Source organism: Triticum dicoccoides, chromosome 4A, assembly GCF_002162155.2.
Source record: "Triticum dicoccoides isolate Atlit2015 ecotype Zavitan chromosome 4A, WEW_v2.0, whole genome shotgun sequence".
Lineage (NCBI taxonomy): Eukaryota > Viridiplantae > Streptophyta > Magnoliopsida > Poales > Poaceae > Triticum > Triticum dicoccoides.
In genome coordinates this window covers 143389286-143461374 of record NC_041386.1, presented here as the reverse complement: position 1 = coordinate 143461374, position 72089 = coordinate 143389286, and the positions used below count along the sequence as shown (strand labels likewise).

The 72089-nt window shown below is 45.7% G+C and overlaps 1 protein-coding gene across 1 annotated transcript; it reads right to left on the bottom strand.

Annotated features, from left to right (window-relative positions):
• Positions 1-57607: 57607 nt before the first annotated feature.
• On the bottom strand, positions 57608-60200 carry LOC119285457 (COBRA-like protein 7). The gene has a single exon (XM_037564732.1). It carries the CDS (start codon positions 59986-59988, stop codon positions 57967-57969), a length of 2022 nt encoding a protein of 673 aa, XP_037420629.1. The 5' UTR covers positions 59989-60200; the 3' UTR covers positions 57608-57966.
• Positions 60201-72089: the final 11889 nt, after the last annotated feature.

Here is a 72089-nt window from a genome sequence, read left to right as displayed (position 1 = left end):
CCTACTCTATCAACGAGCCCCGTCTGACACCAAATTTCTTGGCTTCCGTGCTACAACTAGATCTTCCCCTCGTTTCTGTTTTCCAACCCGGCGGCGGGTGGGGTGTCGGTTTGCTCAACGGCGGTCCCACATGAAAGTGAAAATGCTAGGCAACACGCCTTCCCTAAGCTATGTGTCGTGTCAGACGGGTCGTGTTGTACTCCCGATTCCCGGGCATGTGGGGGTGCGACGCGAACGCGACATGCCTTTTCCTTTTACCAGGAATGTGCCCGTGCGTTGCGATGGATCCAAAGTAGTAGAATAGTAGTATTTGTTCACAAACTTGAAAGAAATCACTATTGTTTTGATATACTCCTAATATATTACTCCCTCCGTACCTAAATATTTGTCTTTTTTGAGATTTCAAATGGACTATCACATATAGATTATATAGACATATTCTAGTGTTTCTAGCAAGATGCCCGCGCGTTGCACGAAGTTGATGGAAAAGGTAAGCACAACTTATAAATTGACGGATGGAGTACTCGTTACAGTGATGCATATAATTAAGCAAAGGGATCGCACATGTCGGTATTGACTGGAACGAGAATGCAACAACATAATAAGAATTAAGGCCACGATGATGCGATCGTGGTGGTGGTTACAGAAGGCAAGAAGAAAGATGGATCCATGAACGTACGACCTCCTCCTCCTCAACTTAGTGCGTCGGGCCACCGACCGGCGGCTAAGGAGCGGCGGCTTTTGTGGCGAGGTCGAGGTGCTTCTCAACAAAGGCATCCAAGGCTTCCAGCCGGTTGAGGAAGGCCAATGTCGTAGCGTCCTCACTGGCCTTGTAGATACCTATGTACATGATTTTCTCATACATGTGGATGTGTAGGTCGACGAATTCTTGCAGGGCGAGGCGCCTCGCGGCGAGCGCGACCTCCAGGTGGACATTCTTCGTGGCGTCGGCGGGCAGTCGTAGGGCCACCAGTGCTTGAAAGAGGTTCCGGCCATGGAGGCCGATTAGGGTGGCAGGCAATGAGGAGCCCGGGTGCGCGGGCTGGAGGAGTACGACGATGTCGTCCGCGAGCTTCTTGAGGACTGTGAACTTGTTGCTGTGGCAACGATCATCTGGTCCAACTGAGAGTCATAGTTGGCGTCGACGGCAGCCATCCACTAGTCGGTCTCCAACACCGTCTGGAGACGATCCTCGGCGCCATGCCGCAGGCCGGCGTCGTGGACCATCTGGCGTAGCCGCTGGCCGCTCACGTGCATCGCCGCCATGGGTCTGGAGTGAGCTCTTTTGCGCTTAGTGTAGGTGCTTAGGAAAATGCTTAGGTGCATACGATGTGGTAGATGCATTGGAATGGAGGGGCGCCTTTATATGAGGGCAATGAGGGCAAACTGCATTGCAGTCACATCATGCAACCTCTTTTCCCGGACCTCCTCCCATTACTTCCCTCATGCATTAATTGAAGGAGGATGCATTGGCCGTTCAACATATCGGGAACCGCTACTCCCTCCCTCGTCTGCATTAAAGCCGTATCGGTAACTGCGCCACCCACTGTCAAATCGAATACTCCCTCTGTCTAGGTGAGTATTAAGTCATCTTACGAAAACCAAATAGTGAACACATAGGCGTGGTGCATTAACTCTCACATTGTTTCTTATTTTTTTGACATAAATAGAGGAATCAACCAAGAAGAGATGTGAGGCTTGTATGCTTTTAATGACTTGAGACTATCAAACATGACATGTAGTGGTCAGTTCGTTGCACAAGAACAAATACAACCCACGTCAGCACACACGCATCTTATATAGCATCACATCCAATGGCTATAAAAGATGAATGAGACCAAATTATATCTCATCTAGATGAGTTCTAGCAAAAATGTATTAATAATACTTAGTACTCCTGCGCCATGTATCATATATTAGTATCATGTAGTACTTTATTTATTGCCATGTATGACACATAGTACTCAACTCTCTGTCTTTCTTCATTTAATTCTATGACACCTCATCAAAATTTCTAAGGCTAGTACCATTACAACCAGCCTTAGCAAATACTAAACATTAAGTTCTCTCGTTTTCCTCTCCACCTTGGTCACCTAGACGGAGGGAGTATATTGCGCAGGCTTTTCCTGCGCGGTAGGCAGGGCAGTTCCACCTAGTCGGTTCGACAGAGACGCGAGAAGACGAGGGAGTAGGTTGTTGCAAACATAGGGCTGTGTGATTTGACAGCGAGTTACTGCTGGACAAGTGGGGCCCCGTGATTTGACTTGGCATTATCATTTTAACTATGGCGCTACGACCGGCGTGAGTCTCCCGATTCCTGACCACCTCCATACAGGTGCCTCTCCCAATGCTCCACCATGTAGTAGAGGCTGGCTCTTGCATGAGAGCCCACTTCTCCACTTTTTCCTTGCCTCTCTTTCCTCCACATATGCAAAAATGCCATGTAAAGCGCACTATTGTACTTACTTGCTCCTACAGGTGCTTAAGCTTGCCACATAGGCATAAAGTCTGATGTGGCAAGTTAATCAAGAAGAGAGAGACTAGTTTGGTGACCCAAGGAAGAAACGATGCTAAGCACGTGTGTCGGTGTCAAAATCGGCGGATCTCGGGTAGGGGGTCCCGAACTGTGCATCTTAGGCGGATGGTAACAGGAGGCAGGGGGCACAATGTTTTACCCAGGTTCGGGCCCTCTTGATGGAGGTAAAACCCTACGTCCTGCTTGATTAATATTGATGATATGGGTAGTACAAGAGTAGATCTACCACGAGATCAGAGAGGCTAAACCCTAAAAGCTAGCCTATGGTATGATTGTATGTTGTCCTACGGACTAAAACCCTCCGGTTTATATAGACACCGGAGAGGTTAGGGTTACACAAGGTCGGTTACAAAGGAGGAGATACACATATCCGTATTGCCTAGCTTGCCTTCCACGCCAAGTAGAGTCCCATCCGGACACGAGACAAAGTCTTCAATCCTGTATCTTCATAGTCTAACAGTCCGGCCAATTGAGATAGTCCGGTTGTCCGGAGACCCCCTAATCCAGGACTCCCACAGTAGCCCCTGAACCAGGCTTTCAATGACGATGAGTCCGGCGCGCAGTATTGTCTTCGACATTGCAAGGCGGGTTCCTCCTCCGAATACACCACGGAAGAATTTGAATATAAGGATAGTGTCCGACCCTGCAAAATAAGTTCCACATACCACCGTAGAGAGAATAATATTTCCACAAGTCCAATTTGCTGACTTGTTTTGGCAACACGACATTATGTCACGGCCCGGTGATTTATTCGAACCATTTCTTTTGACCAGCCCCGCACATAACGCAAGGCTGTTTTTTTTGACACGTCTCGCCAAAGCAAAGATCATGTCCCCTTATCACGGGATTCTCATCAATACAGGCGTTGGTAACCCAACCGCGTCTAGGGCTCCTAGATTATAGGCAAGCCCCAAACAGCCACGGAGAGGACGCTTGGTATTCACCCTCTTTATAAAGGACCAAGGCTTTCACCTTTTTCGCTCCCGTGCCCAATCGAATCGTTCCCCCGCCTCGAGTTCTAACACCCAAAGCTCAGGTCAGGTGCTCCGGATCTTCAACCATGTCCGGATCCAGCCTTCAAGGCCGATGGATGCCCTCCTCCGTTACGGAAGAAGATATCAAGAAGTTGAGGGAGGCCAGATACCTGACCATCGAGGTTCATCGGCTGCCTGCCCAAGGGCAGGTCGTCCCTACTCCTGAACCCAATGAAGACATCGTGTTCATCTCCCACTTCCTCTGAGGTCTAGGCCTCGCTCTGGATCCCTTCGTAAGGGGTTTGATGTTTTACTATGGGCTAGACTTCCACGATCTAGCCCCGGACTCCTTTCTTCACATCTTGGCATTTATTGTCATGTGTGAGGCCTTCCTCCGCATTACCCCTCACTTCGGACTGTGGCTCAAGACTTTTGATGTGAAGCCGAAGACAATCGAGGGACAGCATGCAGCGTGCAGAGGAGCATTAATAAGCAAGATTGTGGGAGCTCCGTGGCCAAAAGGTTCCTTTCCAGAGGTGTCCGGATTATGGCAACGGGAGTGGTTTTACATCACAGCTCCTAGAAGTGCCAAGTGGGTGGCTCCCCCCGCTTTCCGCTCGGGCCCCCCACCATAACTGATGTCATGGATTAGCAGAGGGCTGAGCTGGGGTCCAGCCAAGGACGTGCCTATACTGCAAAGCCGCATTCAGGATCTCTTCGAGGGAGATTTTAATTTGGTTATGGTAATGCAAGTCATGCTGGTTCGTCGAGTCCAGCCTTGCAAACGCCGGCCCCTTCGCTTGTGGGAGTTCAACCCAGAAGGACCGCGCGCTATCCAAAGTTTCCTCGGCCTGACGCATGAGGAGATGTACAAGTCATTCTTCGGACCTCGAACAGAGTGTACGGACACTACCGAGGACGTGGGCCTGAGTAGTAACCGCACCGCCGAACAAGTAAGTAATCCTCAAGCCGAACACACCGTCTTTTATTTATCATGACGTCATTTTTGAGAAGTCGCCCTTTGACCAGGACTGGCTAACAAAGGCGAAGATGATTTGGTGTTTGGCCCCCCTCCCTGAGAGCTTGGAGAATCCGATACTGGAAAAGATGCTCGAACTCGCACCTTGCCCGGAGCCCTCGAAGGAAGATACGGGGGGGATAATATGGGCGAAAGCAGGCCCCCATCGCTGCTAGTTCCAACCGAGGGAATGAGCGCCTCCCCAAGGGAGGATAACCAAGGAGAAGATTCTGACCTTCTCTCGCTACGGGGGAGGAAGATGGCTGCCTCTGAGGATCCGGAAACCGAGGTCTCCAAACAGGAGAAGAAGTCTCCAACAGAGGGTCCTGCCTCGGGGGGTGCTCTTGCCGCACAGAGTCCGTGCGGGGACCAGCCCTCCAACGAGCCGTAAGTGATCAAAAAATACTTTAACAGTAAAGGCATACTACCTTTCCTCTGAGAAAAATGACCAAAGCATATATCCTGCAGTTCGGATCTTAGCCCTTCTCAGCTAAGCTTGTCTTCGGGGGATCTTCTTCCAGAGATGATGGAGAGCGAAACGCTTCCCTCGGACTCCCCCGCTCAAGAAGCGGGCGACCTCGAAGTGTCGTCACGAAGGGCCTCTCAGGATCCGGTGAGGCCAGAAGATCATCCCATAGTCACCCGAAGCGTCCGGCTCTCGAGGAGAGCAAACAAAAGAGTCCGGCACCGTCTGGTATGCGGTCGGACGTTCTGAGGGAGCTGTTGGAGCGAGCGGCCATCTCAGAAGAACACCGTACGTTGATGGGTACGGTGATGGAAAGAATTTCATCCGCCGAAAGCGGATTACATGAAGCCTTTATGAGTCTACTGACGGGCTTTGAGGTACGTGAACTGATATATTTTTTGATAGTATCGCACATGTTAGGTGTGCCCTGTGTAGATAGTAGCCCCTGAGACTCTGGTTGTCGTTGAGAACGGCGGAGAACAGAGGATCATAGTCCCAGGTGATAACCAGACTGCCTTTATGTGCAGGTGGTGGAAGCTCCGGTGGCTAGCCGGACTAATGAGTTTGCCGAACTAAAGCGGCAACTGGATGCGGCAGACGCCGACATTGAGCTTGTTAACAAACGGCTTGACGAGTCACAGGGTAAGTAATGTTTTCTGGTGAATGTCACATAATAAGAGCAGCATGATGCCAATATCTTTAATATGTTGTGACTGCAGACGGAGCTGCCACCGTGGAGACCCTTCGGGCGGAACTTGCCCGAGCCAAGGAACAGGCAAGAGTTAGTAATGTGGCTGCTTTGAAGGCGGCCGAAGAGTTGAGAGCTGAGAAGGCCACGCATTGCAAACGCAAAGAGAAGATGGCCAAGATGGCCGTAGAATTAAAAGACACTGCCGACCGTTGCCGGTTCCTTGAAGAGGAGAACCGAGTGAAGGCAGCGGACCTTGAAAAGGCCACGATGGCGACCAAAGACACTTGCTCTGCTATGAGGGCGAAGAAGGAGGAGCTGCACGAAGCCGGAGATATTGCGGCTGGGAAGCCCTTTCTGCTGCAGAGGAAGTTCGGAGATCCGCGGTATGCCCCTCTGGATCGGCTGTGGAGTTCGGCAGATGCATATATGGACTTGGCGGCAAGCGATGTCGATGCGGTTGAATACTTCCGAGATTAGACAGATCGTGAAGTGGACAAGCTGTTCTGGTTGCAATTTAACGTTCCAGAGCGTCCACTTCCCTTGGCTGATCAACTAGCCGAATGGGCCAAACTTAATAGGTTGTCCGGACTTTCCATGAGGTCTGTCGTAGATCATTTGTGGCCGGAGAAGCCAAAGCCGAACAACTATTTCAGCTTAGTGCAGCGGTTCCTTGGTGCGGTGCCGCGCATCAATGCGATGAAGAGGTCGGCGTGCATAGAAGGCTCGCGGATGGCCTTTGCCCGTGTCAAGGCATACTGGGCGGAGATGGATGCTACCACTGTTGCGGTGCAAGGTTCGGCCATAGGCCGAGTAGCTACCGAGCACTATTTTGAAGAGGTTCTTGAGGGTGCTTGTTTGGTAGAGTCCCAGTGCTCGAAGAATGTTATGTTTGAGTGACATGTATTCCCATTGTAAACACAATGTTTTTATGAAATGAAGTAAGGCTGTATTTATACTTTTGCCGGAAAGTAATATGATGCCTCCCATGCGGCCGTTTATGTATATATGTATATAACCTGAAAGATTGCAGTCGTCGGCTTCAACCCCCACGCATATAATGCGGGGGTGTTCGCAGAAAATGCATGTTCACACTTAACCCAATGTCTTGGTCCTGTTAAGGAGGTGATAGCGCAGCGAGCGAGGCAACCGGACTATAATGCTTTAACACTTTCACATAGCCATAGGAGTTTGACGATGGGGATACTATATAGCCCCTGGTGGCTCCGCACTCTCCCAAACTCGGGGTGCGTATATGCCTGGCTGGGAAACAGCCCTTCGTTAAAGCGGAGGAATTCTAACATTCCAATAGGTCATCGAGTGGTTGACCAGTCTCGCGCTATATCATGACAGTCAGTGTTTGGCTTTCTCTACTGAGGTGCTCGTCCGGACGAACCAGGGAACAATCGTAGTGGTTCTCCTGGTGCTGCCTTAGCCGATAGAACGGAACGTAAGGCACCAAAACACAGGAGCCGGGCAAACCCAACATTTGACCAAAGACATGATTCGGAGCTGATGCACATAAGGCCAAACTCGCGATGCCGAACACTCCCTAAGGTATTCGGTCTTTATGGTATAAACCGGGCCTAAATAGTGCCCTTTGTAAGAAGCCCCTTGTGTCCAGGTACGGGCGTTATTCTGGCGTGGCCACATGCCAAGACGTCAGCGTCCCTCTCAATTGTACTGAGAATCCGAGGGATGTGTATCAACAAGAGACAGTAAAAAAGCTTTACGCAGGGTCTTAATCTAAAAAGAATCCTTGGAGCGGGTCCCTGCTGCACGTCTGCGCCTGTGTCTCCGTTGTGCCGTATCCTGGACGGGTGTAGCACGATGGTCATCTGTAAAAGAGAGGAACTTAGGTGAAAAGTTGTCATGCAAAAAGGTAGTTTTTAAAGAAACCATGTGTAATTAAAGATGAGTAAGAATTGCCACTTGTCTGCGCGCATTGAGCCCCTTGTATTTGTAATAGGGATGTGGCCGTCAATCCGGTATGAATTACATATAGCTGCGCCGGACTCGTCTAACCGTGTCCATGGTCTTGACGACCTATCAAATGCTTTAGTTGGTGAGGCCGTTTTTAGTGTGCGACTGCCAAGGCAGTCGCATTCTCTTCGGCGCGCAAAGATTGCTCAATATTTCCATTCACTGTAATGATGCCACGTGGACCGGGCATCTTGAGCGTGAGGGAAGCATAATGCGGTATTGCATTAAAGCGAGCGAAAGCTTCGCGTCCAAGTAGTGCTTGATAGCCACTTTGGAACGGAGCAATGTGGAAGGTTAAATGTTCGCTACGGAAGTTATCGGGGAAGCCAAATATAACCTTTAGTAGCAGGGAGCCCGTACAGTGGGCCCCTGGGCCTGGCGTTACTCCTTTAAAGGTAGTGTTGCTATGGCAAACTTTCATTGGGTCTATCCCCATTTCGCGGAGTGTATCCTGGTATATCAGGTTTAGACTGCTGCCACCGTCCATCAAGACTCGTGTGAAGTGGTATCCATCAATTATTGGGTCTAATACCAGGGCAGCCCATCCTGCACGCCGGATACTTGCTGAGTAATCACGATGGTCGAAAGTGATCGGTTGAGACGACCAGTGGCAGGACTTCGCGGTGATAGACCCTTGGGCATATTTTTCTGGGAGTGCCGCTTTGTTTCTCCCCTTGATCACGTGTAACATGTTGACTGTTTTGACTTCTGGTGGAAACTTCTTTTGTTCCCCGGTGTCTTGCTTGAGAGGCTCATGCTCGTCTTCGCTTGGTGTATCCTCCCCCTTGTGTACGGTGTTGAGCTCGCCGGACTGCTTGAAGACCCAACATTCTCTGTGGGTATGATTAGCGGGTTTACCAGGGGTGCTATGGATCTGACATACTTGGTCCAAAATTTTGTTTAGGCTGGATAGTTCGTCTCTGGCGCCTTTACAGGGCGGCTTCTGCTGATTTGGCCGAGAGCTTTTGAATCCGGCGTTTACTGCCGTGCTCTTCGTGATGTCTTCTTTATTCCGGCGTTTGTTATTGCTGTTGCACCGTGATTTCCCGTTTCCATCTCTAACTTCGGATGTACTGGGGTCGCCGATGCTGCATCTGGCTAGCCAGCTATCCTCACCCGCGCAAAAGCGGGTCATGAGGCTTGTTAATGCCGCCATTGTTCTCGGCTTTTCTTGGCCGAGGTGTCTGGCAAGCCATTCGTCACGGACGCTATGCTTAAAAGCTGCCAAGGCTTCCGCGTCCGGAAGAGTCGACTATTTGGTTATTTTTAGTAAGAAACTTGTTCCAAAGCTTGACTCTCTGGGCTGTTGAGTTATATGACTCAAATCGTCCGCGTCCGGAGGACGGACGTAAGTCCCCCGAAAAGCATCTTCGAGCTCTTCCCAGCTTCCAATGGAACTTTCGGGGAGGCTCTTAAGCCAGTGCCGAGCCGGCCCTTTGAGTTTGAGGGGTAAATACTTAATGGCGTGGAGGTCATCTCCTCGAGCCATACGGATATGGAGGATATAATCCTCAATCCATACACCAGGGTTTGTTGTTCCGTCGTATGCCTCTATATTTACGGGTTTGAATCCCTCTGGAATTCATGATCCAGCACCTCATCGGTGAAACATAGGGGGTGTGCGGCACCCCTGTATCCGGGTGTACCGCGTTCTTCGGATGTTTGTTGTGTTGCGTTGTATGCTGGAGCGCGCTTACGTGGTCCATAGATGGATCTGGTTGTGCCGTCCTTTAGATGCGAATCATCACGTGGATCGCGTATTGGCTTATGTGCGGCGTTGTTTGCCGCTCTATGTTGGCCGTGAGGTCGCCTATCCAGCCAGATGGTTGTTTTGCTTTTTGGTTGTGGGGGATCTAAGGCCTCCTCATCGAATTCAGGTAGCAACTTCCGCTTCGGGTAGCTCTTGGTGAGGCGATTACTGCCGTACTTCGCTGATGTGTTGAATACTTTGGTCCATTTGATTTGGAGTGTGTCTTGCGCAGCCTTGAGCCTTTGCTTCTGCTTTTTTAGACTCCTCGCGGTGGCAACGAGCCTTTGATGGGCATTCTATTGCTCCGGGTGTCTGTCCGGTGTGACGTCATCTGAACTATGATCTTTGAAAGAGCCGGGTTGTTCGGCTTGATTCTCCGTGTTGTCGTGGTCCGGCAATGGTTCCCCCTGCACTAACGCTGGGTCTGTATCATCGTTGTTTCTGTCAGGGCGGGATTTGGGGCAGTGCTTACGCCGCCGTTTTGACTGCTTCTCGAGGGAACAACCCTTCGTTGCGTCCTTCCATTCCCCGTCGTCGTTTTCCTTTGGTGTGTCCACCATGTATACATCATGTGGTGAAGTGGGCGTCCAGTGCCCTGGGGGCAGTGGTTCCTGTTCGTCTCCTGCATCGTCGTCCATACCGTCGATGTCTTCGGAGTCGGAATCGAGCATGTCGGTTAAGTCATCGACAGTGGCTATTAAGTGGGTGGTGGGTGGGCGGCGAATTTCTTCGTCATCCGCATCCCAATCCTGCCAGGCATAGTTCGGCCAGGATTCTCCTAACAAGGAGAGAGACTTTAATGAATTCAGTATATCACTGAAGGGCGGGTGCTGAAAGATATCCGTGGAGGTAAAATCCATGATTGGCGCCCAACCGGATTTAATCGGAGTGGGCGCAGGCGGTTCAAAGTCCGTGGCCGGAGAAGTATCCGGCAGTTTAACAACACGGCTCTCGTGCAAGGTAAAGTCGATGTTCGGCTCGATTGCCGCTGAGGGTAAGGCCTCCGTGGCGGGGTCCGTCCACCCATCCGCGGAAGGTGCAACTGGCTCCGAATTGAGGGTTGGAGCGGCTGCCGGTGCGATCTTAACATTATCCGATGGTAGAGCTAAATCGTACTCATCGTGACCGCGTGACGCACAAGGCAGAGGCTCGAATCTGTCGAAGATCAAGTCTCCGCGGATATTGGCCGTGTAGTTTAAGCTTCCAAACCTGACCTGGTGGCCAGGGGCGTAACTTTCAATCTGCTCCAGATGGCCAAGCGAATTGACCCGCGGTGCAAAGCCACCGAACACGAAGATCTGTCCGGGGCGAAAAGTCTCACCCTAGACTGCATCGCTATCGATGATAGTAGGAGCCATCAACCCTAATGGCGACGACACAGAGGAACTCTCAATGAAAGCACCAATGTCGGGGTCAAAACCGGCTGATCTCGGGTAGGGGGTCCCGAACTGTGTGTCTTAGGCGGATGGTAACAGGATGCAGGGGACACAATGTTTTACCTAGGTTCGGGCCCTCTTGATGGAGGTAAAACCCTACGTCCTGCTTGGTTAATATTGATGATATGGGTAGTACAAGAGTAGATCTACCACGAGATCAGAGAGGCTAAACCCTAAAAGCTAGCCTATGGTATGATTGTATGTTGTCCTACGGACTAAAACCCTCCGGTTTATATAGACACCGGAGAGGTTAGGGTTACACAAGGTCGGTTACAAAGGAGGAGATACACATATCTGTATTGCCTAGCTTGCCTTCCACGCCAAGTAGAGTCCCATCCGGACACGAGACGAAGTCTTCAATCATGTATCTTCATAGTCTAACGGTCCGGCCAATGGAGATAGTCCGGCTGTCCAGAGACCCCCTAATCCAGGACTCCCATAGCGCGTACCTAGGTGACAAGACAATTTTGAGTCTATAGCTAATTAAATGAAGCAAACTTAGCAACACCATTTCATTGGAAGAGGTCACTCCTTGGCAAATGCAATAAATACTAGTACTCCCTGTGTCCCATAATATAAGAACGTTTTTGGCACTACACTAGTGTCAAAAACATTCTTATATTATGGGATGGAGGGAGTACGAAGAAAGAGATAGAGAGAAGTAAAATAAATAAATACACTTATAGCCAACCTTATAGCCAAAACCTTTTTGTAGTATGAGTGACTAAGTGATGACCATGTATGACATGCCAACATCAGATAGCCTAACGCATCGTGTTAAATCTCCAAGGGCGCGACCGCACGAGCGATGCGACAGTCGTGGTAGATGCGACCACGATACGGGCTGCTGGCAGCCCTTGGATCTGAGATCAAACGGTCGCATGCTAAGTTGCTGAAAATTTGCAAAATAACCCTCCAGGATAGGATATTCACCCATAGGTCTAGAATCACGCCATGCAACCGTTCGATCTCATATCCAAGGGCTCTCGGAAGCCCCTATCATGGGAGAATGGAAAGCCACTACCCTGTCATTCGCACGCTGGCAGTTCGCTCCTACTCGTCCCCGCATGTCCTTCAATACTACGGCGGTTCGCTCCTAGTCGTCCCGTCCATTCACATTACGGCAGTTCCACTAATCCTAACCCTCCTCCCAAATCCATGGCGTCCCAAATCTCCCCGATCGGCGGTGAGTACAAGGTTAGAACCATCACCAGCGAGGAGTTTGACGTCATCTACACCCGTTCTTCCACGACTGTGAAAGGATGCCTTTCTTGCTTCAAATGCATGTTCGAAGACTTGGATGATGAGTGGGTCGCTGGGCTAGATGTTGAGTACACCACAATCCTGGGACGAGAGAAGGATCTAAAGGACGAAGAGAGGAAGAAGCCCGCCGTGATCCAGGTTTGCGTGCATGACTTATGCTTGGTCTACCACATATGCCATGCTGACGTTGAGTGCCAGGATTTTAAGGACTTCCTTGAGAGCAACCTAGTCAAATTCGTTACTGTAGACTTTGGTAACAACAAAGAAGTCCTGCGTCGGATATGCCTCGTTGTAGGCAACACCTTCGACCTCCAGAAGAATCGGCTGGTGTCCTCTCGTCAGCCTTCAATGCTGACCCTGGCAGGAGCCATGGTTCATCCTTCGTATGGTAAACTGGAGAAACCTCCATACACGTTTCATCGTCATGCATGGCAGCGGAATGTACTAGATATAGACCACATCCACTACGCTGCAATGGATGGCTACCTTTGCTTCAATATCTACAAGGGTTGGATGAAGAGCAACAGCCAAGTGTGCGGTTCAAGCAAAGAAGTATCGGCCAAGAGGAAGAGGGACAAGGACGAAGTTGAGGACGTGGACGAGGACTCCGAGTAAGGTGGCAGTGTCGTTGCTCATGGTGGTTCTAATGCAGTGTCTACCGGAATAGTCGCAAAGTTTAATTTCAGGTGTGCTTAATTTAATTGGAGGGGTGTGTTGTGACGAGCCCCTAGCAGAACTATGTTATGTTTCTTCTTGTTACTTTAACTCTTCAGTACGTACATACTAGTATTTATTACATTTCATCTTTTAGTTGGTATAGTACTACCATTCGTTTCTTCACATTATATACGAACAATATATATGGACAACATCATATAGCCAACAGTTTAGTTGTCAAAGAATTTTAGGGTGCTTAGTTTTGTCAAAGAATTCCAGGGTGCTTAGTTTTATTTGAGGGGTGGGTTGTGCACTTGTGCTGGACACCATTATTGTGACAAGCCTTTTTAATAGTACTATATGCATAATTTGGCGACGAGCGCTCTCTATATGTACCACCTTTTTTTAATTTCAAGTTTTGCTCCATGGCGCAATCCATTGATACTACTATTGTACAAAAGTGGAGTATATACATTTTTTAAAAGGCTAGAGGGCGGGGCAGTCTAGCTCGGTCGGTTTCACGAGAGGCGAGGGCCTTTGTGATTTGATGGCTCACTACTGCTGTCAAATCGAATAGTACCGTGACGCCCGATGCACGCCCGGCGCCTCCATTAAACCCCTCCATTAAACCCGCATGCAAACTGAGAATCCTACTCCGGCCACACGTCCGTTCGTGAGCGGGCCGGAATTAAACGCAACACCGGCCGAGCTCCTCCCGTCCGCCCTCAGTTTAAACGAGGCTAGACGCCGGCCAAGCTCCTACCGTCCGCCCTCTATTTACACAAGGCCAGACAGACAGCGGGCAAGAATCGCACCCCTCCGCCGCTCCCCCATCTCCTCCTTCACCATTTTCTACACTCTTTCGATGGCTTCCGATGAGCCGTTCTCCGGTATATTACCCGGCTAGGTGGCCCGCCGATCCCTCCGGATACGGGCGAGGCCGCTCGGTGCTTCACCAACCTTGCTTGGCCCGACGGAGCCAGTTGCCGCCCCAAGCAGGCACGTGGTTCAGCAACTCGCCGCTCCAGTTCAACTCGATGAGGAGTGGCAAGTTGCTCCACGCCGGCACGGCGGCGAGCACGCCGGTACGGGCGTCATCATTGCCGCGTCGTACCGCGCCACCAGTGTCTGCGGTGGCCGCGCCTCCTGTGTCTGTGGGTGCGCCTCCCGTGCCTGCGGCAGGGCCATGCAGGCAGAGACAGAAGCCGGGTGCGTGGAGAGCGACAAGTCGGTGGCCAGCTTCTCTATGTCCGCCGCCATCATCAAGGAGAAGTAGAACACGGGAGGCCGCCGCCACTTGGGACCCATGAAGGCCACCGCCGAGGCGACGACCGCGGATTCAGGTGGTTTCTTTGCTGCTTCGTCTCTTCCGAGGACCTTCATCGACCCCGCAAGGGTCTGACGGACATGAGGAAGACAAAGGGATCCGTGGGCGGCCATTTAGAACTAAAATAAGTCTAGATACATCCATTTCTAGGACAAGTATTTCCGGACGGAGGGAGTATTAATTATACAAGAGAGCCAGATTGGCACCTCTTAGTTCATGTAAATGTAATGAAATCCATCATGTTTATATGAAGATCCGGCTTTTTTATACGAAATCCTTCATGCTTATATGAAATCAGTCCGTGTTTGCACGAATTTCATCTGGTTGGTTAGAGTTGTAAAAATGTATGCCGCTGGCGTTTGATGTCGTCCTCCGCTTAAGGAAGCGGGAGGAAATTTGCCGGCTGCCGTTGGAGATGCTCTTTATGCTGGAAATAATAGAGTGACATCCAATCAATTTGAGTTAATTGCCTGTATGATTGTCCCTCTATAAAAAGTTAATTGCATGTACAGTGTACACGTGACTTGCAGGGTGGTTACAGCTTCATACAGAAAGTTAAAAAGAAACAAGTCCATCCTTAATCTTGTATTCTAAGTACTCTGTGGGTTCCACTGTCAATACAGTAGCGAAAAAGTATATATTAAATAAGTAGAGTAATATATAATATAAAAATATAAAGTTAAAAGACAGAATTTGAACTCATGTCACCGCGTTGCGAGCATCCGGCGCTAACCAGCCCTGCACATTTTTGTTGTAGACCATGCTGGAGATATATGTCCATGTCTACTCTTATATATACTCCATTCGTTCCTAAATATTTGTCTTTTTCAGATTTCAAATGGACTACCACATACGGATGTGTATGTAGACATATTTTAGAGTGTAGATTCACTCATTTTGCTTCGTATGTCTTTTCAGGAACGGGTCAGATTTGTCCTTGATTTATTTATGAGGTATCCAGATGGCACTGCACCGCCAAGGAAAGAGGGTAACATCAAAATTATGGACTACTTTTTTTAGTATGTTGGTAAGGTCCGATCATAGTCACTTGTTAAAATCACTAAAAAGACAAATACTCCCTCCGTCCGGAAATACTTGTCATCAAAATGGACAAAAGGAAATGTATCTAGATGTATTTTAGTTTTAGATACATCTCTTTTTATCCATTTTGATGACAAGTATTTTCGGACGGGGAGTAGAAAACAAAGTTGGTGATGATGGTGTGCGTGCCATCCTGCAATATAGGCCGTCGGATTTATATCTAACGGATAGGAAAGAAACTATGGCAATTTTTCAAAAATATACCCACACGTCTCTCCATGTTCGCAAATAAGGCCTTCCCTCGTTCAACCTTTTCTCTCACAAGATAAACTACTCATACAAATGCATCTTGATGTTCCGTGCAACGCACGGGCAGCTAGCTAATATCTTTTAAAATAGTTGCTGCGATAATTGGGTTGAAGTGATATATTTTATGTCTGCCCCGAATGATTTCAGATTCACTAGTAGTAACAAAGAAAAGGTTGCCTTGTTAATTAACAGAAAACAGGGTGAAAACTATCACATGAGGCTGGTAAAAACAAGGCACGCTGGGTTCAGCGTCATCGTCACTACAGCTGTGCGCGCGCGAGAAGTCTACATATCGAGAGGGCTACCGAGCGAGGCACCGAGACACAATGTTTGAGAGAGAAACCAATTGACAGATTATGATCAGATCGAGTTGTCACCCTTCTGCTGTCATTGTTGGGGGAGGGAGAGAAAGACGTATCGAGAGTGTGCGCGGTACGCACAAAGGCACAACTAGCGAGTGTCTGTGTGTGTGTGTTTGGAAGAGGAGTAGATAGATTATTATCAAGATCGATGTGCCACCCTACTCCTTCGGTCCCGGGTAGTGTGTGTGTGTATGTTTGAGAGAGAAGCCAGTCGATAGATTAGTATCAAGATCGAGGTGTCACCCTACTCCTTTGGTGTTGGGAAGTGTGGGTGTGTGGGGGGGCAGTGACACTCACATATCTCTACTCTTATAAAAAACAGAGTTGGTGATGATGGTGTTCCTGCCATCCTGCAATATAGGCCATCTGATTTATATCCGATGGACAGGAAGGAAACTATGGAAATTTTGCAAAAATATACCCACACCCCTCTTCGCATTTGCAAATAAGGCATTCCCTCGTTCATCCTTTTCTCCCACAAGATAAACTTCTCATACAAATGCATCTTGATGTTCTGTGCAACGCATGGGCATCTTGCTAGTAGGGAGAAGGAGTTTGTGTGACACATATCTAGCTATATTAAAGGATAGGTAGATAGCATATGTGTGAGAGACATTATTATACTTTGAGACATTAGTGGCTGTGGGTGGGCGGAATTAAAGGGGTGGGCGTGTTAGACATAGAGAGCGTGTGTGTTTCTGTGTGAGAGACTTGTAGGACGGGGTAGAAAGACGAATTTAACCCTGATGGAGGGAGAGAAATACATGAAGTGCGCGTGTGTGATTCCGATGCCCACAAGGAAATGAGATATGTATGCGTGTGAGAGAGATTGCACAATTCATTCACGTATCACTATCTAGCGATCGTGGCATGCATCGCTTGAACATAAGTCAATATCTACTTCGTATCGTGGCCAAAGGTACAATATTGATTCAATGTTATAAAGATTGGACACTCACATATCACATTTTTTTCTATTTAAATAAACCTTTTCAGTTGTGCATGCCAAAGTTACAGTGATGTTTCTTCAAACAACCAATGTAGCTATCATGTACATGCACCATTGTTACTCTTGCATTCAAATTCATTAGTCTTGGATGATTTACGTTTCTATTTTGAAGTAATATATGTAATATTCATATATGAATTAAACAGGTACGCAATTTATGAAATGGAGGCTATGTAATCATATTAGGTAACACTTTTAAGTAGCTGACTACAATATCCATTTCTTTTTGTGCGCCTCTACACTAACACGTCAATGCATTATGTTTAAAGTAAATAACCAATGGCACTAAATTATCTATTTACACGAGAAATACATAGGCTGAGCATTTGATTCCTTTTTTGTGAACGTGCCACTACACCCGTACGATTGGCCGCGCCCGTGTGAACGTCCAAGTTATCGGCGCATCATCCCGAGTTATTGTATTTTTTTCTGGGGTGGACTTCACACCAGTTATTAACTGCTGACGCGTGCCCCATGTACACAGTCTAGCATGACCTTCCCGCTAGCACGGTCCAAAATTAGTTGAAACTGGATACGAACGATCCCGCGGGCGACAAAATTTCCCGCCTCCTTCTAAAATTTCCGCCACCTTAGTCTTTAGCATGCGAAATTCCCCTTTTGTCCTTTGTGCACGGAGACCAACAGTTACAATACCGCCCTCATCTACATGATAGGTCGAGGCTGCTTTGGTAACTTCTGGTTCCCCCACTACACAACACCCCCATTTCCTCTCCCCCTCCCGCAAAAACGACTAACTCCACAGCACCAGAGCATCTTACATCACGTCGTCCGTACTTCATCGCCCTTTCTCCCCTCCCCTCTCGAAACCCTAGACTGCTCATCCACCGGCGTACCATAGCCCATTCACTGCCAGGGGCGTCCACCTTGCCGGATCTGCTTCTGCGACCGCATCTACCCCTCCCACCTTGTCGTGGGTTTGTCACGGCAGATGTCCTAGAGAAAGGACTTAGTCGTGGAGCCATCGCGATGGGTTAGCTTGAAGGGGTTAAAGCGGACACAAGGACGCAAGAGAGTTTATACTAGTTCGGCCCCTTCGATGAAGTTAAAAGCCTACGTCTACTTGTGATGGAATTGATGGGTGTTTCGATGACTAGGGAGCAAACAAGCTTCGCCTATGTCTCGAGTCGTTGTCCCTTGAACCGCCGCCGGGTCGTCCCCTTATATACATGGGTGACGCCCGTCGGTTTACAGAGTCCCAACACTGGCTCATAGATGTGTCCGGTTTGGTTTCTACTTATTCCTAACTTACAATACAAGTTACATATTGACGCCGGTTTACGACTACAGGCTCTCAATCGATTATGGGTCTTGAGCCCTCATCTACCTTCATGGGCTTTAACATGCTTAACTACTGATGAAGTTAATCCAGCCCAGATAGGCCGGTTTACGCCCAGTAGTAATATCCCCAACATTAGGCTCCAGATTGATTTGAACAGGTTCATGTCAATCCTTAGCAAAAACTTCATCTTCAACATCTTCTTGTAGTTTGGTGAACCGCTGTGATGTCATCTTTTCTGATTGCTGTAAATCGGCGTGACGTCATCTATCATAAAGAAACTATCTGTGATACCTTCTTGTTTAATAGATCTGCGATAATCGAGGCGACAGCTCTGTTTCCAAACTTGTAGCTCCTTGATTTTCGCGCCTGACCCATGTCCCTTGCTTTATAAATAGGACCGAAGGGTCATTTCTTTTCCCCTTCGTGCCCTTCTGCTTCGTCTTCCTCACGTCGCCCAGTCTTCGGAGCTCCGCCGCCGTCGTCGACCTCTGCACCAACTTTGGCCGTTGCATCACCCTGAGCGTACCAGAGCACCGCGGCGACCTTCCGCTTCTTCCTCAGCTCCGGTAAGTCTTCTATCCCTTTCATCGTAGATCTGTTCTAGGGTTTCCATGTTCTCAACTGTTCATGGCTTGCTTCTTGTTCATATGATAGATCCTTAGATGAGTCTGTGAATCTTTGCTCTGTGTAGCAGTAGTCTTTATCCTTCGTTTTCACTTTCGCATATTAAGACCGTAGATCTTATCCGTACCCTCGCTTATTGATTCGGCACTGCTCCTTTAGGGCCTTCAATATTTATCTCCTTTATAAACATGTTCCAGATCCAAAGCTGTAGTATAATCTTGTGAAATCTGTTTTTGCGTACTTACTCATCTGCAGTCTTGACTGTTCAATGCTTAGATCAGGCGGTTTAACTTTGTGGAAAAATTTGACAAACCGGTATATACCATTAGTCCCCTTGTTGAACCGCCAGATGTTGGTTGCTTCATGAAACTCCGGTTCAGATAGTTCTGCCTCCAGTTTAACAGTGCTCATACCAACGTACCATGATCAAATGCATTTTTGAACTGGGATCTTCTACCTTGTAGATTCCATCATGGCCAAGCAAGTATATGAGTGCAATTGGGTCCCTTCTCGCGTCACAGAGGATCAACTGGACGATTTAGTCCTGATTGGCGCCTTGGGCAGCAAAGACACCATCCATTGGAGGGCTCCTGGCAAAGAATGCCCCCCCACACCTCGAGAAGGAGAGGTTGTTGTTTTCGTAGACCACTTAGCCCGGGGCTTTAAACCGCCCGGTTCTAAATTTTACCGGGATGTTTTAGCTGATTTCCAACTCCATCCGCAAGACACTGGCCCCAACTCGGTTACAAATATGTGCCACTTCCAAGTGCTCTGTGAGGTGTTCTTTCAAGAGGAGCCCACAGTGGAATTATTCAGAGATCTTTTCCATCTAAACCGCTGTTCTGAGTTTACTAATGGCTCTAATACAGAGTTTGGTGGCATGGCGATTCAAAAAAGGAAAGAGGTCACATACCCTCACGCCAAGCTGCACAGTCACCCCAAGGAGTGGAATCAGACATGGTTCTACTGCAAAGACACCTCCCCTGCTGGTGAGAATCCCTTGCCTGGCTTTCGTCCGGAGCGGCTCAGCAATACACATCCTTTTCCTCAAAGATTGACTGCCCAGGAGAGAAGCAAATATGCTCCCCAGCTGTCAAAGCTCAGAGCCTTTATGGCCAACGGTTTAACAGGGGTTGACCTTGCTAGTTGTTGGATATCATGGAGCATATTGCCCCTTAGTCAGCGCTCCGGTTTGATGTGCGAATATACTGATAGTGTGGATGACCCACTGCGACATTCAAGACTCTAGCTCTCCGGTGAAGAAATCACAGAGGCTGTGCGTAAGATACTGAATGAACCGGAACACGTCTGCGCTAGAACCGGCCTGCTTCCCTTCTGTGCCACTAACAAACTGCCAGCTGTAAGACTTTGATTTTTCTCTTTGCTGAATCTGTTATTGATATGTCTGGTCATTGTTTTTAATATCAGTATCTGCATACTCAGGGCGATGATCCGTTTTGGAGCAAAAAGCTGCCACAGGAGAAACCAGAGAAAATAGATAAATCGGAAAGAGCAACCCAGCAAAAAACTAAATCTGTGAAGAAGACTGCCCACCGGAAAAGAACCACTGCATCTTCTAATCCGGCCCCTGATGACGAGGTGGATAATCCGGACTTTGAGGTAGAGCTTGACTCACTTGGTTTATTTTTCATGCATCTTATTGATGATGATATTTGTCAGGATGATGCCGAAGCCAGCCACGTGGATATTGCAGAGGTAATTATTCTCTCTTCCGATTCAGAAACTTTGCCTTCACAAAAAATCTGTCAGGCAAACCGGTAAGTTAAATTTTCTCATCCTCTTGCTTATTTGGATCCTAAACTTCTTATGAAGACTCAGCAACACGAAGCTCGCCACACCACCCGGCACAGCGGCCAGGTAGTTACCTCCGCCGGTTTACCCAACAGTCCGGTTTGGAAACGTCATTCCGAGGTCTCTAATTCGCTTGTCAGTGCTTGTCCTAAAGCGGGCTGCTTTCGTCAACCTCTTAATCCGTCTGACTCCGATTACTAGGTTATTTCCCACTCATCTTCTGGCGAGTCATCGGCTACTCAGCTCCCACCGCTCAAAACGGTGCTTGGGTAAGCTATATTTATTGTGATGTTTATAGTACATTGCCTTAGAACATATGCTGTATTTAACTTTGTTATTCTTTTCAGGGCCAAACCTAGGCTGAGCAAGAAGGCCCGCCTGGATAAAGCGGCCGAAGAAGATGTCATTCTTGAACCAGGCATGACACCCAATCTTGAAGCGGCTATTCCTGAGGATATTCCCAACGATCCACCGCAGCCAGATGATGATCTTACTGTTGAAGAAAGACCTACTGATACCTCAGGTCCTATCCATCAGCCCACAGGTTCCCTCCGGATTGAAAGCTCCATCGGTCCAGCCAAACCTACTGACAAGCCAACAGTTCCAGTGCAAACCGGCGGTACCAAGGATGATGAAGTTGTCATTACTGGCACTGGCCATACTGAGCCAAGCAATCCTGTCGCTTTATCCAAACATTCTGCCAAGGAAGAATTTGCTGCTTTTGGCAAAGGCAAGTGGAACGCTGATCTGACGGCTTACGCTGCTCTGAACGCCCAAGATATCCATTCCGGCTATCTGAACCGGCTGTATACCAGCCGTGACTACGAAGCCGGTCTGGTTAATATGATGAAAGATAAATATGAGGTAACTTCCATATGCTTCTTCCTGCTTGTACGCTTCCATTCTTGCTGACTCTCCTAGCCCCTAAGGGCCGATTTGAAATATTCTTTCACACCGGGACTTAATAATATGAATCTTGATGCTTTGAAATTTGCTGATGTAGTCCCCAAGGGCCGGTTCAACTTAGCGTAGTTAAACCGGTACTTTAAGTAATTGAAACTGCTGCATCAGAATACATATGATCAAATAGCCATTAGCCCCCAAGTGCCAAGTTGAATACTTGTATTGAGCTTGGGACTTTGTAAACAATTTGAAAGATGAAGATCGACTATGCATTAGCCCCCAAGTGCTAAGCGCATAACTTGTTATGTGGTTGGTACTTGAATCCTTCTACCGATTTGTTGAAACATATATCTGTATGCCTGCAGGCGGAGCTGAAGGCGAAAGAAAACCAAGTCATCGATCTTCAAGAAAACCTAAAAACCCAACAGGCTGAAACCTCCAAAGCAAAAGAGGAATTGGCCAGTGCTTTAAGCTCCATGGAACAACTTAAGGAGAACTTCAAGAAGAAACGGGCGGATTGGGCCACTGAAAAGTCCGCTTTGATCAAACGAGCAGAGGATGCCGACGCTTCCCTAAAACCAGTGACAGATGAACTGACTAGCATAAAGCGGCATGTTCATGCCATGACTACTGCTATCTTTGGTAAGCCGGTTTGCCTTCTGAATTGGCTCTGCCTTCTTATAGAGTCGCCGGTTTATTAATCCTTTATGGTATTTCAGGGACACGCATTGGTCACTTGGGGTCAGATGTGCAGAAGAAATTGAAAGCCGCCTATACATTGGTTGAACAATTGTATACTGGTGCCCAGCGGATCATCTGTACCGCGTCTCATAACAAACCGGCGCCCACTTTGATTCAAGATACTCTAATGAAACTGTCAGTGCTTCCTGCCCGGGTTGAAGAGCTGAAGAAATCTGCTGCTCGAACCGGTGCAATCAATGCCTTAATCCGGGCAAAAGCCTGGGTGCCGGATTTTGATCCTATTGAAGCGGCTCAGGGTTATCCCAGCTTGAAGGAAGACAGATCAGAATTTGGTGAAGCGGATTTGTGAGCAATAAACCGGGAGGTACGTCCGCTAGCTTGTCAACTGGCTGAAGAAGCAGATTTGTCTCATTATCAAGCCCAACATGACAGTCAGAACAAGCGAATAGCTGCACCAATCCATGAATCGGAAAATCTGATCCCACCAATCCGTAAGCATACTTACGCTCCCGATATTGACCCATCATTGCTAATCCATGACGAAGTTGTTTTCCAAGCATTAATGGGAATCGACTGGACAACTGTGGATTTCCAGCCACTGGGTAGAGAAACGGAAGCTGAAGCGGCATAGGATGACCCACAACCATCAGGCCAGGCTGGTGGCCAAGCTTAAACCGGAAGCCGGTTTAAAAACTGCCTCTCCTTTATGAAAAACAATTATGTTATTATGGGCACCATGTTGCCTTGTAATAGGCTAGCTGATACCTTTGATGTTGATATGCCTTCGTGCATAACTTGTTCTTCCTGTGGTAATGAACTTTCCAAAACACTTTCTGAAATAAGAAATTCGTCAAGTGCCACCGCAGTTGTACCGTTAGGCGGAGTATGATGTCTGTATATAAAATCAAAACATCCAAAACAAAATTTTAAGTATATGATCAAAAAATTTAGATACATAATACCTGCCATCGTTGAGTGTGAAGTTGGCTTGGCCAACCTTGAAGCGGAGTTTCGCAAACTCGCACTGTTGGAGGAAATAACAACTCCTGTATATACATATGACACTGGTTACCATGTAAACCGTGTCGGGTTATAATACACACCGTGTTACTCCATAAGAGGATGCTAACAACAAGGATCAAACCGGATAAATAGTCTCCGGGTTGACGTGAACTGTGTTCCGTCAATTGACTGGTTAAAAAACTTTGTCGGTTAAAAAACACAAAAAGCAAAAAAAAACCTTCAAAGAAAAGTATGAAACAAAAGCAATGACGAAAACGTTTGCCAAAAAATATTTATTTAAACTAATCAAATGGTGTTACCATGGCCAAACATGACCAAGCTCCCGTTAGGTGTAACTATGGTTCTAGTTAGCCAGGTCCCCAAGTGATTCTTGTGGCATTTATGCTGACCAAATGGCGTGGTCATGGTTCGGGTTCGACCAAGCCCCCAAGTGATTATGTGGCCTTAGGCCGATCAAGAGGCATGACTGGTTCAGACATGACCAAGTCCCCAAGTGATCTGGTGGCTTTCGCCTATCAAGAGGCATGGTATTGGTTCGGACACGACCAATCCTCCAAGTGATATAACACGATGCTTTTAGCAAAGCGAACTCAAGGGGTAAACCGGAGGCCGCTTTAGAGCAACCCCGTGTAACCTCACCTGATGTAAAAGAACAGATACCCCGCTTTAGCTGAGGTTCCGGTTTATTATATTTAATCATAATATATACATTGTCGTAATATGTACATAAGTATAGCCAATGGCTCCGGTATAGTAAGGCCGAAGATGAGCTATATTCCACGGCCTGTTAGTCTCCTCCTCTGATGTACGTGAGTCCTTATGCTCTCGAATATCGATCAGATAGTATGACCCGTTGTGCAGATTCTTGCTGACCACGAAAGGCCCCTCCCAAGGTGGGGATAGTTTATGCATATCAGTCTGATCTTGGATGAGCCGAAGCACCAAATCTCCTTCCTGAAAGGCTCTGGTTCTGACTCGGCGACTGTGATAACGACGAAGATCCTGCTGGTAAATCGCTGACCGAGCGGCTGCGATGTCACGCTCTTCATCCAACCGGTCCAAAGCATCTTGCCGTGTTGCCTCGTTGCCCGCTTCAACATAAGGCGTGACACGAGGTGAATGATGACAGATATCACTGGGGAGAACCGCCTCCGCTCCATAAACTATGAAGAACGGTGTGTATGCTGTTGATCTGTTGGGTGTTGTATTGATGCTCCATAACACAGATGGTAATTCTTCTGCCCAACAACCCGGCGTTCTCTGCAAAGGAACCATGAGCCGGGGCTTGATGCCTCTCAAGATCTCTTGATTAGCTCTTTCTGCTTGACCATTGGACTGTGGATGTGCCACTGATGAAACGTCGAGCCGGATGTGCTCCCGTTCGCAGAACTCCTTCATAGCACCTTTGGACAAATTGGTACCATTATCTGTGATAATACTGTGCGGAAAGCCAAACCGGAAAATCACCTTTTTGATTAACTGAACCGCCGTGGCCGCATCACACTTGCTAACAGGTTCTGCCTCCACCCACTTTGTAAACTTGTCAACCGCCGCCAGGAGGTGGGTCTTCTTATCTTTGGACCTTTTGAAAGGCCCAACCATATCCAGCCCCCAAGTCGCAAACGGCCAAGTAATTGGAATCATTCTCAATTCTTGAGCCGGTACATGAGCACGTCTTGAAAACCTTTGGCAACCATCACATCGTCTGACCAGATCCTTCGCATTAGCATGAGCAGTTAACCAATAGAAACCATGGCGAAACGCTTTAGCCACCAGAGACTTTGAACCTGCGTGGTGGCCACAATCTCCTTCGTGGATCTCACGCAAAATTTCACGGCCTTCTTCAGGAGACACGCAACGTTGAAAAGCTCCTAATACACTGCAATGATGCAACTCACCGTTGATGACAGCCATGGACTTGGATCACCGGATTATCTGTCGGGCCAGAATCTCATCTTCTGGCAACTCGCCCCGGTTCTTGTACGCCAGGTAAGGAAGCGTCCAATCCGGAATAACATGAAGAACTTCCACCAATTGAGCCTCCAGATCAGGAATAGCCAAATCCTCTTCACCAGGGATCTTCACCGATGGGTTGTGCGGCACATCTAGAAAAACATTGGGCAGGACCGGTTTGCGCTGAGAGCCCAGCCAGCTTAAAGCGTCCGCCGCTTCATTTTTCCGCCGGTCTACGTGGTCCACCTGATAGCCTTTGAAATAACCTGCAACAATATCCACCTCACGACGATATGCTGCCATGAGTGGGTCCTTGGAGTCCCAAGTGCCAGACACTTGCTGGGCCACAAGGTCCGAGTCACCGAAGCACTTAACTCGACTTAGATTCAACTCCTTAGCCATCCGGAGACCATGGAGCAAGGCTTCATACTCAGTTGCATTGTTAGTACAAGGGAACATTAAACGGAGAACATAACAAAACTTATCACCTCGTGGGGAAGTTAATACGACTCCAGCCCCCGAGCCTTCCAACTGCCTGGATCCGTCAAAATGGATGGTCCAATACGTATGATCCGGCTTTTCTTTAGGTTCTTGCATTTCCGTCCAATCATTGATGAAATCAACAAGTGCTTGAGACTTAACCGTTGTCCGAGGCACATACTTCAAACCGTACGGCCCCAGCTCTATGGCCCACTTTGCAATCCGGCCAGTTGCTTCCCGGTTCTGGATGATATCTCCCAAAGGGGCAGAACTGACTACCGTAATTGAGTGCCCTTGGAAATATTGTTTAAGCTTCCGGCTTGCCATAAAAACTCCATACACTAGATTCTGCCAATGTGGATACCTTTGTTTGGAGTCAATGAGCACCTCGCTGATATAGTAGACCGAACGTTGAACCGGATGCTCCTTACCTGCCTCCTTTCGCTCCACCATAATAGCTACGCTGACCGCCCGAACATTAGCAGCAACATATAGCAGTAATGGCTCCTTGTCAACGGGAGCGGCGAGCACAGGCGGATTGGCCAATTGCCGATTTAAGTCCTCAAATGCTTCATCAGCAGCAGAACTCCAGATAAACTGATCCGTCTTTTTCAACATCTGATACAAAGGGATTGCCTTCTCACCTAGGCGACTGATAAACCTTCTTAGCGCAGCAATCTGGCCTGCCAGGCGTTGAACATCGTTGATACACTTCGGTTTAGCCAAGGAGGTGATAGCCGCGATCTTCTCCGGATTAGCCTCAATTCCTCTGTTGGATACTAGAAAACCCAATAGCTTGCCCGCCGGTACACCAAAGACACACTTGTCCAGATTAAGCATCATCTTGTATGTTCTCAGGTTATCAAAGGTTTCTCTCAAATCATCAATCAGAGTCTCCTTCTCCCTGGATTTAACCATGATATCATCCACGTAAGCATGTACATTACGGCCAATCTGCTTGTGAAGACAATTTTGTACACACCGTTGGTAAGTTGCCTGGGCACTCTTGAGCCCAAAGGGCATAGACACATAGCAGAAGGCTCCAAAGGGAGTTATGAATGCCGTCTTCTCCTGGTCCTTAACTGCCATTTTGATCTGATGATAGCCAGAATATGCATCCAAAAAACTTAAACGCTCACAACCCACCGTGGCATCAATGATTTGATCAATACGGGGGAGGGAAAAAGGATCTGCTGGACAAGCCTTATTAAGATCTGTGTAATCCACACACATGCGTCAGGTGCCGTTTTTCTTAAGGACTAGCACCGGATTAGCAAGCCACTCAGGGTGAAAAACTTCAACAATGAAACCAGCTGCTAAGAGCCTGGCTACCTCTTCTCCAATCGCCTTGCGTCTTTCTTCGTTAAACCGGCGAAGGAACTGTTTCACCGGTTTGTATTTAGGATCCACATTAAGGGTGTGCTCAGCGAGTTGCCTCGGTACACCTGGCATGTTAGAGGGCTTCCATGCAAAAATGTCCCGATTCTCACGGATGAACTTGATGAGCGTGCTTTCCTATTTCGGATCCAAGTTGGCACTGATGCTGAACTGCTTGGACGAATCGCCAGGTACGAAGTCAACAAGCTTAGTTTCTGCTGCCGATTTGAACTTTAGGGCCGGATCATGCTCCGTAGTTGGCTTCTTCAACGGAGTCATGTCCGTCCGATCAACATTATCTTTATAGTACTTCAACTCCTCGGTGGCACAAACCGACTCTGCATAAGCCGCATTTCCTTCCTCGCATTCCAAAGCGATTTTGCGGCTTCCATGAACCGTTATTGTCCCCTTGTGACCCGGCATCTGGAGCTGCAAATACACATAACAGGGCCGAGCCATAAACTTGGCGTATGTCGGTCGCCCAAACAGGGCATGATATGGACTTTGGATTTTCACCACTTCAAACGTCAATGTCTCCAACCTGGAATCATGATCATCCCCAAAGGCCACTTCAAGAGCTATCTTACCAACGAGATATGCTGACCTGCCAGGCACTACACCGTGGAATACTGTATTGGATGGTTTGAGATTCTTATCTGTTAGTCCCATACGATGGAAGGTTTCATAGTACAGGATGTTAATGCTGCTCCCTCCATCCATGAGCACCTTGGTGAACTTATAACCTCCCACCCGAGGCGCCACCACCAGTGCCAACTGACCCGGATTATCGACCTAGGGTGGGTGATCCTCTCTGCTCCATATGATTGGCTGTTCAGACCAACGTAGATAACGGGGCGTGGCCGGTTCAACAGAGTTGACTGCCCGTCTCTAAACCTTCCGGTCTCGCTTGTCCAAGCTAGTGGTAAAGACATGGTACTGCCCACTACTCAACTGCTTTGGGTTGCTCTGGTAACCTGACTGTTGCTGTTGTTGGTTGTAACTACCCTGGTTGTTCTGACTATTCTGACCGTTATGTCCGCCCAGATTACCATTAAATCCTGAATCGGAACTTCCTCCACCGTAACCCGGCTCGGACCCTGAGCCACCACCAGATCCGTGATCATACCGGAAATTATTAGAATTCTTGAACTCCTGCATAATAAAACAATCCTTCCAAAGGTGGTTTGCTGGCTCCTCCTTCGTCCCATGTCTTGGGCAGGGCTGGCTTAGCAGATAGTTCAGGCGGTTTGGGTTAGGGTTGGGTGCTCCACTATGATTTTTCAGCCTACCCTTGCGTCGCTGGCCATTGTCCTGTGTGTTGGTATTAGCCACAAAATCCATGTTACCATCCGCTTTACGCTTGCCTCCTCCGTCATTGCCTACCCAGTGATGCTGCTGACCTTTGGAGCTGTTGTTCTTCTTCCCCTTCCCTGTCTTGTCATCATCAGATTCGGGACCCTTGGTACTATCAGAATCAGCATATTTTACCAAAGTGGCCATGAGGGTCCCCATGTCGGTGCAATGACGCTTCATCCGTCCCAATTTCAACTTCAGGGGCCCAAACCGGCAGTTGCCTTCTAGGGTTAATACTGCGGTGTCAGCGTTGATGCAGTCTGAGGAGTGCAACACTTGTGAAACCCAGCGCACCCAATGAGTCGTTGATTCTCCTTCCTCCTGGACGCATGCAGCTAAGTCCACTATCGACATAGGCTGTTTACAGGTATCCTTGAAATTGTTGATAAACCGGGCTCGTAATTGGGCCCATGAACTGATAGAATTAGCTGGCAAGCTTTTTAACCAAGTACGGGCCATTCCTTCAAGCATCATGGTGAAGTATTTCGCACACGCCGTGTCATCCACATCAAGCATCTCCATGGCCATCTCATAGCTCTCTACCCATGTCTCTGGAGGTTGATCCACCGTATAATTTGGTACCTTGCGTGGGCCTTTGAAATCCTTGGGCAGGCGCACATTGCGTAGCGCGGGGATAAGGCAAGGCACCCCCAAAGAACTAGAAGTAACACCAGGTTCGATCGAGATGGTTGGACGAACCGGCGTGAGCTGTCGAGCCTGATGCTGTGCGGCTAACTCGGCCTCCCTGCGCGCTCGGGCCCAGTTCACCACTTCCTGAGCGTCATCAGCACCACCCGTCGGGTTGTTGCCACGGGGTGCTCCACGTTGTTCATTACTCAACACTGCTGGTTCATCCATATGTCTGCTATAGCTCCGGCTTGGACGGGGGGTCGAGTGGATCCGGTCGCGGTTGTACGAGTACGCCTCCTGTTGGGCCAAAGCTGTCCTCAGAAGTTCCTTGACCCGTCGCATCTCTACTGCCTGCGGCGAGTCACCTTCAATTGGAATGGCCTCCAGTCGTGCAGCAGCGGCAACAAGATTGTCCATTGGGTTGGAGTAGTGACCCGGAGGTGTTAAAGCATCCTGAGGTATAACGGTGTTTTGACGAGGCGGGTCCATCTGACGGGGCTGAAGCGGTGCACCGGTCCCAGGGGCTTCTTCCCGGTTCCCCTCCAGCGGATTGCTGGCTCTTGGTCCTGGAGTGTTGAAAAGGTCTCTGGCCTCGAAAACCGGAGGTAAGCGGGACCGGTTCTTCCTCCTCATGACTTCATGCGATGCGCTCTGGTCCAACATAAGCCTGTAGGCCTGTGCGTCTAAAGCGGCCCACTCTGCGGCCATCTTGGTGTCCTCAGCCGCCAGATCCGTCTTGGCCTGGGTGATTTGTTCCTTTACCTTTGCAATCTCCGTGTTGTGAGCGTCCTGATCTGGCGGATTAACTTCTGCCATAAGCATAGCCAACGCATCAAATAGTTCTGATAGAACCTGAGCCGGCGGGCGCACAGGGCCTCCTGCCCCGGCAGCCGTTGCCGCTGCTGAACCGAAGATCGTTGCCGCGGCTGTCGAAGAGTGAAGCGCTGCTTGTGTTCCGGTCATGAATATTCCAACCCGGTTAGGCAGATCAAAGGGGTCCGGAATACTGTCGCCATCGGAACAGCTCTCAATCCGGCCATCTTGTAACTGATAAAGAGATTCGGTTTCTCCGGTCGAAGATTCGTCACCGGAACGAACGGCAGTCGCCCCGCGAAGCTCCGATCCGTCCTCATAAATCCCTCCATGGATCATTCCCACGAAGGCACGCTTCATGGCCGGTTTAACCCGGGCGGATTGCGCACGCTGAGCCGTCTCGACGAGGTCGGTGCAGATGTCCGGCTCAGGGCCCGGTTCATCGATCTTGCCAATGAAAACGTGAATGCTACCAAAGGGGACCCGGTACCCGTACTCAATTGAGCCGGCCTCGGGGCCCCAGCCTGCATCGTCGATGTAGAGTTTGCCACGACGACTCTTAGTCATCCGGCCTACAGCGTAGCCCTCGAGTCCTTCAAAGCGGCCCTTCAAGAACCGGAAACCATCGTGCGATAGCCCCACGGTGGGCGCCAACTGTCGGGGGTTTGTCACGGCAGATGTCCTAGAGAAAGGACTTAGTCATGGAGCCATCGCGACGGGTTAGCTTGAAGGGGTTAAAGCGGACACAAGGACGCAAGAGAGTTTATACTAGTTCAGCCCCTTCAATGAAGGTAAAAGCCTACGTCTAGTTGTGATGGAATTGATGGGTGTTTCGATGACTAGGGAGCAAACAAGCTTTGCCTATGTCTCGAGTCGTTGTCCCTTGAACCGCCGCCGGGTCATCCCCTTATATACATGGGTGATGCCCGTCGGTTTACAGAGTCCCAACACCGGCTCATAGATGTGTCCGATTTGGTTTCTACTTATTCCTAACTTACAATACAAGTTACATATTGACGCCGGTTTACGGCTACAGGCTCTCAACCGATTATGGGTCTTGAGCCCTCATCTACCTTCATGGGCTTTAACATGCTTAACTACTGATGAAGTTAATCCGGCCCAGATAGGCCGGTTTACGCCCAGTAGTAATATCCCCAACACACCTCCCCTAGAAACAAGTAGACTGCTCATCCACTACTGTACCACAACCCATTCAGCGTCGGCCTTGTCCATGACGCCGGATCTGCTTAACCGGTACTCTCATCAACCGCCGCGCATCTGCAGCGGCTCATTCGTACTCCCCACCGGAGACGCTTCGTCCACACCCCCCGGAACCGCCTCACCGACGCCCCCATCGACGGCCTCTGATCCTCTTTGCCGACACCTTCCTCAACCCTACCGGAGCTGCTTCGCCAACACCTTCCTCAACCCTACCGGAGCCGCTTCGCCGACACCATCGTCAACCCTACCGGAGTAGCTTCGCCTATACCATTCTCAACCCTACTGGGGCCGCTTTGCCAACTCACAAGTCCACGGCCTCAGATCCGCTTCCTCGCACCCTCATCCAACCTACCGGAGCAGCTTCTAACGCCCTGTCCACGGCCGCAGATCCGCATCGTCGACACCACCCTTAACCCAACCACCGGAGAAGCTTCTGACACCCCATCCATGGCCGCAGATCCGCATCGTCGACACCATCCTTAACCCAACCACCGGAGCAGCTTCTGACGCCCCGTCCACGGCCGCAGATCCACGTCGTCGACACCATCCTTAACCCAACCACCGAAGCAGCTTCACATATGCCCTCATCCACGGCCATAGATCTGCTTCGCCCACACCGTAGTCCACCCTACCGGAGCCACTCCACAAACACCCTACTCGACGGTTCTAGATCTCCTTACCGGACCCTGACAGCCAGTGCAGTGTCATCACCCTTGACGTTTCTAACCTGATTCACACCATCTGGAGAGATACCAAGCACCCGCCACGGCCTAGGTACTTGTCACCTTTAAACCCATCCAGCATCACCTGCCCGATGTACTTCAAATATACTAACCGGTCGTTGTTACCTGTTATGCAGCTGGCAAAAACTACAAGGACGATGTTTCTTCTGGATCTAACAGCTTGGCCAACCAAGATCCTGGACTGAGGCATTTCTATGATCTTGTAAGCGCGTCTCTCTCTCTTGTATTGTTCTGTGCCTGCCAGCGTGCTTTGCTAGGATTTTCGACCAGTAATCCCTTTGTGCAGACAATGATTTCTACTACTGGCTGCTAAATTAGATATGTAGATGTCATACATGATACTACCTCGTACCTCCATTCCTAAATATAAGTCTTTCTAGAGATTCCACTATAGGCTACATACGGAGCAAAATGAGTGAATCTACACTCGAAAATGCATCTATATACATCTGTATGTGGTCCATACTGGAATCTCTACAAAGACATATATTTAGGAACAGGGGCAGTACATTACACAAAATCGTAGGTGGCATGTAGGAATTCCAGTGCACTAAATTAGGCTCCCTTAGAGTGCCTGCTAGTCCAGCATACAGAGTCATGGCTAGTTTATGGTACGCACACAATCGTTAATTGGTGGTTTAAATATGCGCAAGTGATATGCAATGTAGTATCATGTAGAGATGTCTGAAATTAGCCGTGTCAACTTGTAGATAGGGTTACACAATGAAAAAGTACAAGATGTATGTGGCAATTTCATGGAACATCGCAAAAAAAGGAGAGGCAGTGGTGAGCCTATACAGTGTGCTATGGTACGTCACTCCTCCATTGCAATCATCATGACATGTTATTTGTATGCCAGTTCTATTAGCCAAGTTTCTTAGGGACAATTATTACGAGTTATCCTGAGAAAATAAGCACCTGTGAATATAAGCTCCATGTAATAAGCCAACCAGTTCTTTTCATTGCGTTTTCAGCTTATCTTTGGTATGATCAGTGGAAAGTCTAGATTGCATTATATTTTTTTCATTTTGCTGCCCATATGGAAATTAATTTGACTTGCAAACAACACAAATTGAACCCAGTGCAGTAATTAATATGATAGGAAAACAGACCATCACTATTTGCTCAAAATGCAAATACAAAGATACCATCTACTTGGCACAGTTTACTTTGGTCAATGTTTTCCATAGAGATCCCATTCCCTAATTTAAACGAAGAACGCATGACCCACATTTAAATGAAGAACAATTATTTATTGAAATTTGATGGTCCAAGTGGCTGGTTATTATTGTATAGCAGCACCACCTGAAAGCATCATATAGCAGCAGCAGCTCATAGCAACTCATCATACAGCAGCAGCAGTCTGCAATTCATCATATACCAGCAGCAGCTCATAGCAATTCATCATATAGCAGCAGCAGGAGCAGCTCATAGCAATTCATCATATAGCAGCAGCTCATGGCAATTCATCATATAGCAGCAGCAGGAGCAGCTTGTAGCAACTTATCATATAGCAGTAGCAGCAGCTCATAGCAACTCATCATACAACAGCAGCAGCTCATAGCAATTCATCATATAGCAGCATCAGGAGCAGCTCATATCAATGCATCATATAGCAGCAGCAGAAGCAACTCATAGCAATTCATCGTATAGTGGATCAGAATGAAAAATTGGCAAAAAAATCAGAGGAGATCCTCACCTTGTTGGATGAGCTCATCCTTCAACAACACCTCAAGGCCATGGCCTGGGAGGAGGGGACGGGGAATAAGGTGCCTTCTGCCGCAGTGTGGCATCAACCGTAGTTGTGCAGCGCCCGCCGGAGTAGTGTGTTGGACGAACCACAGTGGAGCAGCTGCTGGAGACCATGAGAATGAGGGGCGACGCCAGAGGGAGGAGCAGCCAGGGAGATTTGCCCCTACCCGCCGGCCATGTAGCCTAGCTGGACATAGCATCGTCGAGGACCAGGTCAGATGGGACTAGTGGTGACGGCTCGCTGGAGGAACCCTAGTGCTGCAGGCAGGGGATCGAGGTAGAGGGAAAGGGGAGAGGAGATGCAAGCGGGCAGGGCAATGAATGCTTGTGTGTTTGTTTTTACTTGAGGGTCAGGTGTGACACGGGCGTCAGTAGTTGCATTTTGAGTGTAATATAGGCAGACAACAGAGTCATTTCACTATTCCCCTTCCCTTCAATTTTTAGTGAGGTTCTACCCGAAACACCCCCCTCCAAAGCGAAATTAGTTAAGCCCAAGCCCATAACTCAAAAGTGACTTCTTTACATCTTTTATGGCTTATTTTGACAATATGCCCTGAAAAGGCGGAATTGAACTGGCCCTTAACCTGTAATTCAATTGTGTGTGCAATGATGAATCACTCATGCCTGCTATCTGTACATTTAGGCATCATCATACATGGCATAACCTAATACATGTGCATTCCATTGTAGAATCTGGAATATGCAATGTTTATGTTAGTTCATACGTTGCACATGATGTTTAAATGCCCCATAAATCTGGTCAGTCAAGTGATGGTCTTTAAGCCTCCTTCTTTGCTTCTTTTCTTGATATGTAAGATTTGCTCACACATCTGTTCAATTGCTTGTTTGCATCAGCCAGCCATACTAGGACTGTTTGCTTTGATTACTTGTTGTTCTTGACCTAACACTCTAACAGACCTTGTCAATGATTTAAACACTAAGGGCTGCTGTAGTGGGGCCTTGTCTAACTTATAGGTGACATAAAGGTTTGGCTATACACTACAGTAGGCTCTCCCAGAGTACCTGGAGATCTAGTTCGAAGGTATGCCTAGTTTTTACATAGTGCGAACATAGTAAATGCTCATTTCATTGTGTGCAAGTGCAAGAGATGCGGCATGTTTCATTATGTGGTGTTGTTTTGTTATAATCTCATCCTTTTGTGTTCACAGACTGGAAAGTATGCATATTTATCTTCCAAGGAGACGAGTAACTAGTTTGTGTCACCTTGCAGAGGGGGTGCAATGAAGATAAGATTGAGGATTTCCAAGTACAAGATGTTAGGAAGGAGCCTTGCAAGAGAAGTAGGAGCTGCGCTGAGCCTCTTCAACCTGCTAAGGTAAGTCACTGTATGCAACTCAACAGTTCAATTCCTTGTTTGTTTCAGGCATAGTTAATTTTCTCTTTTCAATTGCTTTATTTGTCCTCAGTTAATGAGATGCCCAAATAATCATGCCTGATGTTCGGTACTTGTATCACTATTAGTTGACATAATTAAAGGCCTTACCATTTAATTACTCTGCCGAAGTGTGCCTGAAGCTTTGAAGTCTATTAACCAACTATTATTGCATGAGGCTCACAATCTAGTTTATACTACGCTAATGATTGCCTAGTTTTGCCTGTTGTAGTATGTTTGTATGAAACCCTCTGCTGTTCATTATGCTCCCTAATACTTTGATTGAGGCACATAATGGCCAACTGCTTGCTTACTTATACGCAACATGCTGTCTAAATTTGTAACTTGTCTGTGTTTTTTATTGGGCCCCAACATCATGCTCCTCTGGTGAGCTAAGAGGGATTTCTGTATGCAGGCTGCACAGACTATCTTTTTTATAATTTTTAAAATATCACCTACTTATGCTTCATGACGTGTAACATTTTTTTGAAAGTGACGTGTAACATTATTGTTAGTCATGTTTTGCCATGTAGTACAAAATAGTGTCTTGTTCGCTTCACTGTTGTAACTATATTTTTGCCCTAGTCATGTGTACTTACAGAAACATTTCAGGATGAAGTGACATCAACACAAAGATCTGCGAGCAGTGCGGCATGGTCGTTACCGAATGATTATGGATTGGAATTGGAATGTGTTGATGTTCTCAAGCATCAACTAGAGGTGGAAAGACAATGTGTACATGATTGTCAACGTATAATCAACAAGTTGAGACTGGACATGTAGGTATTAGATGCAGGAGTCAAAAAATGAAACAAGACACTGAGGTAACCATGAAGGAATTGGAGATTTTGCAGACTGAAATTTGTGCTATCTGAATCCGGCCAATCCTATTTTCTGAAGAGATTATAGTTCAAATGGAGTTAAGTTGATGCGCGTCCATGATGTATGAGTTGTATTTGCCTAGTGTATGTAATTTGTTGTTTGTGTATGCTTTATTATCACCTGTGATGAACCATAATGCCCAGTGGGTATAATCGGCTGTAATTCCTTTATTGTATAGTGTAGGATTATTCTACCTTTCTATGCCTTGATCTCTTTGTTGTATAGTGTATGCTTTTTAGAGGTGATAGTATTGAGTAGGATAATTCTTTGAATATGCAATATTGTTCAAACGGGGGCCAACTCACCCGACCATGGCCCTTCACGGGCCGTAGGATCCATGGGCCTTCTACGTATCGTATGATCCATGGGCCTTCTACGTCTCGTAGGATCCATGGGCCTTGTACGTCTCATAGGATCCATGGGCCTTGTACGTCTCGTAGGATCCATGGGCCTTCTACGTCTCGTAAGATCCATGGGCCGCTGACTCATTTATGGGTCTTGTACGGGCCTTTAATGGGCCGTAGACAGGCCTTTAATCAAAATCGTACGTTTTATGGGCTGACCATAACGGGCCGTTAATAGGCCGTATTTGGTGATGCTATGAAAATGGCCCAACAGACTAACGATCCACAAATGGGCCGACTGTAACGACGGGCTGAATTTGGCCCACAAGCAGAAAATGACAGTAACGGGCCGTAAGTAACTGAATGCTGCAAATGAGCCCAAGAATAAATGGGCCCTCAGAAGGCCGAAAGTTAACTTGGGCTGGAAACGGCCCAATGGAATAACGGGCCGTTAATGGGTATAAACTGATACACTGTTCATTACGGGCCAATTTCACCACGGGCCGTTAATGGGTGTAAAGTAATACATTGTTCATTACGGGCCAGTTTCAGCACGGGCCGTTAATGGGCCAAGAGTTACAAAGGGCCTCATATGGGCCGAAAGACGTCATGGGCTATACATGGGCCAGAAGTGAAAATGGGCTGGAATCATATTGGATGGCCCAGATGACGCTACTGGGCCTAATTCGGATAGGGCATAACGGGCCTTGGGTCAGCGGGCTATAAATGGGCTATATGCAAATAGGCCGTTAACAGGCTTTCCATGGGCCGGCCTGCCAGCTTTTGACCAAGTCAATCGGGCCAGCCTTTTCGCAGGAATGGGCCACTGTTGGGCCGTGCCACATGTCGACGTATCATAGGCGCCTTTTGTCCAGTGAGTGGATGACATCTGTCCGAACGATGAGCCGACACATGTTTCCTCTATCCAATGATGATTTTACACGTGGAAAATCCCCATTGGTCGGGGTTGTTAACGGGTTATCGGATCCAAAACCCGACCCGATAGCTTAACGGAGTTCCGTTACGGTGGATGCCATGTGTCGGTCACCCTTGATGAAAGCACTTCTGTGACGCGTGATTTATCGTCATGGAAGTGGACACTTCCGTGGTGATAATTTTGGTAATGTCATGGAACACTTCTACGACAGCACAGGTATGACTATCTTGATTCTGTCATAAATTTGTCATGGATGTACATGCATGACAAAAAATGCGACCTACTGTGACAAACACGTATCATCACAGAAGTGTATTTTTTGTAGTGTCATAAGTAGGAGGTTTGTTCATGTAAGACCAGCACCTAAGCACCGGTCCACCCACATATCAAATTATCAAAGTAGTGAACACAAATCAAACCAACATGATGAAAGTGACTAGATGAAATTCCCGTGTACCCTCAAGAACGCTTTGCTTATCATAAGAGACCGTTTTGGCCTGTCCTTTGCCACAAAAGGATTGGGCTACCTTGCTACACTTTTGTTACTATTATCGTTACTTGCTCGTTACAAACTATCTTGCTATCAAACTACTCGCTACTTACAATTTCAGCACTTGCAGACAACACCTTACCGGAAACTACTTGTCATTTCCTTCTGCTCCTCATTGGGTTCGACACTCTTACTTATCAAAAAGAGCTACAATTGATCCCCTATACTTGTGGGTCATCAAGGCTATTTTCTGGCACCGTTGCCGGGGAGTGAAGCGCCTTTGGTAAGTGAAATTTGGTAAGGAAACATTTATATAGTGTGCTGAAATTTATTGTCACTTGTTACTATGGAAAACAATCCTTTGAGGGGTTTGTTCAGGGTATCTTCACCTCGTCCGGAACCACAATTAGCTGCCCCTCAACCTACTGCACCTACTGAAATATTGAATATGAAATTCCTTCGTGTATGATAGAACAAATGCTAGCTAATCCTTATGCAGGAGATGGAACCGAACATCATGATATGCACTTGATATATGTGGAACAAATATGTGGATTGTTCAAGCTTGCAGGTTTACCCGGAGATGAAGTTATGAGAAAGGTTTTCCCTTTATCTTTGAAGGGAAAAGCATTGGCATGGTATAGGCTATGTGATGATATTGGATCATGGAATTGGAATCACTTGGAATTGGAGTTCCACCAAAAAAATTATCCTATGCATCTAGTTCATCGTGATCGGAATTATATATATAATTTTTGGCCTTGTGAAGGAGAAAGTATCACTCTAGCTTGGGGAAGGCTTAAGTCAATGTTATATTCATGCCCCAATCATAGCTCTCAAGAGAAATTATTATCCAGAATTTTTATGCTCGGCTTTCTCGTAATGATCAAACCATGCTTGATACTTCTTGTGCTGGTTCATTTATGAAGAAGACTATTGAATTCCAGTGGGATCTTTTGGAAAGAATTAAACGCAACTCTAAAGATTGGGAACTCGACGAAGGTAAGGAGTCAGGTATTAAACTTAAGTATGATTGTGTTAACTCTTTTATGGATACTGATGCTTTTCAAAAGTTTATAACTAAATATGGACTTGACTCTGAGATAGTAGCCTCCTTTTGTGAATCATTTGCTACTCATGTTGAACTCCCTAAGGAGAAGTGGTTTAAATATCACCCACCTATTAAAGAAGAAATTAAAGAACCAATACCAGTTAAAGAAGAAACTATACTTTATAATGTTGATCCAATTGTTCCTTCTTCTTATATTAAGAAACCACATTTCCCTGTTGGGATCAAGGAACATGCTAAAGTTTCAACTGTGGTTAGCAAAAGCTATATTAGAGAACCTAAACCAAATGAACAAATTAAAGTTGAACCTAGTATTGCTATGGTTAAAGATCTCTTGGAAGAAGATGTGGATGGGCATGTTATTTATTCTATGAAGAAGCTACTAGAATTGCTAAACCTAATAAAAGAGATAAACATAGACCTATTGTTGGCATGCCTGTTATTTCAATTAAAATAGGAGATCACTATTATCATGGTTTATGTGACATGGGTGCTAGTGTGAGCGCTATTCCTTACACTTTATATGAAGAAATTATGAAAGACATAGCACCTGCTGAGATAGAAGAAATAGATGTTACTATTAAACTTGCTAATAGAGACACCATATCACCAATTGGGATTATTAGAGATGTTGAAGTCTTGTCTGGGAAAATAAAATACCCTACTGGTTTTCTTGTTCTTGGTTCCCCACAAGATGACTTTTGTCCCATTATCTTTGGTAGACCTTTCTTGAATACAGTTAATGCTAAGATAAATTGTGAAAAACAAATTGTTCGTGTTATCTTTAGTGATGAGTCTCATGAGTTTAATTTTTCCAAGTTTAGTAGAAATCACCATGAAAGAGAACTACCTAGTAAGGATTAATTAATTGGTCTTGCTTCTATTGCTGTGCCACCTATTGGTCCCTTAGAACAATATTTGCTAGATCATGAAAATGATTTACATATGCACGAAAGAAATGAAATAGATAAAGTTTTCTTTGAACAACATCCTCTACTTAAACAAAATTTGCCTATTGAAACTCTAGGAGGTCCTCCTCCACCTAAAGGTGATCCTGTCTTTGAATTACAACAATTCTAGACACTTTGAAATATGCTTATCTTGATGAAAAGAAGACATATCCTGTTATTATTAGTGCTAACCTTTCAGAACATGAAGAAGAAAGATTATTGAAAGTTCTAAGGAAGCACTGGGCTGCTATTGGATATACTCTTGATGATTTAAAGGGCATTAGTCCCACTCTATGTCAGCACAAAATTAATATGGAACCTGATGCTAAACCCGTGGTTGATCATCAACATCGGTTGAATCCAAAAATGAAGGAAGTGGTAAGAATGGAAATATTAAAACTTCTGGAAGCAGGTATAATCTATCCTATAGCTGATAGTAGATGGGTAAGTCATGTTTATTGTGTCCCTAAGAAAGGAGGTATTACTGTTGTTCCTAATGATAAGAATGAACTTATTCCATAAAGAATTGTTACAGACTATAGAATGGTAATTGATTACAGAAAATTAAACAAAGCAACTAGAAAAGATCATTACCCCTTGCCTTTCATTGATAAAATGCTTGAAAGACTATCTAAGCACACACACACTTTTGCTTCTTAGATGGATACTCTAGCTTTTCACAAATACATGTTTCTCAACCTGATCAAGAAAAGACTACTTTTACTTGCCCCTTCGGAACTTATGCTTATAGGCGTATGCCTTTTGGTTTATGTAATGCACCTCCTACCTTTCAAAGATGTATGACTGCTATATTCTCTGACTTTTGTGAAAAGATTGTTGAGGTTTTCATGGATGACTTTTCTGTTTATGGGAAGTCTTTTGATGATTGTTTAAGCAATCATGGGCGAGTTTTGCAGAGATGTGAACAAACAAATCTTGTCTTGAATTGGGAGAAGTGCCACTTTATGGTTAGTGAAGGTATTGTCTTGGGTCATAAAATTTCTGAAAGAGGTATTGAAGTGGACCAAGCTATGGTTGATGCAATTGAGAAAATGCCATGTCCTAAGGACATCAAAGGTATTTGTAGTTTCCTTGGTCATGCTGGTTTCTATAGGAGAGTTATCAAAGACTTTTCTAAAATTTCTAGGCCTCTTACTAATCTTTTGCAAAAGGATATTCCTTTTGTTTTTGATGATGATTGTCTTGAAGCCTTTGAAACACTCAAGAAAGCTTTAATATCTGCACCTATTGTTCAACCACCTGATTGGAACTTGCCTTCTGAAATTATGTGTGATGCTAGTGATTATGATGTTGGTGTTGTTCTAGGACAAAGAGTTGATAAGACACTAAATGTTATTCATTATGCTAGTAAAACTCTAAACACTGCTCAAAGAAATTATGCTACTACTAGAAGAAAAATTATAAGTTGTGTTTGCTTGTGATAAATTTAGACCTTATATTGTTGATTCCAATGTAACTGTTCACACAGACCATGCTGCTATTAAATATCTTATGGAAAAGAAAGATGTTAAACCTAGACTTAGTCATTGGGTTCTCTTGTTACAAGAATTTGATTTACGTATCATTGATAGAAAAGGAGCTGAGAACCCCGTAGCTTATAATTTGTCTAGGCTTGAAAATGTGCTTGATGACCCACTACCCATTGATGATAGTTTTCCTGATGAGCAGTTAGCTACAATAAATGTTACTAACAGTACTCCTTGGTATGCTGACTATGCTAAATACATTTTTGCCAAATATTTACCACCTAGCTTTACATACCAGCAAAACAAAACATTCTTCTATGATTTAAGACATTACTTTTGGGATGGCCCACATCTTTATAAAGAAGGAGTAGATGGTATTATTAGACGTTGTGTACCTGAGCATGAACAGGGACAAATCCTACGGAAATGTCACTCCGGGGCTTATGGAGGGCATCACGCTGGAGATAGAACTGCTCACAAGGTATTGCAATCTGGATTTTATTGGCCTACTCTCTTCAAGGATGCCCGTAAGTTTGTCTCTTCTTGTGGTGAATGTCAAAGAATAGGTAATATCGGTAAGCATCAAGAAATGCCTATGAATTATTCACTTGTTGTTGAACCATTTGATGTTTGGGGATTTGATTACGTGGGACCTTTTCCTTCCTCTAATGGGTATACACATATTTTGGTTGCTGTTGATTATGTTACTAAACGGGTAGAAGCTATTCCAACTAGTAGTGTTGATCACAACATCTCTATTAAAATGCTTAAGGAAGTTATTTTCCCAAGGTTTGGAGTCCCTAGATATTTAATCACTAGTGGTGGTTCACACTTTATTCATGGTGCTTTCCGTAAGATGCTTGCTAAGTATGATGTTAACCATAGAATTGCATCACCCTATCATCGTCAGTCTAGTGGTCAAGTTGAACTTAGCAATAGAGAAATAAAATTAATTTTGCAAAAGACTGTTAATAGGTACAGGAAGAATTGGTCTAAGAAATTAGATGTTGCACTTTGGGCTTATAGAACAGCATATAAAAATCCTATGGGTATGTCTCCTTATAAAATGGTTTATGGAAAAGCTTGTCATTTGCCTCTTGAGTTAGAACATAAAGCATATTAGGCAGTTAAAGAACTCAACTATGATTTCAAACTTGCTGGTGAAAAGAGGTTATTTGATATAAGCTCCCTAGATGAATGGAGAACCCAAGCTTATGAAAATGCAAAGTTATTCAAGGAAAAAGTTAAAAGATGGCATGACAATAGAATTCAAAAGCATGAGTTTAAAGTTGGAGAATATGTTCTTTTGTACAACTCTCATTTTAGATTTTTTGCAGGGAAGCTCCTCTCGAAATGGGAAGGCCCATATGTCATCGAGGAGGTTTACCGGTCTGGAGCCATCAAAATAAATAACTCTGAAGGTACTAACCCGAAGGTTGTCAATGGGCAAGGAATAAAGCATTATATCTCAGGTTCATCTCAGGTACGCCTATTAATGTTGAAAGTAATATTATCCAAACTTTGACACCGGAAGAGCACATAAAAGAGTCCTTCCGTAACACTCCAGAATCGTGAAAATAAGGAGGTACGTAATACGGTAAGTAAACAGACTTAGAAAAATCCGCAAAAATATTGTGTATCAATTTTGGAATATTTTAAAATTTTGGAAATAAAGAAACTTCCAGGAAGCGTCCCCTGGTGGGCACAAGACACCAGGGCGCACCAGGCTTGCCTGGCGTACCCAGGTGGGTTGTGCCCACCAGGGACACCTTCCGTACTCCGTTTTTCTACCATGTACTTGTTCTCCAAGATAAAAAAAATCTATATATACTTCCTGAACCCGTTGATCACCGTATCGCGGAGAAATCCTCTATTCTCTTTTTCCTTGCTGTTTTCTGTCAGATGCCATCTACCATGGCTTCTTCAAGCTCCTCCAAGGACAAGTTCTTCAAGAACGTCATCAACCCATATCTTCGAGAGGTGGTGCAGCACCCTCAGGTCATCCAGATGCATGATAGGGTGCTTCACCTCCGCGATGTGCCATATCCCAAGGGGACAGGAACCGTGGAGGCTAGGCTTGAAGTTGTGGAGCAAGACGTCTTCCGGTGCAAGGGGATGGTGGAGCGTGGGCTCAATGCCAATCACCTCATGATCACGGACCTTTCCCGTGATCTCAAGGTGGATGGCAAGCCCATGAAGGACATCATCTTCACCTTCAACGAGCAAATCAACTTCCTCCAAAGCCAGATCTATGATCTTCAAAACCAAGCCATTGAATATGAGGCGAGGTTTAAAGGTATGAGTTTGGCTGGTAGTTGCAGGACTCGTGAGACTCGCTCTTCTTCTCACGATGGTGGACCAGTGCCATGGAAATCTGAGGACAAGGCTTCTTCTTATTCACCACCACCATATTCTTCACCACCAAAGGATAACTGAGTATCGGGTATCGGCACTCCCCTTGGCTTCAACCAAGCTTGGGGGAGGTGCCCCGGTATCATATCATCTCACTATCTTTTTGCTTTTACTTATTTTAGTTCGATCCCTTTTGCTTTAGATGAATAAAAGTTTAGTTTGATCCTTTCTTCTTTGAGAGTTTGCTTAGTGATCTATCCTTGTAATCGAGTGCAGGTTATATAATAAAGTTAGTTTGAGTTTTTGCTTTCTTTACTTTCATGTTGCAAATAAAGAAAATAAATAAGAAAGAAAGAAAAATAGAAAGGAAATAAATGAAGAAAGGAAATAAATAATGAAAAGATTATATACTAATCCTATGGTAGGTGATAGTACCACATAAGGAAAAGTATAAGTAGAAAATTTTATTAGAGATTGACAAACATAGCATTAGTCAATGATGCAACTCATGAAAGACTTAATAAGGGAAGAGAAGATTCACATATAGATATACTATCCTAGAAATATTTTGTTATTGTGAGACCTCATAAAAATATTATATGCCAAAATTGTTGACATTGGACAAGGAAGACAACTTAATGGTTTATGTTTGTTTATATTCACATAGAAGTCATATTGTCCTAGATCCTTTAACATGTGGTGCTTGCCCCCTATCTTTGCTAGCCAAAATTCTGTACTAAGTAGAGATACTACTTGTGCATCCAAAAACCCTTAAACCCAAATCTTTTTCAAGTGTCCACCATACCTACCTAGGGATTGAGCAAGATCCCTCAAGTAAGTTGTCATCGGTACAAAAAGGCAATAAAAATTGCTTCTAAAAGTGTGAGATCATTTAGGGTAAGAGAAAATTGAGCGTTGTACGAACTTGGATGACAAAGAATAAAAGCGACAAACTGCATAATAAAGGTTGTCATCTTAAGGGGCAATACAATGTGACGTTCTCTTGCACTAAGGGATTGGGCATACAAACAAATAAGCGCATGGCAACCTCTGCTTCCCTCTGCGAAGGGCCTATCTTTTACTTTTATGCAAAGAGTCAAAGTTTTTCTCTCTATTCCTTTTATTTTTCTCCTTTGGCAAGCATCATGTGGTGAGGAAAGATCTAGGCACACATGTCCAGTTGAATATAGATAGCATGAGTTATTATTGTTGACATCACCCTTGAGGTGAGTATGTTGGGTGGCAAAATCATAAGCCCCTATCTTTCTATGTGTCCTAATGAAACATTTTGTTCATGGGTACAAGATGAGTGTTAGCAATCATGGAATACTATATGATGGTTGAGTATGTGGACTTGCCTAAAGGCTCCGACACGTGACCCTTACTGAAAAGATGATGAATTGTAGTTGCAAAGTTGACTGAGAACATAGTTTGTTGGTTTCTAATAGAGTTTTTGTTTTATACTTTGGTTGTGTGATGAACTATTACTTATTCATGAGAAGTATATGATAAAAGTTCTTTGATAAAAGTCCTATGTTTAATTCTATTGTTGTTATAATAATCAACATGATGCTTCTATGTCCGTATTTTGTTTTTATCGACACCTCTCTCTCAAAGCCCGTGGACATGTTTTTCGATTTCGGTTTTCGCTTGAGGAAAAGCGAGGTCTAAGCTTGGGGGAGTTGATACATCCATTTTGCATCATGTTTTCTTACTGTTATTTATAATGTTTTTATCCATAATCATGCTTTTGGAGTAATTCTAATGCCTTTTCTCTCATAATTTGCAAGGAACACACCAAGAGGGAGAATTCCGGCAGCTGGAAATCTGGATCTAGAAAAGCTACGTCAGGCCACCCATTCTGCACAACTCCAAATGAGCTGAAACTTTACGGAGATTTTTTATGGATTATTGGAGAAATATTGGAGCCAATAAACACCATAGGGGGCCACTAGGTGGGCACAACCCACGTGGGCGCGCCCTAGTGGGTTGTGGCCTCCTCAGCCCACCTCTGGTGCCCGTCTTCTGGTATATAAGTGGTTTTGACCTAGAAAAAATAAGGGAGGACTTTCGGGACGAAGCGTTGCCGCCTCGAGGCGGAACTTTGGCAGGAGCACTTTTGCCCTCCGGCAGAGCGATTCTACCGGGGGAACTTCCCTCTCAAAGGGGGAAATCATCATGATCATCATCACCAACAACTCTCCCATCTTGGGGAGGGAAATCTTCATCAACATCTTCAATAGAACCATATCCTCTCAAACCCTAGTTCATGTCTTGTGTTCAATCTTGTTATCGGAACTATAGATTGGTACTTGTGGGTGACTAGTAGTATTGATTACATCTTGTAGTTGATTACCATATGGTTTATTTGGTGGAATATTATATGTTCAGATCCATTATGCTATTTAATACTCCTCTGATCATGAACATATTTATCATTTGTGAGTAGTCACTTTTGTTCTCGAGGTCACGGGAGAAATCGCGTTGCAAGTAATCATGTGAACTTGATATGTGTTCGATATTTTGATAGTGTGTATGTTGTTATTCCCTTAGTGGTGTCATGTGAACGTCGACTACATAACACTTCACCATATTTGGGCCTAAGGGAATGCATTGTGGAGTAGCAATTAGATGGTGGGTTGCGAGAGTGACAAAAGCTTAAACCCCAGTTTATGCGCTATTTCGTAAGGGGCCGATTGGATCCAAAAGTTTAATGCTATGGTTAGAATTTATTCTTAATACTTTTCTCATAGTTACGGATGCTTGCGGGAGGGTTAATCATAAGTAGGAGGTGTGTTCAAGTAAGAACAACACCTAAGCACCGGTCCACCCACATATCAAATTATCAAAGTAGTGAACACAAATCAAACCAACATGATGGAAGTGACTAGATGAAATTCTCGTGTACTCTCAAGAACGCTTTGCTTATCATAAGAGATCATTTTGGCATGTCCTTTTCCTCAAAAGGATTGGGCTACCTTACTGCACTTTTGTTACTATTATCGTTACTTGCTCGTTACAAACTATCTTGCTATCAAACTACTCGCTACTTACAATTTCAGCACTTGCAAACAACACCTTACCGGAAACTACTTGTCATTTCCTTCTGCTCCTCGTTGGGTTCGACACTCTTACTTATCGAAAAGAGCTACAAATGATCCCCTATGCTTGTGGGTCATCAAAGGCGTAGGATGAAGATGGTCTCTCTCAAACAACCCTGCAACCAAATAATAAAAAGTCTCTTGTGTCCCCACACACCAAATACAATGGTAATTTGTATAGGTGCACTAGTCCGGCGAAGAGATGGTGATAAAAGTGTAATATGGATGGTAGAAATATATTTTTATAATCTGAATAAATAAAAACAGCAAGGTAGCAAATAGTAAACAGGCACAAAACGGTATTGCAATGCTTGAAAATGAGGCCTAGGTTCCATACTTTCGCTAGTGCAATCTCACAACAGTGCTAATATAATTGGATCATATAACCGTCCCTCAACATGCAACTAAGAATCACTCCAAAGTTCCTATCTAGCGGAGAACATAAGACGGAATTGTTTGTAGGGTACGAAACCACCTCAAAGCTATTCTTTCTGATCAATCTATCCTAGAGTTCGTACTAAAATAACACGAAGCTTCTTTCCGATCGATCTAACCAAGAGTTCATACTAAAGTAACACCAAAGAAAATTCAGATTCATAATATTCATTCCAACACAAAGACCTTCAAAGAGTGCCCCAAGATTTCTACCAGAGAAACATAGACAAGAACGTGCATCCCCTATGCATAGATTACCCCAATGTCACCTCAGGAATCCGCAAGTTGAGTGCCAAAACATATATCAAGTGAATCAATACGATACCCCATTGTCACCACGAGTATTCAATGGCAAGGCATATATCAAGTATTCTCAAATCCATAAAAGCATTCAATCCGATAACAACAAAATCTCAAAGGGAAAAACTCAATTCATCACAACAAGATAGAGAGGGGAAAACATCATATGATACGACTATATTAACAAAGCCCGTGATACATCAAGATCGTGACATCTCAAGAACACGAGAGAGAGAGAGAGAGAGAGATTAAACACATCGCTACTGGTACAAACCCTCAGCCTCGAGGGTGGACTACTCCCTCCTCATCATGGTGGCCGCCGGGATGATGAAGATGGCCACCGGAGATGATTCCCCCCTCCGGCAGAGTGCCAGAATGGGGTCTAGACTGGTTTTCGGTGGCTAGAAAGCCTTGCGGCAGCGAAACTTCCGATCTAGGTTAAACCCAAAGGGTTTTGGAACATTTGGTAATTTATAGGGCAAAGAGGGGGTGCGGGAGGCCACCGAGGTGGGCATAACCCACCTGGGCGTGCCTGGGCATGCCCAGGTAGGTTGTGCCCCCCTCGGGGCACCCCTCAGGTGCTGGTCTGGCCCATTAGTGGTCTTCTGGTCCATAAAAAATCCACAAAAAGATTCGTGTTGTTTGGACTCCGTTTGATATTGATTTCCTACGATGTAAAAAACATGCAAAAAACAACAACTAGCACTTGGCACTATGTCAATAGGTTAGTCCCAAAAAATGATATAAAGTTGCCATAAAATGATTGTAATAATATAACAGCATGGAACAATCAAAAATTATAGATACGTTGGAGACGTATCAGGGACACAAGAGACTCTTTGTTATTTGATTGTAGGGTTGTTTGAGAGAGACCATCTTCATCCTATGCCTCCCACACATTGATAAACCTTAGGTCATCCACTTGAGGGAAAATTGCTACTATCCTACAAAACTTTGCGCTTGGAGGCCCAACACGAGTCTACAAGAATAAAGTTGCATAGTAGACATCAGGGAGGCACAAAGATATAATAGAGAACCAATCATAGATCGGTAAACCTTTTGATCAACTGGATTGCCATCCTTAGTCAAGTCAATATATCCACTAGTAGGCATGGGCTTTTTTATACCTTTGCTTTCTTGCATGTTGAACTTTTTGAATAGATCCTTGGTATACTTTATTTGTGAGACAAAGGTACCTTCCTTAGTTTGCTTGATTTGCAAGCCAAGGAAAAATTTGAGTTCACACATCATAGACATCTCAAACTTCTCCGACATCAACCTTCCAAACTTCTCACTAAAATGAGGGTTAGTAGAACCAAATATGATATCATCAACATAGATTTGGCACACAAATAATTCTCCATCAACCCTTTTAGTAAAGAGATTTGAAACAATTTCCCAATTTCAAATCTTTCCTTAGTAGGAAACTTTGTCAAGCATTGTACCAAGCTCCAGGGGCTTGTTTAAGACCGTAAAGAGCTCTGTGAAGTTTATAAACATGGTCAGATTTCTTGGCATTAACAAAGTCGGGAGGTTGTTTAACATAAACTTCCTCCTCAATTTCACCATTTATAAAAGCACTTTTAATATCCATTTGGTATAGAGTGATATCATGGTGATTGACATAAGCAAGTAAAATGTGAATAGACTCAAGTCTAGCAATGGGGGCATATGTCTCACCACAGTCCATACCTTCGAATTGTCTGTAGCCTTGAGCAATGAGACGAGCCTTGTTGCGTACCAGTTGTCCATCATCATCTTGCTTATTCTAAAACACCCATTTTGTTCCAATGATGTTTTGATCATCCTTGGGATTCTCAACCAATGTCCACACTTGGTTTCTCTCAAAGTTGTGTAGCTCTTCGTGCATAGCATTTATCCAATCCGTGTCTTCAAGGGATTCTTCTACCTTAATGGGTTCAATGCTAGAGGTGAATGAGTAATGTTCACTAAAATTAGCCAAAGAAGTTTTAGAGCGAGTGATTCTCCCAGTGTTAATGTTATCGAGGATTTCTTCAATGGGATGATTCTTTGAGACTCTTGCTCTAACTCGTGAGAGCTTTTGCTTGAGTTGTGGTGGAACCTCATTTCCTTCGTCTTGACGTGTTCCACTTGTGGATGCCTCCATGTCAACTTGTGGTTCACCTTGATGTGAAGTAGAGGCTTCCACTTGAATGGAGGAAGTGCTATCCTTCACCTCTGTTGGACGGATGTTGCCGATAGACAAGTCCTGAATTGCTTCCGAGGGATCTTTGTCTCCTACATCAATTGGAAATTGCTCTACTTGCGAGTCGTTAGATTCATCAAACTTCACATCTACCATCTCTTCAACCCTTCGGGTGAAATTGTTGTAGACATGGTAAGTGTGAGAGTTTCAGCAATAACCGAGTAGACAACCTTCATGAGATTTAGGAGCAAATTTTGAACGACGATGCTTATCAAGAATGTAACACTTTGAACCAAATACTCGAAAGTATCCAACTTGGGGTTTGTTACCAGTGTGTAGCTCGTATGCCGTTTTACCAAGAAGCTTGTGAAGATATAGTCGATTTGTAGCATGACAAGCTGTCTCAATGGCTTCCACCCAAAAGTGTCTTGGCGTCTTGTATTCATCTAGCATCGTTCTTGCCATCTCAATAAGAGTCTGGTTCTTCCTCTCAACAACTCCATTTTGTTGAGGTGTGTACGTAGCCGAGAACTCATGTGAGGTGCCTTCTTCATCAAGAAAGGTATTCACATTGTTGTTCTTCAACTCCACTCCGTTATTGCTCCGAACCTTCTTGATCTTCTCTTCAAATTGGTTTTGGGCCTTCCTAGCAAAGTTCTTGAAGATCTTTTGAACCTGCGACTTGTCATCAAGAAAGAACACTCATGTAAATCTGAAAAAAATCATTAACAATGACCAAACCGAAAGAGTTACCACTAAGACTCTTGTAAGAATTGGGACCAAAGAGATCCATGTGAAGTAGCTCAAGTGTTCTTCTCGTGGTCATGATGTTCTTCACGGGATGACTTCCTCCAACTTGTTTTCCTGCTTGGAAAGCACTACAAGGTCTATCCTTGTCAAATATTACATCTTTAACACCAAGGATATGATCACCTTTAATGAGTTTATCATGATTTCGCATGCCAACATGTCCCAATCTATGCCATAACCAACCTTTAGAAGATTTTGCAATTAAACAAGTATGAGGTTGGGCTCTCTTAGTGAAATCAACAATGTATAGATCACCTCTACGAATACCGGTAAAGACCATATAATGATTATCTCGACAAAACACTTGACAATCTACTTCGGTAAATAGAACATTGAAACCAAAATCGGCTAGTCTAGATACGGAAAGAAGATTGTAACCAAGAGACTCAACGAGCATAAAATTTTGAATAGAGCTATCATTGTATATGGCAACCTTACCGAGGCCAAGTACCTTACCCTTGGAGTTATCTCCAGAAGTCACATACTTGCATGGACCATCATTTTTAGCAAGCTCACGGAACATGTCTTTATCTCCGGTCATGTGATCGGTACACCCACTATCAAGAATCCACTCTTTTCCTCTGGATATGTAATTTCAAAGATTTGCCATGAGGCTAAGATTCCTCATAGTCTTCTCATATTCGATGTCGAATTCTTCGTCCTCATCATAATTGACATGCTCAATATCATCATCATCATGGGTATGATCGTCACCTAGTTCAAGTGATTTGATAGATTTATGACCATGACAATGTGCAAATTTATGAATTCTAATGGTTTCCATGATCATGTTGCTAATAGTTCCAACATCACCCTTAGCACCCATAAGATCATGGAGCTCAGATAGACATTCATCAAACTTAGGATCACTAGGCTTCATCTTATGAAAGGCAATGTACTTATGAAGAATTTCATTGAGATTTTTCAAGGAATAATTTGGAAAGCATTCATCAAGATAATTCCATATAGTTTGTGCACATTCAAAGTTTTGCAAGCAAACAATCTCATTTCTAGGTAATCCTCTAATGATAAGATTAAAAGTTCTAAGATTGCAAACCATGTAAAGATACTCATTGGGGGTAGGATGCAAAGGATCAATGGGAGGCACATACGGTCTAAGAATATACTTGCTCAAATTATATTCATTGAAGATCTAAAGCATTTCAGTTTTCCAAGAACCATAAAACTCCCCATCAAGAATAGCCACTCTATGTCTAATGCTCCCGAACATAGACTCATCTATCTTCCTCCAATGGTGATTAAACCAGAGCAATGGAGAAAAAAGCTCTGATACCAATTGAAAGATCGAGAAGAGGGGTCTAGAGGGGGGTGATTAGACCCTTAATAAGTAAAATTGACAGTTTTTAGAATTCTTCAAGTTAAGGTTGAGTTTGGCATGTGTTAATAGGCACACAATACATTTTACACAAGCATAGAAAGAGTATGGGCAGTGGAAAAGAGTAAAGCATGCAAGTGCAAGAATGTAAAGGGATGGGAATTGGAAAGTGCAAACGCAATGGAGACGCGGATATTTTTGGCGTGGTTCCAATAGGTGGTGCTATCGTACGTCCACGTTGATGGATACTTCAAACCATGAAGCTTAACGGCTACGCGAGTCCATGGAGGGCTCCACCCACGAAGAACCAACCTTGTCTATCCCATCATGGCCATCGTCCAAGAAGGACTTGCCTCACTCGGGTAGATCTTCACGAAGTAGGCGATCTCCTTGCCCTTACAAACTTCTTGGTTCAACTCCATATCATGTCGGAGGCTCCCAAGCGACACCTAACCAATCTAGGAGACATCACTCTCCAAAAGGTAATAGACGGTGTGATGATGATGAACTCCTTGCTCTTGTGCTTCAAATGATAGTCTCCCCAACACTCAACTCTCTCTCTCACAGATTTGGCTATGGTGGGAGGAAGGATTTGAGTGGAAAGCAACTTGGGAAAGGATAGAAATCAAGGTTCAAATGGTAGGAATGGAATCTCTTGATCTCAACACATGAGTAGGTACTTGTCTCTCAGAAAATGAGTAGTGGAAGTGTAGGAACATTTTGATGGCTCTCTTACTGAGTAAGAGGGGGTGGAGGGGTATATATAGCCTCCACACGAAATCCAACCATTACACACTTTTGACTCAACCCGGTGGCACCGATCAATTTTCGTTGGCACCGACCTGTGTAAAAGATATGAATGTTGGAGCTCTCGATGGGACCGACTGGAAACATCTCAGAGTGACCGATGTGCAATGGTAGGGAAGAACATCGCTTCGGTGGCACCAATTGCATCATCTCGGTAAGACAGAAATAAATCAATAAGGAAACAGAAGGTTGGCAAGCCATCTTGATGGCACCGATTGCGAAACTCAATAAGATCGAGATAATTGCAATGGGTAACAGAGAGTTGGCAAGGCCATTTCGGTGAGACTGAGATCCATATCGGTGGATCCGATTTGTTAGGGTTTGGCTGTGACAGTGTCCAGATGAAGTCAGTTGGTCCAGATGGGTAAGTTTCGGTTGGACCGAGTTGGAATGTAGGGCTTTGGACATATTTGGATAGAGAAAGTGGCTGAGTGTTTTGGAGCAATATCACTAAGAACTTGAGCAAATAGATCATTATCAAAACCTCATTCCCTTTTAATAGTATTGGCTTTCTTGTGGACTCAATGTGATCTTGGATCACTTAACCAAAAATGTAGAGTCTTGAGCTTTTCCCAATCTATGTCCTTAACATTTTGAAGGGGACCACATCCTCTTGTCCTTGTAATGCCATTGTTGAACTTGTCTGAAATATACAATATAGAACTGTTAGTCCAACAAAAGATATGTTGACATTAATTATCAAAACCACCAAGGGAGCACTTGTGCTTTCATGCGACCACTGGGGTTGCGCCACCGTAGCTTGTGGACCCCCTCGATCATCATTTGGTGCCTCCCCAAAGCTTCTAGGCTCTATCCTGGTCCAGAAAAAATCACCGTAAAGTTTCATCATGTTTGGACTTTGTTTGATATGGTTTTTCTACGAAACAAAGAAATAGGCAAAAAAAATAGGAACTCGCACTGGGCACTAAGTTAATATGTTAGTCCATAAAAATAATATAAAATGACACATAAAGCATACAAGAATGATAATATAATAGCATGAAACAATCAACATATCATACACGCGGAGCACAACTAAGCTAACGCTGAGAGTACAAGATTATTACGGGGGGAAGTACCCACTTAGTATATAAAGTAGAAAGCACAATTTACATAAAAAAGTTATTTGAAATATATCTCTATGAAATCTAGTTACATACATCTCGATGAGAGGAACACAACAACAAAAATGGTTTATGAAATCTAGTTACGAAAAGGGAAAATAAAAATAGAAAATGATTAAAATCATGTTACAAAAAATACTACTCCCTCCATTTTTATATACAAGGCCACTATAGAATATATACGTTTTGTATCTATATAAGGCCACCAACAGTAATCGAGGAAAAATTAATGATATTTTCTCGTACTAGCAACCTGTTTAATAGTTGCATGCATGAAGTCATAATGACAGTCAGCTACTTCCTCCACTTAGTTTTCTTGCATGCATGTGGGGTATTAATGATCCCAGTAAATGAAAAGAAAATCTGACTTCCAAAGCAGACATTAAATTTTACAGTGGTACCTATAATTTGAGTTTGTGGCCTTGTATATAAAGTGGAGGGAGTATGTATTTATAAAAAAACCACGAATTAAATATGTAAGGAACATCATTAGAACAACAAAAATAAAAAAATGAACAGTGATGGAAAGAAACAAAACCAAAAAAGGAAGAAAAATATAGAAAAGTGTTCAACTCATTTTACAAAATTATTATGTATTAAAAATGTTCATTTAGGTAAAAAACGAAAGGAACTTGAAAATAACAAGAAAAATGAAAAGGCAAGGAACCAAAAAGAAAGAAAAGAAACAGTATAAAAAGAAAAATAATAGAAGGGAGAAATGGATAGATGCTAGACCGAAAATGAGACTGAAAAGCCGAATGAAAATGCAAGAAAAATGGTAGAAATCGGTATCTGCTTGCCTACTACTGGATCGGCCCATGTTACGTTACGCTTGAGGCGAGCGCTTATGGCAAAAAAATGTGATAAATAAACTTTTCAAATGACTAATTAAGTGTCATATTTTGCAAAGGTTACCTCCGAATGTCTCTAGTAATGACAAGTGGTACAACACATATGGGTCGCTTATCGCCATCGGAGAATTTTTCGTGGGTTGTTTCCCACGTGAGGGGATTGGAGGGCTAGTTGTATGTACACGTTGCACATTTGTTATCTCATTTTTATTTTCCCTTTTCCCCTTTTTTAATTTTTTATCATTTATTTATAATATGTGCAACGTGTTTTATTATTGAAGTACATTATTCATCGTGTATTTAAAATATTGTTCATCATGTATAAAAATGTCATTCTAATTTTAGGAAAGGCTCGTTGTGCATTTAATTTTTTACCTATATTTAAAAAATGTTTGGGGGTGTATTTATAAATTCTTTATCATGTTAAAAAACTTGTTCATTATGTACTTCAATAATGCTCTTTGAGTATTTTTTTTATGAATATTCATCATATATTTTATAAATTCCATCATGTTTCTAGAAAATTTCAACTATTTTAGAAAAGCATTCATCAAGATTTTCAAAAGGTTCATCTTGTTTATAAAATATGAACAATTTTATTTACACAAAAATACTTTTAAATTACACGACCATTTTGTGCAATGCGCGAACCCTTATTTAAACTACGCAATCAAAACACATGAATGATTAAAGAAAATATTTAGCCAAATATATCTTCTAGAACATTTATGAAAACACGAGAAAAATGAAACAAAATGTGAAAAGAAAAAACCGAAAGAGAGATAGAGAGAGATAAAAGGAAAAATATATTGTCAATCAACCTACAACTCGTGCGCTGGAACTATGCACCCCAGGCGCTGTTGCAGGAGCCTTTCTCGCTAGGAAGAGTCAAGATCCACCGCGCCTCCATGGTCTAAGGTCACATGAGGCGAGGTAGATCGACCGCGGCGTTGAAAGGAGATGTAAAAAACCCTGGTTTTTGTAATAGCTCGTGGGAGGAGACACGCACCTAGTTTACAACGCTCGCAACCGGTTTCCGACCGTCACCGTCATGCACAAACACCCGACTAGAACACCCAATCATAAGACGCTTCATTCTCCCCTCAAGACACTTCATCAGGACGCTTCATTCTTGCACAAAAAAAAAGATGCGGGATTAGAATTTAGAAGGTTTCAACCCTTTAAAAAAAAATAGCGTTTAGTGGTATCCCCAGCCTTCTAGGTTTAAGTTCTGGTGCCCGCATTTATCCTGCATTTATTTCAGAATTTCCAGCGATGCGTGTTTAACGGAAGGAGACATCTCCGTCAATTACGAGGCGCCTATGATGACTTTATAAAATCTCAAGATAATAAGCCGGCTCAGTCTCTCAAAGTTGTTCATAGGGGTAGGGTGTGCGTGTGTGTTCATAGGAGTGAGGGTATGTGCGTATATACGAGCGATTGCGTTTGTACTTTGTTAAAAAAAACTTACAAAAATAGCGTTCAACATGAAAAGGTACACCTACTCCCGCAGAAAAAAAGGTACACCTAGCCGCCTTTTGTGATAGCGGTAATGTCGCACGTCTGGCTTAGTCTTAGCACAAGAGATCACTTTCCACCCTGAACTTTTCTCAAGAACAACTGCGGCACGTTATTATTAACCTTTTTACAAAATTAGTCAAATGGAGCGCAAATCGCCGCACACTGTTTGGTTCACGTCTGCGCATGTAGTAGTATGAAGGCATATTGCAACCAGCAGTATTTTGTAAGAAAGTCAAATGAATGGTTCATGTTGAGCAGCATGCAGCAATAATAGCAAAGGATCGGCAAGATCATGCTCGGCATGAATCATGGCACAACGTGCATATTATTTAATCACAAATCACTGCTTGCTTAGCATGTTAGCGCTGGAATCCCTGCATCTGAATATGAAGTTTACTTTCATCACCTTACGTGTCGCGCTTCCAGTTTTGAGACGCCCTATAACCCTTTTTTTTAAGCCGCCAGCTATTTCCTGCTGTATGCAAAGCAATATTGTTTTCCTGTTTCCTTCACTCTTGGGCCCGAACGATGTCGGTATTTTAATTTTAAAAAGCTGATGCGTATGACTATAAACGTGGTAATGCCGTGTGGAGACGCTGTCCTGATACAGATCTGAACACTTCAGCGATAGGACGGCGTCATCATCAGTTCTCCCTTGTACACGAAAAAAAAAACAATTCCAGCAACCCCCCTGGATGAACGCTGCCTACCTAAAACACGGCGTTTGCTGTTCCACGCAAGAACCAACCTCAGACGAGCAAAGTCTTCACCCCGCTTAAACAAAGCAACGGTTGTGCGTGCCAGTTATGCTACCTCAGCTCAGTCAGCTGCGAAATGGACGTCTTGAACAAGTCCGAAGGAGAAAGTAGAGATATTGCAGGTAGAAGTTTCTGACCTGCTGTAAAAAAATCGTAATATTGCAGGTAGTAGTGCTGTAGCAGGATGTGATGTTTCCTCTAATCCAACCAAAGAACTACCGCGAGTGGCTATTAAAAAAGAAAGCAAAAGGTCCATCTGTTCGGGCGTCGGCTCCAGACACGAACGTTGCAGGTTGCAAACGGTTTGAAACCTGGTGGTACTAAAGTGGACCCCTGCTACCCCAACGTACACTTAACCGCCAAACATCTTTCGAATTTGAATGTAACGAGCATGTCAACATCCATATATTTCGTGTTTAATACTAGGCGCCTTAATACTATTGTACTTAGATCTGAGGAGCATCCAATGTTTTTTCAAACGCCTTGCAAGTTGCAAACAACATGTCACTTACTAAAGTTAGTATAAAGTTGAGTCACTTATTTTGAGAGAGGGAGTATCTTATAATTATGATCAGTACTTGTTTTATGTACGACTGAAACTCCGGTGCAGAGAATTAAGGGCATGTACAATGATGACATATGGATACATATGCCCCATGACAAAAAGTAATTTAAGGCATCTACATTCATTTTTTCTTCCCAATGCAAGCTAACACTAATGAGCCTCATTAAGAAATAAAAAATAAAGACTCTAGTACACATGCATCTCTACTTTTTACTTCAACTTTTTCAGCTTTTGTCACCAGACCACACTTTTTCTTTTCAAGCACACGCCTCCTGAAAAGGATCCCGCTTCCCTATCCGAACCTACTTTACGTCATATCCGATCCTACATGGCATGCGAGGCATCACCTTGAGGCTATGCATTGTACACGCCCTAACTAGTTCCACTGTATGCACAAATCCTCAGAGGACAGCTTCAGAATCAGAAACGAGACATGGTTTGATGAGCAGCCAAGTGAACAAATTTAACATGGTATATTCTGTATATGACACAAGCTAAACACGAGACATTTCCTACAATTGCACCAACATCGGTGCAAGCATGCAGTACATAGCTAAATATCATCATCTCAAAGGGAACCTATGTCTATGTTGCGAGCCTGCAACAGCAGCTAGCTCCCTGGCATCTCTTGCGGTTCATCTCATGGTTGCTGCTTGATTCTGCTACATAGCAGCTACACAAGATCTTCTAGTGGTAGATCACCGGAAACAAAAAGGTTTCTTACAAATGGCCCTGATGGAACCACCTGAAGGAATCAAAGAATCGGAGCAACAGCAACAAGATTATTGCTGAAGCAACAGCAAGGCCGAGGAAGCCATGAGCAAGACCCAAGCAAGGGCACTGCTTAGATGGGTCCTGAATCCACCACTCTTGAGCGGAAACCTCTGCGGCATAGCACATTCGTCACCATTGAAGAAGACCTTTGTTGGGAACCCATCTCCAGCGACAACATCAATATCAGGAGTCAGCTTCTTGGTGAATGAGAGCACTGATTGCTGCTTTCCTGGCACAAGGTAATCCGACCCGCTCATGTTGGTCTGCTTCACAAGGTAATTGAGCCCCTCAAGGCCCTGCATAAAGATTGTGTTATTGCCCTCTGCTGTTGCATTGAAAGAGTATGCCTTCTCAAATCCGTCATACGCCTTGTCCATGACCATGGCAGCAAACCAGTTGGCCATGTCGACATCACCCCAATTGAACAATGTAACCCGAGCACTCCAGCCCTTGTTGAAGTCTGATGAGACGTGCCAATTGATGCTCACACCACAGAAATCACCGCAAGGCATTGGCCTAGGCACGTTGTAGTGCTTCAACTGAGCCCATGCTTGTGCTTTCTGTGTACGGTTGTCAAACGGCACAAGCAGCGCCTCCGGCGGCAAGAGCATGGATGGAGCAGTCGTGCTGCAGGTAGGACCCCGGCGGTTCACAGGACAACCGCATGCACAGGTGTTGCAGGGAATGACTGAGTCATTGTAGTGAGCCGAGAAGGTGACACAACACTTGGGCTTGGCCCCCTTGGCCGTGGTAATGTTGCACACCACCTGCCATGTCGCAACCGCCAGCGTTGTAGAGTCGAGCCCGCTGGGATTAGGGAACCCGGTGGGGCTGACAGGCACTGGCTGGCCACAGCTATAGTCTGGGTTCAGCGATGAGCCGCCAGAGATCTTGAAATTGGCCGGTGGGAAGAGCTTTGTCCGGTTGGTATCCGGTGGCATCTTGAACACCTGCATTTGGAACGCCGATTTTGACTGAGCCGCATCCATGGACTTGGGCAGGATGGTGCCATTCCTGCAGCAATGCTCAATCTTCCCCATCTGTGTGTCATTGTACCGGGACAGCGGCAGGTCAAGGATGACCGGCTTCTTCTCGCAGTTGAGCACCTGGGAGAAATCCAGGCTCTGATAGTACTGGCCTGGTGCGCCATAGATGCAGCCATTGACGTCCACCTCCAAGGGGTGTGCGCCCTTCATCGAGTAAATGAACTCGCCGCGTCGCCACTCCCACGACAGCCGCCAGTTGTCGAGGCGGCCGAGCTTGGCGTTGTTCTCGAGCGTGACAAGCGCCAGGTAGCTGGTCGGGTATGCCTGGACGACGTCGTAGGTGATGACGAGGTCGCCGGTGCGGCGCGGGAGGAAGCTCTTGGTGGGGTCGGTGGCGTTGGCCTCGGGGACCGTGGCGTTGGCCTCGGCCTCGGGGGTGAGGAGGCAGCAGGTGGTGAGCATGGTGGCGGTGACATTGGTCGCCGCCGGGCAGTTGTAGTCCGGGTCGTCGAGCGTCAAGGCGGTGGGGAGCGGCTCCGGCACGAGGCCGCGCGGGCCGGCGAAGAGCGTGCCGACCAATCCGACGGAGGCCTGGATCTGCGTGATGTCGCCGGCGGTGGCAATCGGAGTGAGGAGGTCCGTCTGCGGGTAGCCGGAGAAGGATGTGGCGTTGCCGGCATCCTCGGTGGTGTTGTAGGGCAGCTCGGCCCCGCCGGTGAGCACGGCGCCGCCGACGCCGACGAGGATCTCGTCGTGGCCGAAGGTGACGAGCATCGCCCAGGACCTGAGCGGGCGGGTACCGCCGTTGAGCACGGAGGCGTTGGCCTTGAAGGAGTAAGGCTGCTTGTTCCTGTCGGGGACGAAGGGGCGGATCTTCTCGCGGCCCTGGAGGATGTAGGTGAGCTGGATGCCGTTACAGCCGGGGTCGGGCGCGGGCGCCGCCGCCGCCGCGGGCGCCCTCGGCGTCTGCTGGGCGGCCGCGAGCCCCGCGAGCAGCAGGATGGCCCCGAGGACCGCGGCCTGGGCGGCAATCGAGCCGGCCATGGCTGGATCGGCAAGGGAGGAGGCGATTTGGGGGGAGCGAGGCGGGGCGGGGCAGCAGATAGATGAAGCGATTGGAAAGCGCGTGGCACAGCTGGGGAAGAGGAAGACGAGAGGGGTGGTGGGTTTGAACTGGCGGAGCGGCGTGCGTGCGACCGCAGCTTGCTTGCTGCTTCCTCCCTCCGTCCGTGTCCGCGTTGTTTTATTTTTCGACTTTCGGGAAGACAGAGATGGACGGGTTTTTCTCGGTTTGAACAAAAGGGCGTGGAAAGCGACGCCGGCCGGAGAGGGGAGGCGAGGCGAGGTCGAGGAGAGGGGAGGAGCGTGTCCCGATGATTGATTGGTGGGCTGGGCGGGTTACGGGGTCAATGAAGCGCGGGCCCGGCTAGTAGCTGTGACCTGCGGCGGTGACTGTGCGAACGGTAGGGTTTCCACCGGCGTCGCGTGCGTGCTGGCCGTCCGATTGTGGCGTGTGCGGGGATGGATGGCTCGGGTTCTGTCGTTTCGTTTTGTGGGGTGGGATGGGCCCGCGCATGTGTCTCATGTGAGGTTCGCGCAGGTCGGTGGAAACCAGAGCTGATCAGGGGAACTGCTTCCGGGCCCCCGTAGATTGGAGAGCGCTTCATGTATGGAAACTGCAAAATAGGTAGGAAATCAGTTTTTTTTTACACAAGGTAGGAAATCATATGATTGATCGTGAACATACTGGTCGTCGCAACACGTTTGTATGGTTTGAGATGACGATACTCTTTTGTGAGTCAAATTTTGAAATATTTCGAAATGCGAGTCAAATTTCAGGATGCTTCCGGGTTCAAGTGCTTCATGTATGGTTTGAGCCAACGCCCCATGAGCTCTCGTATCATGGAGCATGATAGGTGTAGGAGGAGCATGATAGGTGTGGGAGCACCTGATATCTTCCCAAATTGTGGTAGGGTAGACGAGATCGGAGGGTGGGTCGGCAAAACAGCAGAGGTGAGAGCTAAAAGTGCATGTCCACCCCTAAATGCATTTTGATAATTAGTAACAACATATATCAAAGATTAATGAATATTTAAGCATATTTCAGATTATCTCTATATCTACTACTTTAAAAAATGTAAGGACATCTTTAACGCCGACCCTCAAACCGTCCGCAACAGTCCGGAGCACATGGTCCGAACGTGTTTTGCTATCTAACACGGTCTTGTATCTGTCCGCTCGGCGGTCCGGACGTCATTATCCCTGCAAACTGAGGGTGACGGTGACATACACCGGGGGTGGGTCACCCACGGGAGCCCGACCTCTCGACCTATCAGGGGGGGGGGGGCATGAAGCCCAAGGAGGAGAACAAACCCTAGGAGGAAGCCAGAGACCTTCTTGCCCTGGAAGACAAGGGCGGCAGCAGGATAGATCGCATCTACCCTCTTTGTAAACCCTAGGCCTCCACCACTACATAAGGGAAGGCCAGGGGACATTCAGGTCATCTAATCTCACACAGAAACTCTCGGTAGCAACATCAAACATCATTGTAACCCCTCGCACGAGGTATCCATCCACCATGAATAATCAAAGCAAGCAGGATGTAGGGTATTACTCTACGGGGACCCGAACCTGGGTAAAACCATCGTGTGATCTCCGATCTCAGGCTTCCAGCCACGCCTGGATCCCTATCGAGGGATCTGGTGGTGTTTTGCACCGCCAGTTGGCGCGTTAGGCAAGGGCGGCGCTAGCTGGAGACCGATCTCAGATCGGATCCTTCCCGTCTCCCGGCGGTCTCTCGCCGAGGGACAGCCTAACTTTTAGCTCCCTCACATTCACCACCGATGGGGTGGTCCGGCTTAACATCAACCCACCGGCCCACCCTGCACGCCAATCTATGTAGGCAACGCCGCCTTCATCGCCAATAGCCGCAGCAACCTCCAATTGTGCTTGCCACCAATTCGACACACAACATGGAGAGATTCATCGATCGCGACGACCTCATCATCGGGAATAAGCTGCTCTTACCCGGGCTGTGAAACATGGGAGCCACGTACTAGCGTGGGCTTTATTAGTGCCCTGCAGCGTAAGCTCGGCGGTGGAAGCGACGTTTGGTCGAACATGCTAAACCGTACTTCTCACCCGCTGATTTGAAGGACGTCTGCAAAGCCCTGAAGCCCAAAGGTACGAGACACCGAGCAGCCTAGATTCCAGCAAGCCACATCGACCAACCATAAGCTCAGAACCAGTCCCCATGGTCTGTGGCAATTTTCACATCAACCACTCCCTAGAGGATTGCTTCCTCGACAGCCCATCTTGGACTGCAGCGTCGACACGGCAAATCTGATCTCGTTTTCTGGCTATGAGGACGATGATGAAGAATGGCATCGGAGCAACACGACGCAACTGAAGAGGCCACGGCACCACTGCCAAATGTGAGAGAAGCAAGCAACAACGACGAGCCACCAATCAAAGAAAGCCTTAATCAGGAGGAGGAGGTTGCCACGACAAAAGACATCCCCTGGGAGGCCGTAGAGGAGTACATTGAAGGAACTATGCCCTAGAAGCAATAATAAAGTTGTTATTTTATATTTCCTTATTCATGATAAAGGTTTATTATTCATGCTAGAATTGTATTGATCGGAAACTTAAATACATGTGTGAATACATAGATAAATACCGTGTCCCTAGTATGCCTCTACTAGACTAGCTCTTGATCAAAGATGGTTAAAGTTTCCTGACCATGGACATGTGTTGTCATTTGATAACGAGATCACGTCATTAGGAGAATGATGTGATGGACAAGACCCATCTGTTAGCTTAGATGATCATTCAGTTTTATTGCTATTGCTTTCTGTTGGAAATATGCCCTAGAGGCAATAATAAAAGCATTATTATTATATTTCCTTGTTCATGATAATTGTCTTTATTCATGCTATAATTGTGTTATCCGGAAATCGTAATACATGTGTGAATAATAGACAACAACATGTCCCTAGTAAGCCTCTAGTTGACTAGCTCGTTGATCAACAGATAGTCATGGTTTCCTGACTATGGACATTGGATGTCATTGATAACGAGATCACATCATTAGGAGAATGATGTGATGGACAAGACCCAATCCTAAACATAGCACAAGATCGTATAGTTCGTTTGCTAGAGTTTTCCAATGTCAAGTATCCTTTCCTTAGACCATGAGATCGTGTAACTCCCGAATACCGTAGGAGTGCTTTGGGTGTACCAAACGTCACAACGTAACTGGGTGACTATAAAGGTATACTATGGGTATCTCCGAAAGTGTCTGTTAGGTTGACACGGATCAAGACTGGGATTTGTCACTCCGTATGACGGAGAGGTATCACTGGGCCCACTCGGTAATGCATCATCATTATGAGCTCAAAGTGACCAAGTGTCTGGTCATGGGATCATGCATTAAGGCACGAGTAAAGTGACTTGCCGGTAACGAGATTGAACGAGGTATTGGGATACCGACGATCGGATCTCGGGCAAGTAACATACCGATTAACGAAGGGAATTGTATGCGGGGTTGCTTGAGTCCTCGACATCGTGGTTGATCCGATAAGATCATCGAGGAGCATGTGGGAGCCAACATGGGTATCCAGATCCCGCTGTTGGTTATTGGCCGGAGAGTCGTCTCGGTCATGTCTACATGTCTCCCGAACCCGTAGGGTCTACACACTTAAGGTTCGGTGACGCTAGGGTTGTAGGGATATGTATATGCAGTAACCCGAATGTTGTTCGGAGTCCCGGATGAGATCCCGAACGTCACGAGGAGTTCCGAAATAGTCTGGAGGTAAAGAATTATATATAGGAAGTGCTATTTCGGGCATCGGGACAAGTTTCGGGGTCACCGGTATTGTATCGGGACCATCAGAAGGGTCCCGGGGGTCCACCGGGTGGGGCCACCTGCCCCGGGGGGGCACATGGGCTGTAGGGGGTGCGCCTTGGCCTATATGGGCCAAGGGCACCAGCCCCAAGGGGCCCATGCGCCAAGAGATATAAAAAGGGGAAGAGTCCCAAAGGGGGAAGGCACCCCCTAGGTGCCTTGGGGAGGAGGGACTCCCCCCCTTGGCCGCACCCCCTAGGAGATTGGATCTCCTAGGGCCAGCGCCCCCCCCTTTGGACTCCCTATATATAGTGGGGAAGGAGGGCCTCTCATAACACATCTTTGGTGCCTCCCTCTCCCTCTCCAACACATCCTCCTCCTCCATAGTGCTTGGCGAAGCCCTGCCGGAGTACTGCAGCTTCATCACCACCACGCCGTCGTGCTGCTGCTGGAGCCATCTTCCTCAACCTCTTCTTCCCCTTGCTGGATCAAGAAGGAGAAGACGTTACGCTGACCGTACGTGTGTTGAACGCGGAGGTGCCGTCCGTTCGGCGCTAGGATCTCCGGTGATTTGGATCACGTCGAGTACGCCTTCCTCATCCCCGTTCTTTGAACGCTTCCGCGCGTGATCTACAAAGGTATGTAGATGCAATCCAATCACTCGTTGCTAGATGAACTCCTAGATGGATCTTGGTGAAACCGTAGGAAAATTTTTGTTTTCTGCAACGTTCCCCAATAGTGGCATCATGAGCTAGGTCTATGCGTAGTTCTCTTGCACGAGTAGAACACAATTTGTTGTGGGCGTTGATGTTGTCAACTTTCTTGCCGCTACTAGTCTTATCTTGCTTCAACGGTATTGTGGGATGAAGCGGCCCGGACCAACCTTACACGTACGCTTACGTGAGACCGGTTCCACCGACTAACATGCACAAGTTGCATAAAGGTGGCTGGCGGGTGTCTGTCTCTCCCACTTTAGTTGGAGCGGATTCGATGAAAAGGGTCCTTATGAAGGGTAAATAGAAGTTGACAAATCACGTTGTGGCTTTCACGTAGGTAAGAAAACGTTCTTGCTAGAACCCTATTTCAGCCACGTAAAACTTGCAACAACAATTAGAGGACGTCTAACTTGTTTTTGCAGCAAGTGCTTTGTGATATGATATGGCCAAAGTTGTGATGAATGATGAATGATCTATATGTAATGTATGAGATGTTCATGCTATTGTAATAGGAATCACGACTTGCATGTCAATGAGTATGACAACCGGCAGGAGCCATAGGAGTTGTCTTTATTTTTTGTATGACCTGCGTGTCATTGAGAAACGCCATGTAAATTACTTTACTTTATTGCTAAACGCGTTAGCCATAGTAGTAGAAGTAATAGTTGGCGAGCAACTTCATGGAGACACAATGATGGAGATCATGATGATGGAGATCATGGTGTCATGCCGGTGACAAGATGATCATGGAGCCCCAAGATGGAGATCAAAGGAGCTATGTGATATTGGCCATATCATGACACTATTATTATTTGATTGCATGTGATGTTTATCATGTTTTTCATCTTGTTTGCTTAGAACGACGGTAGTAAATAAGATGATCCCTCATAATAATTTCAAGAAAGTGTTCCCCCTAACTGTGCACCGTTGCGACAGTTCGTTGTTTCGAAGCACCATGTGATGATCGGGTGTGATAGATTCTAACGTTCACATACAACGGGTGTAAGACAGATTTACACATGCAGAACACTTAGGTTGACTTGACGAGCCTAGCATGTACAGACATGGCCTCGGAACACAGAAGACCGAAAGGTCGAGCATGAGTCGTATAGAAGATACGATCAACATGAAGATGTTCACCGACGTTGACTAGTCCGTCTCACGTGATGATCGGACACGGCCTAGTTAACTCGGATCATGTTATACTTAGATGACTGGAGGGATGTCTACCTAAGTGGGAGTTCATTGAATAATTTGATTAGATGAACTTAATTATCATGAACTTAGTCTAAAATCTTTACAATATGTCTTGTAGATCAAATGGCCAACGTAGTCCTCAACTTCAACGCGTTCCTAGAGAAAACCAAGCTGAAAGACGATGGCAACAACTATACGGACTGGGTCCGGAACCTGAGGATCATCCTCATGGCTGCCAAGAAAGATTATGTCCTACAAGCACCGCTAGGTGATGCACCTATTCTCCCTGCAGAACAAGACGTTATGAACGCTTGGCAGGCACGTACCGATGACTACTCCCTTATTCAGTGCGGCATGCTTTACAGCTTAGAGCCGGGGCTCCAAAAGCGTTTTGAGAGACACGGAGCATATGAGATGTTCGAAGAGCTGAAAATGGTTTTCCAAGCTCATGCCCGGGTCGAGAGATATGAAGTCTCCGGCAAATTCTTCAGCTGTAAGATGGAGGAAAATAGTTCTGTCAGTGAGCACATACTCACAATGTCTGGGTTACATAACCGCTTGACTCAGCTGGGAGTTAATCTCCCAGATGACGCGATCATTGACAGAATCCTTCAGTCGCTTCCACTGAGCTACAAGAGCTTTGTGATGAACTTCAATATGCAGGGGATGGAAAAGACCATTCCTGAAGTATTTGCAATGCTGAAATCAGCAGAGGTAGAAGTCAAAAAGGAACATCAAGTGTTGATGGTGAATAAAACCACTAAGTTCAAGAAAGGCAAGGGTAAGAAAACCTTCAAGAAAGACGGCAAGGGAGTTTCCGCGCCCGGCAAGCAAGCTGCTAGGAAGAAGCCAAAGAATGGACCCAAGCCCGAGACTGAGTGCTTTTATTGCAAGGAAAGTGGTCACTGGAAGCGAAACTGCCCCAAATACTTAGCGGACAAGAAGGCCGGCAAAACGAAAGGTATATGTGATATACATGTAATTGATGTGTACCTTACCAGTACTTGTAGTAGCTCCTGGGTATTTGATACCGGTGCGGTTGCTCACATTTGTAACTCAAAACAGGAGCTGCGGAATAAGCGGAGACTGGCGAAGGACGAGGTGACGATGCGCATCGGGAATGGTTCCAAGGTCGATGTGATCGCCGTCGGCACGCTGCCTCTTCATTTACCTATGGGATTAGTTTTAAACCTCAATAATTGTTATTTAGTGCCAAGTTTGAGCATGAACATTGTATCAGGATCTCGTTTAATTCGAGATGGCTACTCATTTAAATCCGAGAATAATGGTTGTTCTATTTATATGAGAGATATGTTTTATGGTCATGCTTCGATGGTAAATGGTTTATTCTTAATGAATCTCGAGCGTAATGCTACACACATTCATAGTGTGAGTACCAAAAGATGTAAGGTTGATAATGATAGTCCCACATACTTGTGGCACTGCCGCCTTGGTCACATAGGTGTCAAACGCATGAAGAAGCTCCATGCTGATGGACTTTTAGAGTCTCTTGATTACGAATCATTTGACACGTGCGAACCATGCCTCATGGGTAAAATGACCAAGACTCCGTTCTCAGGAACAATGGAGCGAGCAACCAACTTATTGGAAATCATACATACTGATGTGTGCGGTCCAATGAGTGTTGAGGCTCGCGGTGGCTATCGTTATGTTCTCACCCTCACTGATGACTTAAGTAGATATGGGTATGTCTACTTAATGAAACACAAGTCTAAGACCTTTGAAAAGTTCAAGGAATTTCAGAGTGAGGTTGAGAATCAACGTGATAGAAAAATCAAGTTCCTACGATCAGATCGTGGAGGAGAATACTTGAGTCACGAGTTTGGCACACACTTAAGAAAATACGGAATAGTTTCACAGCTCACGCCGCCTGGAACACCTCAGCGTAATGGTGTGTCCGAACGTCGTAATCGCACTCTATTAGATATGGTGCGATCTATGATGTCTCTTGCCGATTTACCGCTATCTTTTTGGGGCTATGCTTTAGAGACTGCCGCATTCACTTTAAATAGGGCTCCATCAAAATCCGTTGAGACGACACCGTTTGAATTATGGTTTGGGAAGAAACCTAAGCTGTCGTTTCTAAAAGTTTGGGGATGCGATGCTTATGTCAAGAAACTTCAACCTGAAAAGCTCGAACCCAAATCGGAAAAATGCGTCTTCATAGGATACCCTAAAGAAACTATTGGGTATACCTTCTACCTCAGATCCGAAGGCAAGATCTTTGTTGCCAAGAATGGATCCTTTCTGGAGAAAGAGTTTCTCTCGAAAGAAGTAAGTGGGAGGAAAGTAGAACTTGATGAAGTATTACCTCTTGAACCGGAAAATGGCGCAACTCAAGAAAATGTTCCTGAGGTGCCTGCACTGACTAGAGAGGAAGTTAATCATGATGATCAAGATACTTCTGATCAAGCTCCTACTGAAATTCGAAGGTCCACAAGGACACGTTCCGCACCAGAGTGGTACGGCAACCCTGTCTTTGAAATCATGTTGTTAGACAACAGTGAACCTTCGAACTATGAAGAAGCGATGGCGGGCCCAGATTCCGACAAATGGCTAGAAGCCATGAAATCCGAGATAGGATCCATGTATGAAAACGAAGTATGGACTTTGACTGACTTGCCCGTTGAGCGGCGAGCCATAGAAAATAAATGGATCTTTAAGAAGAAGACAGATGTGGATGGTAATGTGACCATCTATAAAGCTCGGCTTGTCGCTAAGGGTTATCGACAAGTTCAAGGGGTTGACTATGATGAGACTTTCTCACCGGTAGCGAAGCTGAAGTCCGTCCGAATCATGTTAGCGATTGCCGCATTCTATGATTATGAAATATGGCAAATGGACGTCAAAACGACATTCCTTAATGGTTTCCTTAAGGAAGAATTGTATATGATGCAGCCGGAAGGTTTTGTCGATCCTAAGCATGCTGACAAGGTGTGCAAGCTCCAACGCTCGATTTATGGGCTGGTGCAAGCATCTCAGAGTTGGAACATTCGCTTTGATGAGATGATCAAAGCGTTTGGGTTTACGCAGACTTATGGAGAAGCCTGCGTTTACAAGAAAGTGAGTGGGAGCTCTGTAGCATTTCTCATATTATATGTAGATGACATACTTTTGATGGGAAATGATATAGAACTCTTGGACAGCATAAAGGCCTACTTGAATAAGAGTTTTTCAATGAAGGACCTTGGAGAAGCTGCTTATATATTAGGCATCAAGATCTACAGAGATAGATCAAGACTCCTCATAGGTCTTTCACAAAGCACATACCTTGATAAGATATTGAAGAACTTCAATATGGATCAGTCTAAGAAGGGGTTCTTGCCTGTGTTACAAGGTGTGAAATTGAGCTCAGCTCAATGTCCGACCACGACAGAAGATATAGAAGAGATGAGTGTCATCCCCTATGCCTCAGCCATAGGTGATATTATGTATGCCATGCTGTGTACCAGACCTGATGTAAACCTTGCCGTAAGTTTGGTAGGAAGGTACCAAAGTAATCCCGGCAAGGAACATTGGACAGCGGTCAAGAATATCCTGAAGTACCTGAAAGGACTAAGGAAATGTTTCTCTACTATGGAGGTGACGAAGAGCTCGTCGTAAAGGGTTACGTCGACGCTAGCTTCGACACAGATCTGGATGACTCAAAGTCACAAACCGGATACGTGTATATTTTGAATGGTGGGGCAGTAAGCTGGTGCAGTTGCAAGCAGAGCGTCGTGGCGGGATCTACATGTGAAGCGGAGTACATGGCAGCCTCGGAGGCAGCACATGAAGCAATTTGGGTGAAGGAGTTCATCACCGACCTAGGAGTCATACCCAATGCGTCGGGGCCGATCAAGCTCTTCTGTGACAACGCTGGAGCTATTGCTCTTGCCAAGGAGCCCAGGTTTCACAAGAAGACAAGGCACATCAAGCGTCGCTTCAACTCCATTCGTGAAAATGTTCAAGATGGAGACATAGATATTTGTAAAGTACACACGGACCTGAATGTAGCAGATCCGTTGACTAAACCTCTCCCTAGAGCAAAACATGATCAACACCAGAATTCCATGGGTGTTCGATTCATCACAATGTAACTAGATTATTGACTCTAGTGCAAGTGGGAGACTGTTGGAAATATGCCCTAGAGGCAATAATAAAAGCATTATTATTATATTTCCTTGTTCATGATAATTGTCTTTATTCATGCTATAATTGTGTTATCCGGAAATCGTAATACATGTGTGAATAATAGACAACAACATGTCCCTAGTAAGCCTCTAGTTGACTAGCTCGTTGATCAACAGATAGTCATGGTTTCCTGACTATGGACATTGGATGTCATTGATAACGAGATCACATCATTAGGAGAATGATGTGATGGACAAGACCCAATCCTAAACATAGCACAAGATCGTATAGTTCGTTTGCTAGAGTTTTCCAATGTCAAGTATCCTTTCCTTAGACCATGAGATCGTGTAACTCCCGGATACCGTAGGAGTGCTTTGGGTGTACCAAACGTCACAACGTAACTGGGTGACTATAAAGGTATACTACGGGTATCTCCGAAAGTGTCTGTTGGGTTGACACGGATCAAGACTGGGATTTGTCACTCCGTATGACGGAGAGGTATCATTGGGCCCACTCGGTAATGCATCATCATTATGAGCGCAAAGTGACCAAGTGTCTGGTCACGGGATCATGCATTACAGCACGAGTAAAGTGACTTGCCGGTAACAAGATTGAACGAGGTATTGGGATACCAACGATCGGATCTCGGGCAAGTAACATACCGATTGACGAAGGGAATTGTATGCGGGGTTGCTTGAATCCTCGACATCGTGGTTCATCCGATAAGATCATCGAGGAGCATGTGGGAGCCAACATGGGTATCCAGATCCCGCTGTTGGTTATTGGCCGGAGAGTCGTCTCGGTCATGTCTACATGTCTCCCGAACCCGTAGGGTCTACACACTTAAGGTTCGGTGACGCTAGGGTTGTAGGGATATGTATATGCAGTAACCCGAATGTTGCTCGGAGTCCCGGATGAGATCCCGGACGTCACGAGGAGTTCCGGAATAGTCCGGAGGTAAAGAATTATATATAGGAAGTGCTATTTCGGGCATCGGGACAAGTTTTGGGGTCACCGGTATTGTACCGGGACCACCGGAAGGGTCCCGGGGGTCCACCGGGTGGGGCCACCTACCCCGGGGGCCACATGGGCTGTAGGGGGTGCGCCTTGGCCTATATGGGCCAAGGGCACCATCCCCAAGGGGCCCATGCGCCAAGAGATATAAAAAGGGGAAGAGTCCCAAAGGGGGAAGGCACCCCCTAGGTGCCTTGGGGAGGAGGGACTCCCCCCCTTGGCCGCACCCCTAGGACATTGGATCTCCTAGGGCCGGCGCCCCCCCCCTTTGGACTCCCTATATATAGTGGGGAAGGAGGGCCTCTCATAACACATCTTTGGTGCCTCCCTCTCCCTCTCCAACACATCCTCCTCCTCCATAGTGCTTGGCGAAGCCCTGCCGGAGTACTGCAGCTTCATCACCACCACGCCGTCGTGCTGCTGCTGGAGCCATCTTCCTCAACCTCTTCTTCCCCTTGCTGGATCAAGAAGGAGAAGACGTTACGCTGACCCTAAGTGTGTTGAACGCGGAGGTGCCGTCCGTTCGGCGCTAGGATCTCCGGTGATTTGGATCACGTCGAGTACGCCTTCCTCATCCCCGTTCTTTGAATGCTTCCGTGCGTGATCTACAAAGGTATGTAGATGCAATCCAATCACTCGTTGCTAGATGAACTCCTAGATGGATCTTGGTAAAACCATAGGAAATTTTTTGTTTTCTGCAACGTTCCCCAACACTTTCTTCATGTCAAATACATATTCCTTCGACTATGAGATTATGCAACTCCCAGATACTGGAGGAATACCTTGTGTGTTATCAAACGTCAAAACGTAACTCGATGATCATAAAGATGCTCTACAGGTATCTCCAAAGGTGTTTGTTGAGTTGGCATAGATCGATATTAGGATTTGTCACTCCGAGCATCGGAGAGGTATCTCTAGGCCCTCTCAGTAATACACATCATAAGCTTGCAAGCGAACGACTAAGGAGTTAGTCACTAGGTGATGTATTACGGTACGAGTAAAGAGACTTGCCGGTAACGAGATTGAACTAGGTATGAAGATACCGACGATCTAATCTCGGGCAAGTAACATACCGATGGCAAAGAGAATTACGTATGTTGTCATAACGGTTCGACCAATAAAGATCTTCGTAGAATATGTAGGAGCCAATATGGGCATCAAGGTTCCTCTATTGGTTATTGATGACCCACAAGTATAGGGGATCTATCGTAGTCCTTTCGATAAGTAAGAGTGTCGAA

Excerpts from the sequence above, each read along its gene's own strand:
- LOC119285457 (XM_037564732.1), bottom strand. The coding sequence starts at position 59,988 with ATGGCCGGCTCGATTGCCGCCCAGGCCGCGGTCCTCGGGGCCATCCTG.